General features: G+C 37.0%; 5 protein-coding genes and 1 long non-coding RNA gene across 6 annotated transcripts; 5 read left to right on the top strand and 1 right to left on the bottom strand.

Moving 5' to 3' along the window:
* Positions 1 to 21,621: 21,621 nt before the first annotated feature.
* On the top strand, positions 21,622 to 23,903 carry LOC105442512. The gene is made up of 3 exons (XR_972432.2): positions 21,622 to 21,972; positions 22,611 to 22,658; positions 23,853 to 23,903. It is a non-coding gene; the product is annotated as an uncharacterized LOC105442512 (long non-coding RNA).
* A 5,694-nt stretch (positions 23,904 to 29,597) lies between these two features.
* LOC105438616 lies at positions 29,598 to 32,490 on the top strand. Its single transcript, XM_030991083.1, has 2 exons — positions 29,598 to 30,789; positions 30,857 to 32,490. Exons 1-2 carry the CDS (start codon positions 29,598 to 29,600, stop codon positions 32,488 to 32,490), a joined length of 2,826 nt encoding a protein of 941 aa, XP_030846943.1.
* A 5,763-nt stretch (positions 32,491 to 38,253) lies between these two features.
* On the bottom strand, positions 38,254 to 39,186 carry LOC115926400. Its single transcript, XM_030991082.1, has one exon. It carries the CDS (start codon positions 39,184 to 39,186, stop codon positions 38,254 to 38,256), a length of 933 nt encoding a protein of 310 aa, XP_030846942.1.
* Positions 39,187 to 41,860: 2,674 nt separating this feature from the next.
* On the top strand, positions 41,861 to 43,775 carry LOC105442522 (G-protein coupled receptor GRL101-like). The gene has a single exon (XM_030991045.1). It carries the CDS (start codon positions 42,016 to 42,018, stop codon positions 43,012 to 43,014), a length of 999 nt encoding a protein of 332 aa, XP_030846905.1. The 5' UTR covers positions 41,861 to 42,015; the 3' UTR covers positions 43,015 to 43,775.
* Positions 43,776 to 45,745: 1,970 nt separating this feature from the next.
* LOC105442523 (scavenger receptor cysteine-rich type 1 protein M130-like) lies at positions 45,746 to 58,911 on the top strand. The gene is made up of 4 exons (XM_030991081.1): positions 45,746 to 46,049; positions 55,871 to 56,191; positions 58,386 to 58,436; positions 58,886 to 58,911. The coding sequence occupies exons 1-4, from the start codon at positions 45,923 to 45,925 to the stop codon at positions 58,909 to 58,911; spliced, it is 525 nt and encodes a 174-aa protein (XP_030846941.1). The 5' UTR covers positions 45,746 to 45,922.
* Positions 58,912 to 64,620: 5,709 nt separating this feature from the next.
* Positions 64,621 to 69,862, top strand: LOC105442513 (G-protein coupled receptor GRL101-like). Its single transcript, XM_030991795.1, has 3 exons — positions 64,621 to 64,686; positions 65,246 to 65,317; positions 66,000 to 69,862. Exons 1-3 carry the CDS (start codon positions 64,643 to 64,645, stop codon positions 67,165 to 67,167), a joined length of 1,284 nt encoding a protein of 427 aa, XP_030847655.1. The 5' UTR covers positions 64,621 to 64,642; the 3' UTR covers positions 67,168 to 69,862.
* Positions 69,863 to 72,089: the final 2,227 nt, after the last annotated feature.

Below are 72,089 nucleotides of genomic sequence, written 5' to 3'. Positions count from 1 at the left end.
GACAATACGGGCTTCGCAGGGAAACTTTCTCGAATGAAGAGCCTGTAAAAGGGATGTCGCAAAAGATCGAATTCTATTTCCGGATCCCCTTAGTACAACACACCCTGAAAATATATCCCACCGTGATGTTATCAGGTGACTGCGTAAAACATACTGTAGGCCCAAATTCGAAATGAAACAAAATAAAACAAAATTGAATTTAAAGTACCACGTACACTTTACTAAAAACACAAGAAAAGCCAAATGTGATAACGTGGCCTTTATGAATTGATTTAGTATAACAAGTTTGACTCCAATATATTATCATCATTAAAGAGAGTAAAGGGACAAGAAAGAGAATATTAATGTATATGCTACACCGTAATAAGTAAACGATAATTTGAGTGTATATAAAAGCATTTGAAAAGTTTAATTTATTGAATTATTAGTAGGCCTAGGGAATGAGTTAAAGAAGATTAAGATATTAATGAAAAAGGGAAAACAGATTAAAGAACATGACACCATGGGGGAAGGGACAAAATGTAATACTAGAAAAAGAGATAACAAATGAATGAAAAAGCTTTTGATTTATCCTCTTTCAAAACAATGTAATTTTTTTTCTCGCCCAGAAACTATGCAGAGACAGGAAGAGAAAAAGACAAAAGAAAGAGGAATGGCGCAGAAAAACACGACGAAAAGGAATATACATATCGAGAGTTACAAAAGAGGATAGCATATATACATTTCTACGCAGTTTGACGTCACCCCAATAAACAAAACACGAAAAAGTAACCTCTTTTGGAAGTGTATTTAAGTGATTTTAAAGTATGGTGCCTTTTGAACTAGATTTAAACGTTATCGACACGTGACTTCATTTAAACAAAAAAGGTACTCCTGTTCACGTTTTCATCTAACCTAAAAACCACCAATTTATCACGCGACTGGAGTAACGTGATTCCACTTACCTCTGTAAATCAAGTGTTTATGACCAAATAACCACTTGACCAAGCAACGAGTTTTTTGTCCGTTAACCGATGGTGGTGATAAATAAGTAATTATTTGATCTTGTAAGCACCTTTATCGATGGTTTCACAGGTTATCCAAGGTTGATCGTCTTATTGTTCTGTCCCTGACCCTGTGGTTATATTAAATGAGTAATTCTAAGGTGTCTTGCACACCTCTTTAAATGGTTTCAAAGTTACCATAACTTTCTTGGTTATGATCACGTAGCTAAAACTGATTACTAATCTAAGCTGTGAATCCGTGATATTTAGGTGTGAAAAATTAGTAATTATTAGGTGTCTTAAAACACCTATTTAAATGGTAGTCAAAGTTGCCAGCAGTCCCGCGGTGATGATCTCGTGACTCAAACGGATTATTAATCTAAGCTGGGCATGCATACGTGACTTTTAGGTGTGCAAAATTAGTAATTATTAGGTGTGTTAAAACACCTTTTTAAATGGTTTCAAAGTTACAATAACTTTCTTGGTGATGATCACGTAGCTAAAACTGATTACTAATCTAAGCTGTGAACCGTGATATTTAGGTGTGAAAAATAAGTAATTATTAGGTGTCTTAAAACACCTATGTAAATGGTTTCAAAGTTACCATAACTTTCTTGGTGATAATCACGTAGCTAAATCTGATTACTAATCTAAGCTGTAATCCGTGATATTTAGGTGTGAAAAATATGTAGTTATTAGGTGTCTTAAAACACCTATTTGAATGGTATTCAAAGTTGCCAGCAGTTCCGCGGTGATGATCTCGTGACTCAAACGGATTATTAATCTCAGCTGAGCATCGGTGATTTTTAGGTGTGAACAATTAGTCATTATTAGGTGTCTTAAAACACCTATTTAAATGGTAGTCAAAGATGCCAGCAGTTCCGCGGTGATGATCTCGTGACTCAAACGGATTATTAATATAAGCTGGGTATTCCGTGATTTCTAGGTGTAAAAAATGAGTTATATTTGGGTGCCTTGATGGTTTCACAGTTACCATTTAAGTTCCGTGGTGATAACCCCGTGACTGTTGGCATATTTCTATTTTCACCAGTTGATAACAGACTGTCAGCACATTTTCATTGCGCCAGTTGATAACTGGTTTGTGTGCATATTTCCGGTTGCACCCGTTGATGACTGACTGTTGGCATATTTCCAGTTGACACCAATTAATTTGCATATTGAATATGGGGTGCGTGCAGATCTATGTTTTTTTTTTTTAACAATTTATCTGAATTTACAGCATATTTCTTAATTACTGATGATTTAGTTATATGCAATTCATTTCGAAAATACTACGAATATAAATTACCAGTTATTAGGACATTTGGCTACTTCGTATAAATTACATTTAATTAAACGTGAATAAGGGAAACATTAACTGTGAACTAAAATAATTCAATAAAATACAAGTATATGAAAAAAGTTCGATTAATTAAATTATGTAAGTCTTCTTATTACCAATGCCTTTACATTAAAAATACAGACGTACCAGTATTGAAGTGTTGTTGCCGTTCAACTGGTTGGAAATGTTACCATATGGTTCTAATGGCTCAGCTAGACAAGTTGAATTCTAACTGGCCTGGATCAACTGGATCATTATTTAGCCCATTTCAATTTCCGGTGTTACCATTTGGCATACACTGGTTCATCAACCGGACCAGTTGCAACTAGCTTTCTCTTCTGGGATTTTTGCACCCACCCCACCCCCACCCCCTCTAATCCCAAACTGCTTCCGGCGCGCCTGGACGTAATTATGGAAGATCCAAAACACGATGTTTAGAAACGGAATGAGAAGGTCATTATTTTGGTTCATTTATTGTGTAACATTTGCGTAATTATTGGGTAAAACGCGGGTAACAGTAACATATTTCCTCTTCGACGTAAATTTCACGTGAATGAAGTACATGATTCATCTCAAGTCAGCCTCGTAATATTCACGTGAATTTCACGCAGATATATTGACTTAAACTATCACTAACGCTTCACGTGTTTCTGTGACGCGATAATTTTTATTTATGAAGATGTAATTTCATAACCAAACAAACACGGGAGTATTAAGTTTACAAACCATGGTCTCCAAGGTAGGGATAATCACGTTATTATAATGGTGATATTGCAGTGACAATTGCGTGATTTAGTGTACGTGTGTTTTTAGTGACCTAGTGCAATAAACGTATTAACACATTTACGTAAATGTCCGGTGTTTGAAGAACGTAACTCTCCTTAAGTCGATACCTTGATATTGACGTTATTTTCACGTGATTTTGTTTATCGGGACCACCACCCTCTCCCCCGTCGTCATTACTGTCACTCTGTTATCACATTCCTACACAAAGTAAAGTTGATATAAAGCAATTAAGTACAACACGATTGTGTACCCAAGTTCTGAAAACGATATAATGTCTTTTGCGACACCAGTGAATCAAAGAGTTGAAAGATCTTACCGCCATCCCGTTACCTCTAAACCTGTCAAGTTCATCAGTCAAATCATGTTGGCCCATGGCCATTGTCCAGACTGGACTGGACTCAGAATAGTGACGGGACAGTGACCAATGACCTGCTTAGGAATCCATTCTTTAGGAAGGTTGGACTAGCTTGATGACCGAACAATAGACTGAGAGACATTGCGAGTAGAAAGCATTGTTCGGACGCATTACGGTGTACGGGGTGAATATTGCATAAAAGCGAAGAATAGACAGGGGGAGAGAGAGAGAGAGAGAGACAGAGAGAGAGAGAGAGAGAGAGACAGAGCAAAAAGGGGGGGGGGGTAGATAATACGAAGTAATATGAATATAGAGAACGAGAGAAAGACAGAGAGAGAGAGAGAGACACACACACACACACACACACACACACATAGTGGAATAGAAACAAGAATAGAAATCAAGCACAGAGAGGGAGAGAGATGGCTAAAGTGACTACGGTAATGAAAACAAATGACGGACGCAGTGATATCTATTGAAGGCTTCCCTGAGAACTCTGCTCATTATCAATTATCTTGGTATCATTTTCATTACGTTGATTAAGCAAAACAAAATTCACTCCCTACTCCTCTCTCAATCGTCCTCCCTACAAGTTGTTTTCCCACTTCCGCCAGTATTCATAACCGGCGGATGATATTATTCGTATCGATTCACTTCGCAAAGACATATTCCATAAATTTGGTTCAAATACGAAGACGGCCTATTGAGCAAGAAAGGCAGTTATATGTAATGCAGTTACCACCAAAGCCTTACAAAGATTCTTGAAGAAGAGATTTTTGTTCTATTTACATTTTCGGTTTTGAATGGTAGAGGAAAAGATAATGATAATTCTATTTATATCTACAAATCAATCCAAATACAAATCATATATTCTAAAATCATGAAAATGATAGATGTAAATCGAATAACATATGAAGATAAAAAATATGAGAGAGGAAACCCGTGATTGATAACAGTAGTTGAGGGTCTGATTTTGTCATATATCCATCGTATAATACTATGATATCAGCGGTCATAGACCTATGACAAGTTTAAATATATATTTTGTCCCCGTCTATTTAACAACTTTTCAAATTAACATCGCCCGTAGAAAAACCTTTAAAAGAAAGGCTGTATACTGTATAGAGAATCTTGATTTGACAGGGAAAATTGTGGGAAGAAGGAGTAGGGGAAGAAGGAGGATACTTTGGATGGGCAGTCTGCAGAAATTGTTGGAAGAGAGAGGAGTGAAAGAACTGGGAGTGGTACTAATACAGAAGGCTAGGAGCCGAGGGTTGTGGAACAGCATGATCGCCAAAGTCAAACGATATGGCACTTAGAGAGAGAGAGAGAGAAGGCGCATTTATACTGTCAAATACCTCATTTTGAAAAGTCGCGATGTTTCGTGCACCCGGTTACACTTGTGCTGAAACATCACCGACGGAGCTGTTCAGCGATGTTTTGGCGTGTTTCGGTTGGTAATGCGCATGTGCAGTCTTCCCGACCTTTGACCCCGGCCTGCTATAAGATTTTTAGCGCGCGCAATTTCCAGCTAGCGCTATAGCTAGCTAAATAGCGATACATCCCATGCGCATGCATGCGATATGTTTTGTTTATCTCGCGTGTAGTATTTGAGGCAAGAGTGGATAAGTTACGAAGTACGGACTACGGCTGCTGATTCAGTTTTCCCAAATTCAATCGAAATCTAGTAGTAAAAACGATATGGGAAGGTTAAGAAAATCATCGTTGTTAATTGTTAATTTCATGCTTTCACTCATTTCTCTGAAGCCCTTTTCCCCACGTTTGCAGGGACGCTTGGAAGTCTGGTGGAGGAGCTCTCCCTGCCTCCACATCGAAATCAAGAACTTCATCTCATCATCAGTCCAATGGGAATTGTTCACTTCCATATTAATTAATCTAACAAAACACTCAAATACTACTACTAGACAGATATGGCCAGACGGGAATAACGAAGATTGAATAAAGGATGAGTTAACGGAATTGGAAGCTCCAAGTCATCTGTCTTCGAAATTTAAGAAGTAATCATACACGGTTTGTCACTTACCGTGTATGATTACTTCTTAAATTTCGAAGACAGATGATTAGTTCAGGCACTTCCATTAGCACTTAAAGATCAATTCCAATTTTGCGTGGGCATTAGAAAATCCTAAATATTCGATGTAATTGTCATAAAAGCTATTTCATGTCTAATGATTGCTCAGCCAAAGACCAAGGTTCCCCCCCAAAATACCACCGTTGAAAAGACCTTGAAAACAAGATGATGCTTTACAATGTATGATTGTTTCATAACAGGCCTGTGTTTAATGCATACGAAGGTTGTATCATTGCAGCTTTTCAATAGAAAGCATGTGAATAATTCCTCTTAGTGGTCAATAATTTGAGGCATAAAGAGGTTTTTGACCTTGCGGTTCAGCCATTGGAGAGAAGGAAGGGATTAAACCTTTTTTAATACTCGGACCCTGTTCACGGTCGACACATAACTTATCGCGCACACCATCGATTGAACGTTCAGAACCAACGATAGGAAGCTGTGAAACTCAGTGGCGACCATTCGAGGAGCGATATCAAAGAAAAAGGAAGCACTGATATTATGAATAAATCAGTATCTGAGACAAAGAAAGAATTGATGAATAACTCGAAGGACACTATAGCCAGGCGGAAATAATCTTTACAGATTGGACAACATTTAAACCCAACCCCAACAACAAGCTACGCATTCGAGATGACTCAAATGCCAATGGCTACCATCAAGGGCGGACTAGCCATTAAAGGGACTTTGTTAAATTGTTCAGATAAGATAAAATGGTGCTTTGTAAGCTAGTGACTTCAATGATGTACAATTAAAGATAATCTGAAAGTTTGAGTGAAAACAGACCATTATTAATGATACAAATTAGGAAAACTGATCTGATCGATTCCTTAATTCTCCCAACTATATACTTTAGGCGAATGTAAAACACCGCAAAGCAAATGGATTTGCTCTATATACCATTCCAGACAACAGGGGCGTACGCAGGGGGGGGGGGGGGGGGGGGGGGTTTGGGGGGTTAAACCCCCCTTTGGTATTTTTATGTGTGTAAACCCCCCTAAAAATATCATAACCCCCCCCCCTTTGGTTTTTATTATTTTTTTAATTATAAAAAAAAAAAAAAAAAAAATATGCCCACGGCTAACCTAAAAAAGGTGACCTTACCCCCCCCCCCCCCCAACAAAGAAAAATTTCAAATTTTCTAATTTCGAGACCAAAAAAAAAAAAAGTTGTCCGCTTAAGGGTTTGGGCAGTCTTTCACGCGGACCGCTCGATATTTTGGCCGGAGGGCTGTTTGAATTGTACATGTATGATGTACGAAATTTTCCAACTGAATTTCATTCTCACTCTGCCTTTGGTTGCAACTGTAGGTTATTGACTATGTTATTCTTTATTTCTGTATTTAAAATTAATTTGATCCTCGGACAATTTGTTTTAAAATATCCCTCATTTAATAGCTTATATTATTTATTATTAGACTTTGGAGGTGGCTGTTCACTTGCAAAGTTAGATTATACTATATACCCTAGTACTAATGATAATATTTGTACTATTATTATTACTTTACCTTTCATATTGTTCTTTAAAATAACTGTTTTTATATTACGTACCATTGATGTGTTAAAGATAAACTTGAGTTCTGGTAAAAAAAACAAGAAAATGAATTCTCACAGAATCAAACGAAACTTACACTGAACTTTCCATGATTACAAATAAATGTCATTTGCCAAACAATTTTGGAAGAAAATGTCTATGGCTGAGTAATGAGCATAGAAAGATAAGGAAATCAAGGTAAGTAGCCCCGACACCATATTTTATGTAGTCCCATATACATCTTTCTGTGTACAGTGCTTGTTACTTTACTAAGACTGGGCCAAATTTATTATGATTTTGATAATTCCAGAACCTTGCAGTACACACCAATACTTACATGCTACGTGATCAACTTTTTTTCTGATCCATTCCACACCTTTTCTTTCACAATGCAATCGCATGACCAGAACTCAACTTTATCTTTAAAGCCTATAGTGTAGGTTATGCCTCTTTTATAAAATAAATTCCAACACCAGTTATAACTGTTATTTCCCCCCTATTTTGATTAATGTAATTTAATTAGGATAATGACCATGTAACATGTATTTTGAATGAAAGCTGATGCATGTCCCGTTCCTTTGGGTAATTAGTTTGTCGCCTAATAGGTCCCTGTTGTATTAACAGCTCTAGCTTCAACGCTTGATTGCTTTATTCATATTCATGGTCACGAACGGGGAGACATTTCGCAAGCGAGAAGTATCAATTACATTTTCCTTTGAGTCGCTGTCTTTCTTTATACCCATTGCTCTCTCCTTTATGGTAAATTTGTTTTGAAAGATAATTCCACATAAAACGACGGTAAAACCTATTTTAAAGTATTATGTCCCACTTGGAGCCAACATTAAATTCTGTAGAATTTTGCAGGAATTATGATTATGTCATGTATGTCCTATCTGTGAAATGTAAACGTTAGCAGAGTCTTAAAATATTATTCAAAGTATGGAAGGAAACCGTTAACTTTCTAGACTAAATCGGGGAGACATTTCGCAAACGACAACTATCAATAACATTTTCCTTTGATTTGCTTTCTTTCTCTATACCTATCGCTCTCTTCTTTATCATAATGGTATTGTTTTGAAAAATAATTCCGCATAAAATGTAATACGTATTCTAAAGGTATTATGTCCCACTTAGAGCCAACATCAACTTATGTAGAATTTTGCAGGAATTATGAATAATTATGTCACGTATGTCCTATTTGTGAAATGTAAACGTTAGCAGTGTCCTAGAAATATTGTTCAAAGTATGTAAGGAAACCCGTTAACTTTCTAGACTTCACTGTCAGACACTATTGGGTGAGTGACTGACTTTGTTTTTCTTTGCTAATAACATCTATAAAAGAGCTATAAAGGTACATAAGCATTTGTCTACATCAATAGCCCACTTCTTGTAATGGCCACAATTTAACTGATTGAATCTTTGCGCGGCACAAAACGTACGACCATTCGGTACAAGGGTCTAAAAATCAGACTATTACTAAAATGATTGCAATCACCAAAGTCGATTAGACAGCCAATGCTCATTATTTTTCCACTTAAAGACATTTTCAAGCCCTTTCGATTTTGATGGAAGTTCTAAGTTAGTATTATCTTTCAAATGCCGTTGGAATATAACTTTTTCATTTTTATGGCCTTTTAAGTATACCCAAATATGAGTTTTAGTCTGGGTCTATTTATTTCTACACGGTTAAAATCCTGCCACCAGCTGGAATCTGATTTTTGGGGCAAGGCCTTGATGAATATAAAATACATACCAATAGAAAACAACAATTAACTACGTTGCATAAGAGCATTTATAAGCATACAACAGAGTATAAACATCAAGAAATATAGACGTTATAACAAAATTGAAAGGGTATTAGATGGAAATCACGACAATAACAAGAGTTTGATAAACAAATTAAACATCTAAAACGGGTGAATAAATCTCTCCAGAGCTTCCGATGCAGCTCTTGTCTTTTTAAATGTCGAGTCTTCTTCATCTTAATATACGGCGATGAAGAAAGGAAAAAAATAGAGAGAGAAAATATCAAGGAAGACGATGTAAATGCCATGTGGATCAATAAGGAGCAAAACAAGATAAAATGGGAAGTGTAGCCTATCACAATCTGATATCTAATCGTCAAACTAAATTACTTCTTGCATAATGCACTTATTAATTCTACAGACTAATTAACTACTTGCATAATGAAAAAAACGTCAACAATTAAAGAGATGTCACAATATTAGTTTCAGAGAGTTAGGAAAACCGTTTAACAAATGACAATGCAGGCAAGAAGATACTCAATTGAGAAATGTATATAATGCCACGATTACCAGAGGTCAAGCTTTCTCTTGCCATTGGTTTGAGTCGAGAAAAAAAATACACCATTCATCCTTGTAAATGGGTGTCCATCAACAATTAGTCCATCAACTCGTCTTTTGATTACAATATACACTAATAAGTCAGTTTCGAATGAATAACTATTTACAAATATTATATAATTACTAGAACTGTCAATCAGTCAAAATTCCAGAGCCTCGGGGAGAGGAAGGGTGCATTTGGATTTGTATTCTTTCAACAAGTCACAAAGGACCAATCGATTGGGATAGCTATTTAGCAGGTTTGGACCAATACTTGAGAAATAGACATTAAAACTGAAAAATTTCATTTTAGAAATCCAAAAACCGCATTGGCTCTCAAATCCATTAGACACGCCGGCCCAGACATTTGGAACTCTCTGCCCATTATAATAAGAAACCTTAGGAGATTGTATTCTTTTAAGAAGGCAGTTAAATCTATGTTACTGTCTAAGTATTGATCCTGTCGTGTGTAATTTTACTGTATTCATGTTCGTGTGTACATTGACTGTATATTCAACAATGATGTGTAATCGTCCATGACCTAGCATCGTTTATCCATTATTTCCTAATTCGTAAACTCAAACGTAAATAAATATTTTCCTATTGATCTTACGACCTTTGCTATACTATACAAACATATATCTATAATGACACATTATAATTACCTTGGGGAGCACCGAACGTCAGCTACGAACACAAGAAACTTAGTCTCCCCAATATGCACCGAACTTCAGCTACGAGCACAAGACCGCGCGCGATACATGCAGAAAGTAGATCAGTAAGACATCATGAAACGATTTCAAGATGGAAAACAATTACCCTGTATAAGGAAGAAGCCACACGTCTTCCTGTCGAAAAATTAGATGTAATCTTTAACAGAGAAAAGTGTATCTCCTAAAAGTATAAAAAGGGCAAATGAACGAAAAGGCTTACCAAACCGACACAACAAAGAACGCCACCATATCTTTATATTCAATCATTTCCATTTTATTCCAGGTAGACCAAGCAAGATATATCATTATATAAAAACTAAAAAACTAAAGCGGCCATGTAGCTCGAAGTGAAAACGGTCAATGGCTAATCCATTCACTCTGTACGTACATGTAATGTACATGCGTACACCCCCCCCCCGGACACACCCTAACCTTCACATTTGCATAGGAATGCAAAGCATCTTGTAACCTACAAAAGGAAATAACATTCATGAATGAACCTACATTCTATCAGCAGATGTATGAGATTTATTGTATTATTACCAACGCTCCTTCTCTCCTCTTTCCTTTTCTTCTCTGCAAGTCACACTCTTTTTTATTTATATTTTTTATTCTTGTATCTAAGTTGAGGGCTGCGGGCACGTCAAGCTATTTTGCTTATTTCTGTAGCCCTCCTGCATCTAATGTATGTTAATTATGCATTCAATATATTTGTTTAATTTCGTTTATTATCTGTATACAATTATATACACTTAAAATATTGTATCAAACCATATTATGTTCATGAAAATGTGTGATGAAAAAAAAGAAAAAAGATGCAGAAACCAATAAATCAAATCAAATCAAATCAAATCAAATCAAATCATTATTATCCTCAGTGACCGCATTGTTAATTTCCATTTGAGCTATGCTATTGCGATTTTATTCTTATTTAAGACGTTGTTTATTATTTTCAAAGTTTTCCTTATATTTGCTTTATAATTCAATTCAACTTGGGAACAGTAAAACCTCTTTTTTTTAATCTTAAAGGCAATACAAAGTTTTGGGAAATTTGAAAATTGGGTGGAAAATGATTCTTTACAATTTTGATATATTTGGATGCCCCTGTAGATGTATTATAGGCACAAGAAAAATTAGCCCCTAAAACACTTCTCCTTTCGAGAAAAATTGAATATAAAAATTTACCAGTGCTCCCGGTAAATTTTGATAAATTTCAAATAGCGCCTACGGCTGTACAATGGTAGTTGTGACCCTGAAAATCTCAGAATATGTAGTTGTGATATATAATTTCCAAACGGGAATAGCTAATTGGTCAGTTTTAGTCAAGAAACATCGTTTTATAGCTTAATTAATATCTTGACCTTGAGAGGGAGCTATATAACATAAAGAGTATATTATTTACAATTTCATAACTTTAGACTCGATTTCAACCGCAACAACGATCCCTGAATATTGTAGGATCGCATATGCTTCAAATATGTTCATTTGAACCAAAGTCATGACCCCATCCCAAAACTTTGTATTACCTTTAGAGGGTTGTTAAAATGCATTTATATTTGACGTATTCATCACGTGATATATTAGTCGGATTTGCTCAAAACTTATAATAAAGATTTCTTTTTTCTTTTAATGGATCTTAAAGTGATCTTCTAACCAAAGGATTGTGTGGTTGCTGTTTGTGATTGAGTTTAAACTGTTCAAGAGTGATACATTTATTTAATGAATTCATAAAAATATACATAAAGTTGTCGTAAGATCTATTAGCATCGCTCTCGGCTAAAACTTGTGCCCAGCTAAATGAATTAGGTTTATTCTTTAATCTTCTAATTTTATCAGCAGTGAATTTCCTCACCATCCTAACTAGGGGAGGATGGGAATCAGCACCAATGTAAGATGTTATTTTGGCGAATATTTGAGAACGATCAGAAATATAAAGAATGTGTCCCCCTGTTACACCCACAAATGTAATAACGCCCACAAATGTAATAACACTTTACCCACAAATGTAATAACACCCACAAATGTAATAACACTTTACCCACAAATGTAATAATTTCACCCACAAATGTAATAATTTTGAATCGCCCACAAATGTAATAATGACTTTACCCACAAATGTAATAATGACTTTACCCACAAATGTTATAAATTTGAAGTGATATTTTTTCGAATTTGTTCAAAACTAAAACCCTGTAATAAAGCATGGGTATAGCGCAGTCTTTACTCCAGACCCGGTTATTTCAAAAAATTAAAAAAAATCTTCAAAACTAAGACCCCATAATCCTTTTCCTGTGGAATAATATGAGAATCGAGCGTAGTCTTTCCTCCAGACACGGTTATTCAAAAGTAAAAAAACAAACAAAAAACTTTTAAACTAAGACCCCACCATCTTCCAAACTAAGACCCGGTAATAAAGCATGGGTTTAGAGCGTAGTTTTTCTTCCAGACCCGGTTATTTCAAAACTTTTTAAAAATCTTCAAAATTAAGATCCCATCATCTTATTCCTGTGGAAGAACATGAGTATTGAGCGTAGTCTTTTCTCCAGACCCGGTTATTCAAAAGTTAAAAAAAACAAAAACAAAAAACAAAACAAAACAAAACAAAGAAAAAACCTTTTAAACTAAGACCCCTCCATCTTCCAAATTAAGACCCGGTAATCATTTCAGACTTGTTCTTTTTTATATAGCTGCTTGAGTGTTTCAGAAGTAGGGAAAACTGTAATATAAATGTGTTTTGTTTGTATTTGCCTTTGAATAAATTTCGTTCTCATGAATTCACACCGTGTACCGCGTATCAATTGGTAGTCTTCAGTATAAGTAATTGATACGTTCATCACATGAAGAAAGGTAATTCATTCACGCACTCATGAAAATATAACATCGCAATCCAACGTTTCAATGTCACTTATAGCGTACATATATATATATATATATATATATATTATGTTACATATCGTGAACATATTTCATAATCACATGCATAAAATAATTAGCGTCAATATTTCAATACATTTAAGGTCACTCATTCGATTACTTTTTTTTTCTACGAACATTGAATTCCAGGATTTTGATTTTGATTTTTTTAAACTGTTGAATAACCGTGTCTGGAGGAAAGACTACGCTCGATTCTCATGTTATTCCACAGGAAAAGGATTATGGGGTCTTAGATTTGAAGATTTTTTAATTTTTTGAAATAACCGGGTCTGGAGTAAAGACTGCGCGCTATACCCATGCTTTATTACAGGGTTTTAGTTTTGAACAAATTCGACAAAATATCACTTCAAACTTATTACATTTGTGGGTAAAGTCATTATTACATTTGTGGGTGATTCGAAATTATTACATTTGTGGGTAAAGTGGTTATTACATTTGTGGGTGAAATTATTACATTTGTGGGTAAAGTGTTATTACATTTGTGGGTGTTATTACATTTGTGGGTAAAGTGTTATTACATTTGTGGGCGTTATTACATTTGTGGGTGTAACACCCCCATTTGTGGTTGATTCAAAATTATTACATTTGTGGGTAAAGTGGTTATTACATTTGTGGGTGAAATTATTACATTTGTGGGTAAAGTGTTATTACATTTGTGGGTGTTATTACATTTGTGGGTAAAGTGCTATTACATTTGTGGGCGTTATTACATTTGTGGGTGTATCACACCCCCACATTATCATAACCATCAATGTCAATGTCAATTTACTCCATTGACCATAATGAGACATCCACGGAACACTTGATGCAGTCATATCACTTAGTAAGAAATTTAAATTAGTTTGATGATTTTTTTTTTAGACGTCGTTGCTTGGTTACATAATGCTGTCCTTGTGTGTGTGTGTAATCATTGTTGCTCTCACCCGCGCTCTCCACGATGCATTTAGCAATTTGGTATCGCAATTCAAGATGACGTGCCAGTTCAAGGCGTTATCCGTCCGTCACTCGTAGTCGAGTATACTATATATGGGCCTACAAATATATTTGAAAGTTTACTTACCATCGTTTCATTTCTTTGAGAGCTTTTCATTACGACTGATCATAGATGATGACTGTTATCAACAAGATGAATCTTGTATTGATATATGCTGTTATTGGTGCAACGATTTATCATTTGGGCGACGGAGATGCCTCAGAGCAAAATTCTAACCTCAATTCTTGCACCGCTGGCGAAGGTAAGAAATAATTAAGAATATAAAGAAATATAAATTCATCATATTTGGAACAATCCTCGTTTTTTTCTCCTTTTCACACAGGACAATTTCAAAATAGTCCATAGTCTAATTTTGCATTTAGAGAAGAGAATTTAAATATTTTTAGCAACCGAAATTGGGATTAATTTGACAAACAGTTGCGATAGACATTCACCATCTGATAAAAGTGCTTTTTAACAATTTCTATCTGACAAAATCCAGGACCAAGTCCCTCCCCGATATATAGAGTATCCTATTTTATCTTAAAATATACAACTCCTATACAATACTTTACATCGTAAAATGTGCGATATCGATTCCGTTGTATTTTTTTCATTGAAAACGTTTGCATCCTCTTGTCTGCATCGGAAACCTTGGGAATGACAGGCTTTATAAGACAAATACCGATTGCAGAAATAATTGTGATACATTATTTCCCATTCCTTTCTTCTAAATTTGTGTTGTCTCCTAAAAACGTTTTTGATTTCTTTATAAGAAAAAACATGTTTATCTTTTATTCATTCAAACATATTTGGCGTTACCGATTTCTGTTTAAGAAATTCTGTGTACATTTTTTTGGATACAATATCATTCATTGATATAATGTTTTTTTTCTCAGTACAAACGCAATTTCCTGTACACCATGAACCCTATCCCTGTCTTTTCTCATATTTCTTTTCCAGCTATTAAACTGGAAGCGTTTCATAAATTGTCTGTATTATTCAAAAATCAATTATATTTAATCCCAGCTGTTGAAAATATGCAAAGGATCTAAAGAGAAGGTTGAGTTCTGGGAAGAGGTGAAACATAATTGTGAGTGTTATCCAGTATACAGTAATTTCAAGTTAAACTCTCGTTTCTAGGAGCGTTATCCAGTATACAGTAATATCAAGTTAAACTCTCGTAATCTGCTTTCTCTAATTTGTGCAAAATTACGCTTGAATACCAATCAATATCTACATTAAGTTTTTTTCCCAATAAAGGCAACAAGTGTTAGTTAATACAGTTCTCAAAGGAATAAGTTCATAGAAACGATTGCTACTTATATCAGTAACATGTATTACCTTATCTGCAACCAACAGGGAACTTTGTTTTCATTTTCTTTTCTAGTATAATCATGCATAAATTCTTCTTTTAAACTATTGACCCATACAGGTGGTATCGCTCGTTTAAGTCTTGCATAGTCAAACATTGCATTGCATTTTCGTCTGGAATACACCTGCGATGTAGGGTGCGTTTAATCAACACTTTTCACCCTAAAATCATGATATTTAAAGACGTTTAGTTTAAAACACGTTCCGTTCAGGCGATTTTTTCGTCGGTCGTAAAAATAAACGTGTTTAAAAACACAAACATAAAACGCTGAAAAAGATGCGTTTTGTATCACGATTCTGCAGAATCACGGTCGCTAAAATTCGATTGAACGAACGGAGTTCTCAATCATGATTCTGTGGTGTCATTTTTGTGGCCTGTTCCGGTTTGGGCAAAAACCACGCGCCTGCTTTTCATGCAATTTGCGCTCACTATACCGTGCTCTTTATCGTGGCCTGTTCCGTTATGTTATTCCTTGTTTTCCTTCTATCATTTCTCTTTCTGTCTTTCCTTATGTTATTCTTTGTTTCTTTCTGTCTTTCCTGATGTTATTCTCTGTTTCTTCCTTATATTCTTATGTTATTCTTTGTTTTTATATATCTATCACCTTTTCTTATGCTATTCTTTGTTTTTATAATTCTATCACTTTCTCTTATGTTATTCTTTGTTTTAATCATTCTATCATTTTTTCTTTCTGTCTTTCCTTATGTTATTCTTTGTTTCTTCCTTCTATTCTTATGTTATTCTTTGTTTTTATAATTCTATCACTTTCTCTTATGTTATTCTTGGTTTTAATCATTCTATTATTTTCTCTTTCTGTCTTTCCTTATGTTATTCTTTGTTTCTTCCTTCTATTCTTATGTTATTCTTTGTTTTTTGCTTCTATCACATTTTCTTATGCTATTCTTTGTTTTTTAAAATCTATCACTTTCTCTTTTGTTATTCTTTGTTTCTTCCTTCTATTCTTATGTTATTTTTGTTTTTGCTTTTATCAACTTTTCTTATGTAATTCTTTGTTTTAATCATTCTATCACTTTCTCTTTTGTTATTCTTTGTTTCTTCCTTCTATCACCTTTTCTTTTGTAATTCTTTGTTTTAATAATATTCTATCACTTTCTCTTTCTGTCTTTCCTTATGTTATTCTTTGTTTCTTCCTTCTATCACCTTCTCTTATGTTATTCTTTGTTTTTACTCATTCTATCACTTTCTCTTATGTTATTCTTTGTTTTAATCCATCTATCATCTTCTCTTTCTGTCTTTCCTTATGTTATTCTTTGTTTCTTCCTTCTATTTTTATGTTATTCTTTGTTTTTTGCTTCTATCACCTTTATTTATGATCTTCTTTGATTTTATAAATCTATCACTTTCTCTTTTGTTATTCTTTGTTTCTTGCTTCTATTTTTATATTATTCTTTGTTTTTTCATTCTATCACCTTTTCTTATGTAATTCTTTGTTTTACTCATTCTATCACTTTCACTTTCTGTCTTTCCTTATGCTATTCTTTGTTTCTTCCTTTTATTCTTATGTTGTTCTTTGTTTTTTGCTTCTATCACCTTTTATTATGTTATTCTTTGTTTTTATAAATCTATCACGTTCTCTTTTGTTATTCTTTGTTTCTTCCTTCTATTCTTATGTTATTTTTTGTTTTTTTCCTTCTATCACCTTTTCTTATGTAATTTTTGTTTTAATCATTCTATCACTTTCTCTTTCTGTCTTTCCTTATGTTATTCTTTGTTTCTTCCTTCAATCACCTTTCTTATGTTATTCTTTGTTTTTACTCATTCTATCACTTTCCCTTATGTTTTTCTTCGTTTTTAATCATTCTATACTTTTCTCTTTCTGTCTTTCCTTATGTTATTATTTGTTTCTTCCTTCTATTCTTATGTTATTCATTGTTTTTTCCTTCTATCACCTTTTCTTATGTAATTCTTTGTTTTAATCATTCTATCACTATCTCTTTCTGTCTTTCCTTATGTTATTCTTCGTTTCTTCCTTCTACCACCTTCTCTTATGTTATTATTTGTTTCTTCCTTTTATCACCTTCTCATTCTTCGTTTTATTATTGCGATCTATGCTCAAAACAGCAGTCGACAGTCGGCCGTAAAAAATTCCAAAAAGCGCGCGCCGAAGTTGACCTATACTTCCTGGGTCAAACTGCGCAGTGTGATGCGCAGTGCCTGGGCTCGAAATGAGCTAGAATCTTCAAAATCTTCCCTGGAGTAAAGTTTGGTGTAAAACGTTTTTATTTGGTTTAGAATGTCTTTCTCAATATCGATAATCTCTCCTCCCTCATTGACTAAACTCTTAATGGTGCTTTTCCTTTTATTTGCATGCAACAGCTGACTGAAGTATCTTGTGTCTTTTCCCCACTTTCCTAATATGACGCCGGGGATCGCATTAGTATGCCTTCATGAATATATTTATATCTGTCTGCGAGCTCTTTTTTAAAAAAATTCCTCTACTTTTCCTTCAGTAACTCCTTGAATAATATTATGTTCTAACTTTTCAATTTCTTTTTCAAGAAATTCTCTTTTGTCTCTTCGATCTCTGGCTAATCTTTTTGAAGAGGCTCATGAAAAGTTCCTTATTTTCATTTTCATACAGTCCCAGAGCACTCTCCTATCTTTAATTTTTAACTTTAGTTCATCCTTTAATCGGATTATCTCTTCTTTCATCTGTTTAACATATTCTACGTTTGCACAAAGACTGTTGTTAGATTTGCAATAAGATCCTTTCCTTTTTTCTATATTCTTTTCTGTTTTATCATAGAGAATCTGAAAAATTGCTAAGTGGTCGGGTGCTAAATAAAGTATTACCTCGCACTTAATAACCCGCCCTTTCAGATCTTCAGATATAAGCCAATGATCTAAACGACTTTGTTTTTTCGATGGGTTTCTTTCTCTCCAAATGTCTATTAAAATGTAACTTTTCCATAATATAAGAAGATAGATTGCTCAAAAACGCTCTTCAAAGATTACAATATTATGTGAATCGGTAACATGGTGACAACATAATACATCTTAAATCAAATCTTTTGTAAAAGGTGCATTAAACGATTCTCGAAAACTATTTTCCCACTCTAAAAGGGCAAGGGGTATATCCCCTCCCAGCCTAGTCAATTTGCCCACTCAAATTTTTACCACCCATTACGGCGTTTTCAACCGGGAGTCGCGAGAGTATTTTAGTTACATTGAAAATATATTTCGGAATAACGTACGTTATCGTAAAACTTAGAAACGGGATAATTTCAGGCTGCGATGTCCATAAACATCCCCATATGATGATATCACGATACTCGGACATGTCGCTGCCCTAACATCATATCATGATTCCAGCAGATGGCGCCCGAATATACCTTATATATTCTATCTTTATATTGAAATAATGAAAATATAATGTGTGATTTATAAGGCGTGGAATCCACTGGATCGGGGCGTTTTGGCGTGCGCCTGTAATCCAGCTTATAATGGAAGTTACAAACTGATTCAGCTGAGGACGCAGGTGCGAAACTGAGTCGCGGCTTTCGGATGGTGACGTTTAAAGCCGGTCCCCAGACGTAAATAATCATATCTGATTGTTTGATACACGTCTGTTAAAAAAATCAATTACACAATTCAAATTCTCAAGGCGCACTTGTGAAAAAAGAGATCGCATAATAACATCTGCATTATAAACGAAGGCTGGAGCAGAAGTAAGATATAACATACAAAAAAGACAAAACAATTAAATATATACCGAATTAAACAGATACGTTTTATGACAATTTTTAAACAATTCAACTGATCTGTGGATGTGATATAAGCACCTAAAACACTTCAGCTTTCGAGAAATTGAATAATCAAAAATTTACTGGTGCTCTCGGTAAATCTGCAATATTTCAAATAGCGCCTAAGGACATTCCATGGTAGCTGCGACCATGACAATCTCAGAAATGGTATGCAGTTCTAATATATAATTTCCAAACGGGAATATCGAATTGGTCGATTGTAGGCAAGAAACATTGTTTTAAAGCTAAAGTAATATCAGTCTTGAAAGGGAGCTATACAACTTATTATTTACAATTTCATCACTTTAGACTCGATTTCAAAGGCGACAACGATCATTAAATATTGTAAAATTGCATAATTATGCTTCCGAAATGATAAATTGGACCAAATTCATGACCCCATACCAATACTTTTTATTACTTTTAAGATGTCTGGAGCTTTAATTAATTTCTTTATATAATTTTTTAATTCTATATACTTCACTGTTCACGTATTGGCTTGTATTTTGAATGAAACTGAAATGATAAGTCAATGATCCCGAGGAAGACGAGATTTAAGAGATTTCTAAATATCTCAGATTTTTTTTTGCCCTGGCGCGTTTAAAATTACTCATACACAAACCATCAATCACCTTTAAATTAAACAAAAAAATAAATTCTATCTCAATTATCATCAACAGTAGTATCAGGTTGTAAGAAACTGCAAAAATGAGTGAGCGTCAGAGAAGTCCATAGCAACATGTCAATACTATGGATTAGCAAGTCAATAATTGAGAGAAATCGGAATTTACTTTTGGTTAACGAATCAGGTGTTGAATATATGCACTTTTCTTTATATTTATTTTTGTAAAAATGAAAAAAACATTGTCAAAATGTAATACCTTTTACTTCTCCTAATGATAAGAAACGAATGTTGATCAACATAAGATTTGCAGAAAATGGTTTTCCCGATGTTAAGAAACAATATATTGAGACTTGATTCCATCAAACTAAAGCCCCCATCACACGAAACTATAGTTCTCACTACGCTCTGGTAAAACAATACGGTGTTCAATAAGTTCGTTCCGCCCCCCCCCCCCCACAGAAAAGCATTTTATTGTGTTTAAAACTCAATTTGCACCATGCATTTCAGGTTATTTTGTTCATTTTCTCATTTCTAAGCATTATTAGAGATGTCACATCCCAATTTATTAAAAATGTATCTCTCCTTAGTGGTCGATCACCTGTGAAACACGCTTGGTCCAGTTATCGTCCACTAATGACGCAAGGAGGTCCTTATTCAGTATAGGCTTTTCTATGCTCACCGGTTCCCCTCTTTAAGTTGAGTTATTGTTTTGCAGTATTGAGTTTCAATATTTTTTCTTTCATAATAGACCATAGTTTCTCTATGGGGTTCATTTCTGTCAAATTTTCTGGTCAGTTCTCTTTCCTTCTCCAAACTCCTGTTGGTCTTGTTGGGCGCCATCTTTAAATGTCTAAGGTTTACAGACCTTTAAATTCCTCCTTTTTGAGCTCGTATCTCAGCCCAGCATAAGGTGTGGTCAATGTCTGCAGGCTGGATGCATTAGTATACATCCAGTACATGTACATTTGGTTGGTAACAGACTGCGCTATTACTAAAGTAGTCATATGAGCAGTTGAGTTGGCAGATAGGGGCGGAACGAACTTTTTGAACACGGTTTAGTTAATAACGGGTTTAAACTGATTACGGACTGGCTTGGACTGCCTGGAAATGGCATATTTACCCAATCTCAACTTGATATGAATTGACTGTGGACGGGGTACAGACGAGATGGACGTATTGAAGACTGTTTATGAACTTACTAGGATCGTATTATAGACAATATTTACACAATATACCCCGACCATAACCCGTTTTTTACGATTTTCTAGGACGGTTCCAGAACGTAGTGAGAAATAGTTAGTTGTGATTGGGGTTTAGCTGCTGCTAATTGATGCTCGACCACAGCACGTTGTAACACGTTCCTAGTAGGATCGAACTACGGTTATTCGGTTCATAGTACGGCAATCAGTCCGTTTGTAGTACATCCTCCTCGTTTTAAGTACGTTCTCACTCCGTCTAATTGCAGGACGGGGAAAAATTTGAACAGGCTCAAAGTTCTAGAGCACCCTTCCGGCCTTCCATATCTAGTCCGAGCCCGTGCCTGAAGTTCTAATACAGATCGTAAACAGTTGCTACTACGTTCAACTCCGTTCGCACACAGTTTGAGCTCGTTTGGCAACATTTTACAGAACGTAGTAAGAACTATGTAGTGTTTTGATAACTTTAGTTTAGACGCACATAAGAACGCTGGAAACGGATAGTAGTATTGATATGTGAGTCGTTTATTCTGGTTCCTTTTGCGATACCTTTCATCCCGATATCGATACTCACATAATACCACAAACTGGTTCGGTGTGATGGAGTCTTAACCCGTGAATCCGACTTTTATTCTTAGTTATTCTTTTTTTCACAGATAGGACCGTACGATTGGTAAACGGGACCGACTCGTCAACAGGGGTCGTAGAGGTTTGTGTGAACGGGACCCGGGGATATGTGTGCAGTTTCTACTGGGACATTTATGATGCCAATGTCGTCTGCACAAATCTTGGTTTTACCAGGGCGGTTGGTTCATTTATTGGAAGACTAAGTGAACTAAGCAACAATGAGATAGTTCTCTATAAGCCGCTTTGCGAAGGGGACGAAGCCAGTCTGTTTAACTGCCCACATGACGTCACAGGTCATTGTATCACGGGAGCGGGAGGAGTGGAGTGTTCAAATGGTAAATTTACACCCTTTCATCATGAAAATAACAATTCATGGTGTAAAATCATCTATCCGTACACTTCTGTAATGTTAATACCCCAGAGACACCTAACGAAACCGACACAATGCCGATTACAGATGAAAGAAAAGTAGTACATTGATAGATATTTATGTGTGTCCGTTCACTTAAAAATGCAAAAATGCAAAAAATGGGTTCGATCTAGAGTACATTTGAAGAAAATTTGGGTGTGTGACTAAATTATACTGTGTTAAAATGACCTTATAAACAACACACGTCTGCAAATAAAAACAATAAAGATAATCGTAATAAATAAAGCTTTTATAGAAACTGATATAATGAATGAAATTTAAACAATGATGATTTCACATGGAACCCGGTGGGAGAGTGACCATTTTCATTCCTTCCAGCCTCTTGCGTTTGTATCCTTTTCATTCTCACAATAAATTCAAATAAAGAAAGATTAACTAAACTGAATATATCAATTTTACCGTCAAACAGTGATTCCATTAAAAAAAAATAAAAAAAATTCTCAATGATTTTGAATGACTTCATCCGTCTATAGTGAAAGCAAATATCGGTTATGAGGTGAATAAAACGATTTCTTCATAATTTAGATTTTTCTTTGGTTTCAGACGAGATTTGTATTCCGGGTGTGTGTGAAGGAGACCCAGAAATCGAAGGTATGGATAATGCTTTCCTCTCGTACTTCACAAAGAGCAGCCATTTATTTCAAGCTATACTGATCAACTCACATTATTCAAATTGTTCGTAATCAAAGCATACGATTCGTCTTTTGAAAATACCTGTTCGTAAAAAAACAAACAGACAGTGAATGGTGGTAATATATTATGGAGACACTAAGGAATTACCCTTGAAATTGTTCTTGCAGTTATAATGGCTACATATGACCTAAAAGTTATTCCTACCGCGATACAGTTTCAAATACCTATCAATCTTATACAAGTTCTTAGTTTCTTTCCATTACTACACATCAACCCCTTTTCTATACTGTTTAAAGAGTCTTCTCACACTTTCACGTTAAAAAAAATTCAACTAACTTTCTGTGGAGTTTCGAATTGCTTTTAAGAGTCAGCCAATGAAAGAAAACCTCACTCCAAAAAATAAATGTAAGTATCCTGAAAATGAGATGTATTCCAGCCGTTTGATGTACAATATTCCTTACGAAAGTGAACAAGAGATATATAAATGAAGATGTTCTCGGCATGAAATAATGTCTTTTAGCATGACATGCGTGCAACCATTTTCTTGAAAGTGAAACCTCTACATGTATCATGTACACATCTTTGGTTGGAAAGACTTCTTAATTCAATAGGAGAACCTTTACTTTTCAATGAGGAAAAATCATTGCTGAGAAGCTAAAAACAATTATTTGGTGAAAAATATATAACAGGGGAACAATTGTGATTCATTTATTTAAAAATACTAAAACAAAGCACTTTACAAATTATCTGATTTATGCGAAACCTTCAGCCCAGAAGAGCCCAAACTTATTTATGAAACTATCGTTCTGACAATATTGTAGTACAAAGGATAATAGCAGGAAAATGAAATGCTGATTCACTACACACACCTGGGAAGGAAGAATCCATACATGTGAATACATTTAGTCACGTTATCAATAAAATGGTGATGCCCGTGTCTTGCGTGCTGAGAACTGTATAGTAGTCTTGCTTTACACCTCTCTCATCCACTTTGGTAGGGAATGTTGTGGATTAATCGGCAGGAATACAATAAATCTCTCAGTTAACTAAACTTATTTCTTGGGGTGAGGTTTCTTTTAAGTTTCAACTCCCATCTGCAATTATATAGGCATTATTTTTTATAATATTTGTTAAATGTTTTTTTTTGTACAGAACCTATTTGTGAACCGCTGTTAGAGCACTGTTATCGCCTATTCTGGAAAGGTAAGATTTTTTTATCAGTATCATAACATGGATCCTGCCATTAAGGGGGAGCATGGACCTCTCGTAGGTCCATGGGAGGAGGTACTGACTACTGAACAGATTTAATGGGATGTGACTACAATTACGAAACAGAGGAAAGAAAGATTCACAGATATGGGTACATGGGGCTACACACATGCGGTATCAATGTTTGGTCCAAAGCTTGAAGCTTTTTCTCTATGAGGGTATTTCAAGAGTAAACCTTCTCATATTGGCCCTAACTTATTCCACACAAAAAGAGAAGAATCAGAAGCTCACAAATCATTTTATTTAGCATCTTTACCAAAACAAAAAAAACAATCTCGTTAAAGATACAATTTTCCTTTTTTCCCTTTTTTTCTTCATTTTTCTTTTGTATATTTCAGCCTGGGATCTTCTGCAAGACAATAAACTTTTGATTTTCACTTCCCATTAACGCAAAATCATACACATACACACTCACACACACACGCACACACACACACACGCACACGCAAACACATATAAAATAAAATGTTGTTAAGAAAGTGACAAACGCAAAGACCTATATAAATGGATTTCAATCATTTAAACATATTTTCTCCCTCTTTCAGATAAGCTTCATTGTGCTAACCTGCGATTTGAACTGTTCTCTCTGAAGTGTCTGTAAGTATCACGATGCAAGAATATGTTTACAGAAGTCTTTCTTCATCATTAACAGTGAGGTTTGAAGCGTAAAAGCGTTTAGATTTGCAAACGTTGGGTATAAAATGGTAATCAGTGGGAGATTTAGGGTTTTACGGCAAGGATCACAAGTCCAAAAATGTTGTGGGCAGAAAACACTAAACCAAACCAAACAAAACAAGACAAAAGGTTATCTTATTGGGTGTGCCGTTTTGGCTAGAAACTACTCTGATAAGCCAAATAGAAAGAACAAAAAGGGAAAAAGTTCACCGGTCCATGATTCTTCTTTTCTTCCACCTTAATACCCCTTTTATTAGGGGGGGGGGGGGTTCTTACGCTATGTCGAGCTGTTAAGTTTTTGTGAGGAAATTAAGCTAGTTGAAAAGAATAGAATATTTTCGAAATTCAAGCGTTTTTAGGCCTATAATAATAATACATACTAACACTAATTTTCAGATCTGTACAGCGCTTATTTATTTATTATTTGGTCCTTCGAGGTATTTTGGCAGTCTTTTGAATTTCTCATTAACTTCAAAATAACTCTAATAGATGACAGAGCTTCTGCAGGAAAACGTGGATAGAAGAACTTTTTTTTTTTATAATTTTTTTTTTTTACTGTTGAAGGAAACATGTGCAGAGCACATGAGAAATACAGCTACATTATCGCGCAAAGACCTAGGAAAATTCAACCAACGGCAATTTTGATAGCCTTGTGCATCACTGAAATATGTGAACATTACTTTGACGTTTTATGTAATCAGAAAATAATTTCTACAGAATGAAGATAGGGTAAAGAAGAGGCCCTGTTGATTTCTCGTGTTTGTGGTGTTCCAAAGCCGAAATCCTTAGACACGTTTGCGTTGTCTGGTGCACGTGTTATTCTCCCATTTTCTGTAATAATTATCATAATGTTTCTATTAAATAAGCAAATACTGTTCTGAGAAACGAAAATGAGTTCGTTAAAACTGATGTGAGACAAAGAGGAATGCCTTCAACAGAGTTTCTTTTATATTTAAAACAATGTTATGTAATACTCAAAACCGTTCTTTTTATTAACAGGAGTTGGCAATTCGCTATCACGAAATGGAGCAAAATATACAGTGAAGTAGATATTGAACTGGTGTAAGTATTTATCCTTCGTAACTGAATATCTATCGATGAACTAGCACCTCCCCAATTCCTGTAAAAGGGTAGACATTTTGGTAGTTTTTTTCCTTCGCAAATGTTTATTCAATTTGAAAATGATTTGTGTTAAATAATTGCTGACAAATAAGATAGGTTTAATGTCATACACCATTATTTTAGCAGACGGGGGAGGGGTAGGGGGGGGGGAAGAAAAAAAGAAAAGAAAATCTATTATTGAACTCCCGGAGCCCCGAGCTCTTTTTGCGATACACACCTCGCGTTTTTCTTTCCCCTTTAAATAATACTTGGCATAACCTCTATAAACTTCATTCAAATAGTTTTTCACCATGCACTATGCTGAAATCACACTCTCAACCCCCCCCCCCCCCACCCACACACACAAGTTTAATAAAGACGCATACTCTAAATATATTTCCAATGGACTGCAAAGTTCGCCTGCAAGATGTCTGCATATAGCCAAACCTGATTTAGCAGCCACCTGTTTAGAAAGGCCACCTGTTTATAAAAGACTACATTTTTTATTTCGCTTGAAAATGGTTTCTCATAGCTAAAAGAACCTGTGCATAAAGATCTCCTGCCTATGAAGATCACTTTTCTTGTCTCCCTTGAGAGGTCTTTAAATACATTGAATTAAATCAAGCCGAAGAAATCCTCAAACGATTTTATAAATATATCTGTCTCCATTCATATTAAGATCTTGCAATACGTCTTTCCTACCGGTAAAACATCAAAGTTCTTTTTAAAAGTAAAGATATGCAGTTAACAACTAAAACATTAACCCTTGTGTTCAATAAATTTGATTGTTTTTGTGTTTTCGTAAGTGAATACTTTAGATGTAAGATTTACATGTCACATTCACAAGGAACATAAATTGGGACAATTCAATGTTTCACATACTTGAACAATTACAAAACTTAGTAAGGGTATGAATAGATTATTTGTAAACTCCCATGCCCTTCTCTCGTTGACCAGGGCATTCAGCACTGGTACTCTTCTCTCAATGGAACCGGGATTTTTCAGAAGCTTCTCAAACTGTCACTTTCTGTAAGTTCTTCATCATCCTTGTTCATTCTCTTTCACTTGATAGAAAGAAGAAGATTGCTTCATTTCCACTATGACAGCATTTTCACTTTCTCACATGTTAAACAGCAAAACCTAAGAGATTTAGTACGTATACAGTAGTATTGATCAATTCAAAGATTAATATCGCATTCTGGTTTGGGAATGACATGTCAAGGAAGACGTTCTAGACCTACCCCCTGGACATCCACCCTCGGATAACCACCCCCGGCCAACTACCCGTAGGACAACTACCATCTAGGGAACCACCCTCTAGGACGACTACCCCGCACAACTACCCCCAGACAACTACCCCCTAGGACAAATCTCCTAGGGGGTAGTTGTCCGGGGGTAGTCGTCCTAGGGGTTTGTTGACTGGGGGTTAGTTGTCCGGGGGTAGTCGTCCTAGGGGGTAGTTGTCCTTGGGGGTAGTTGTCTGGGGGTAGTTGTCCGGGGTAGGTATCCGGGGGGTAGTTGACTGGCGGTGGTTATCCTCCTCCTCCTTCTCATTCTTCCTTGCGTATCCGGACACTTACCCCCTGGACTAGTCCAAGGAAGAATGAGGAGGACGAGGAAGATGAGCAGGAGAAGAAAAAGAAGAAGAAGAAGAAGAAGAAGAAGAAGAAGAAGAAGAAGAAGAAGAAGAAGAAGAAGAAAAAGGAACAAAAGAAGAAGGGGGGGGGGGGAAAGAGGAAGAAGGAAAAGAAGAGGAAGCACCTTAATTGAATTAAATAATATCCGCATTGTTCTCTATCAAAAATCAAATTTGCATCAAAATTAATGAGACCACGTGTTATAAGTGTTGGAATTACTAGCTTAATATAATGACTTTGTCAGCCCGTTAGTTGAATTATACACATTTGTCTTCGAAATCGTTAGCAAATAGTACATGCTTATAGACTCGTATTTTCAATTTTAATTCTATTCTTTGTTACTTTTAGTCCTTGCGAGAACTCAAGATTATGTCTTTAACGTGTATTTCCATATTTTGTCTAACTCGAAAACGTTTACAGAACACAATCCCAAAGAATTTCCGAAAATCAACCTAAATTAATTTCGATGACGTTTCGTATGATTTTTATGGGATCGTTACATTCTTGAAGTCTTTGCGATTTCTTAAGACGACTACATATCTGCTGAAAAAATGCCAAATATGATTATTTATGTTTTAAGAATGAGATAAATATTCTTTGGTGAACTTGTTTATGCAGCTATCTCGAGGGCCTGAACATTACCGAAATACAGGAAGGTACTTTTCAAGGGTTATCATCTTTACGGATTTTGTAAGTTTACACATTTTGTATATTAAACAATTACAAGTATTCATTCACTTGAATACTATAATTGTTATTGTTTATGTTTGACTAGTTTGTATGCATGTGGTTAAACATCATTTGCTATTATAAGCAATGGACCCGGTATAATGGCTACGACTTCAATTATGTAATCTTGTTTATCGATCATAATTCTTTTGAATAAAGAATTTCTATAAAAACGACGTTGATTATTCGGTGTTTAATAGGCAATAGTTGCTCTTAATATGATTGTTCTGTATCGTTTTGTATTTAATCGAAGGTATTTGCCCCTTTTGATGTATGCATGCATTACTTCATTGATTTCGATATCATGCAAGAAACTACACATCTTAAGTAATCCTTTTTAGATTTCATGTTCTATTTACCATCTAACGTCTATTCCGTGTTTCTGAAAGATATTCCATTGTCATTTGCTCTGTCTCTTTAAATAAACGCCATATATTTTAATTATGATATTGCATATGAATGAAAAACCTGAGCAAATTGTTATTTTTATGTCATGGTGGTGGGGTATAAAATATATACGATTTCTTTACTAATATGAAATGTAAAATTGTCTCTCGCTCTTCCTCCAACTGAACAGAAATCTGACATCGAATTTCATCAGCTATATACCTCGCGGAGCTTTTGATGGACTGGAAAGCCTGCGGATGTTGTTAGTTGAAACCCGATGTTAATTTATATATTTTATGAATGAAGGAAAAAAAAATCAAGGACAATAGAAAGAAAACTGTATGATTAAAAAAGTAATATCTATTGAATATATTCAGCTGTTCATTAGAATGTTAAACGCAAACATGATAATGATGGTGATATGAGACGATTATGACGATGCTAATGATAATGATAATTAAAATATTAAAAATGAATATAATAATTATAATAATAATGATCGTAATAATGGTAATGATGATAAAATAATAAGAGCATTAAAGGTAATACAAAGTTTTGGTATGAGGTCATAAATTTGGTTCAAATATAAATATTGGAAGCATATGAGATCCGACAATATTTAGTGATCATTGTCGCGGTTGCAATCGAGTCTAAAGTTATGAAAATGTCAATAATCAACTTTTTATGCTGTATAGCTCCCTCTCAAGGTCAAGATATTTGGATCACTGAAAATAAGGAATAAACCAGGAATACCGCTTTGAATTGCATGGGGAGAACTTGAAAATCAAGCTGCAATTTTATTCAATCTGTGAATGCAAAAGAGACACAAAACGATCATAAATACATGTACAATCTTTGCACATATAAATGAAGACTGATATATCCAAACATCAACTAAGCTAATGAAAGCTAAATGCCTACATCAAATTAACTGTATCCACTTCAAGCTCGACATATACTACCATTGAATCAAATTGCAGCTTGATTTTCAAGCTCTCCCTATGCAATTCAAAGCGGTATTCCTGGTTTATTCCTTATTTTCAGTGATCCAACAATTAAATTTCTTTGAGAAATCGGATACGAAGTCTAGCGAGGAATTATGACTGAGACAGAAAAGAGCCTGAAGCTGAAACGGAGAGGTGCTAAGGCCAGGTTTACACGGTTCGGGAACGCCTTGGAGTTCTTGGTACAGGAGAGTCGTCCACATGATGAGATAACCAAGGCAGAAAAGGACTATGAACAGGCCTACACAGATCTTCAGGTTAAACATGAAGCTCTAACCGAAATCATCGAAGATGATGCTGTATTTGAGGAAGAGGAGAAGTATATAGACGAATGTCAGAGAGTATTTCTGAGGCTGAAGGTCAGAGTTAAGGACCTTGTTGGAGAGACAGCTGCGGCTAGTCATGATCAGCCTACAGATGCAGAGAACCCTTCTCCTGTAGATACATATAGCAGTCAAGTACAGAGACCAGTGATGAGAGCAGAGTCGTCTTGTTTCAAGATGGAGAGACCCAAACTACCGAAATTCAGTGGGGACATACGAGAATATCACGCTTTTAAAGCTGATTTTCAACATGTGGTTCACCGGCAGTATGAAGGTAGAGATGCCCTTATGATACTCAGATCATGTTTGATTGGAAAGCCTCTGCAGAATATTCAGGGATTGGGGCATGATTATGAAGCAGCTTGGAGACAACTGGATCTACACTACGGTGATCCTAGGATGGTCGCAGATGTTGTTGTTAACGACATCTCCAAGATGAAGCCCTTGAAGCCAGAAGAGGATGATAGGTTTTGCAGTTTCGTCAACCTAATTCGCAGAAGCTTCAACTCTTTGAACGAGATAGGAAGGGCCAATGATATGAACAACAATCATATGTTGGCTCTCATCGAGAGAAAGATGTGTATCGATGACCGAAGGATGTGGTTTCGCAGCCAAGAAGAAGGCAGGTTACCAACTATGGATTCTCTCTTGCAATGGATGGAAATAGAGTTGAAGGCTAGACTCGGATCATCAGCACCAGTTGATGCAAGAGCCAGTGGTGCTGTTAATGAGATATCGACAACACCAGCAAGGACGGAGTACCAATGTTGGATGTGTAAATCCAATGATGGCCATTGGACTGACCAATGTAAGAAGTTTGTGTCCAAGTCTCAGGAAGAACGAGTGCAGCTGGTAAAAGACAACTATGCTTGCTTTAGTTGTTTGAAGAAAGCAAGCCAGGAACATAGAATGTCTACATGCAACAGAAAGAGACGCTGCACAGAGACTATTGATGGAGACCAGTGCAAGTCTTACCATCATCCTTTGCTACATTTTCAAAGTAGGAGTAATTATGATGTTACTTTTGTCAGTGGTGGAGTCGATGCTACCGATACTGATAGGTGAAGCCATCGGGCAAGATGATGTTAAGAAGAGATGTAATGTTTTGCTGGACTCTGGATCTCAGATTTCGCTGGTCAAACAGTCTTTTGCCAATGATCTACAATTGCAAGGAAAGAGGACATCAATCTCCATTACGAAGCTAGGTGGAGCAGCAGAAGAACTTGAGACTTGCATGTACAAAGTGCCAGTGAAAGCATTGGGTAAGAAAGGCAAAGTTCATATGGTTTCTGCTATTGGGTTGCCATGTATAAACGACGACATAGCAGAAGTGAAGATTGACGCCATAGCCCAGCAGTTCACTCTGAAGAAGAAAGATCTTCGTAGAGGAAGTGGACCTGTTGATCTGCTTATTGGAGTTGACCACAACAAGTTTCATGGAGGAGAGACAAGAGAAGGGGAGCGTTACACTGCTAGATGTTATCCTCTCGGATGGGTCGTTTTTGGATCTTCACCAAATCAGATAGCCTCGTCTGGTAGAGTGTTCCATGTCCAGTTAATCAAACCAGTGGACATGTCCAGCTTTGGGAGCACAGAGACGATGGGAGTTAGAGGTGGTAGCTGCAAATGTAGCTCTGCAGGAATGACGAAGCCAGCTTCCCGAGACCTCACAGACAACGAGTGGCAAGCAGAAAGGAAGTTGCAATGTTTCGAGAAGAGACTGCTCAAGAATCCAGAGCATAGTCGAGCATACCAAACTCAGATGACCAGAATGGTAGAGATGGGGTTTGCTCGCAATCTAACTGAGAAGGAGATTGAGTGTAAAGGCCCAGTGCATCACATCTTGCACCATGCAGTCGTGAGACCTGAACAGAAGAGCACCCATGCAGTGCGCTTTGACTTCAACTCATCGTCAAAGTTTCAAGGGCACGGTCTCAACGACTATTGGTATAAGGGACTAGAATTGCTGATCTCACTGTTTGGAGTTCTGATGAGATTTTGGGAGAACCTCATTGCCGTTGCGTCTACTATGGCACAGATTGCTTTGAGACAGACTGCAGAAGAAGCAGAGAATATGCAACCCCAGGCTGCCTGTGTGTTAAAGGAGAATACATATATGGATGACATATGTATCTCAGTTCAAACTGAAGATGAGGCAAGAAAGCTGACCAGAGAAGTAGATGAGGTGTTAGCAGAAGGAGGTTTTGGGGTGAACGGATGGATGTCTAACAGACCACTGAAAGAGAATGACAACACATTATGTACAGATGAAATCAACCTCTTGAAAACACTTTCAGAGAAGAAAGTGTTGGGAATCGCTCGGAACCAAGAAAAGGGCTCGTTCACCACTAATAAGGTGAACTTGGATGGAAGGAGAGATAATGCAACTCTAACAAAGAGAGAGTTTCTAAGCAACACAGCTCGCCTCTTCGATCCGATAGGATTTGCTGCTGCTTTCCTTTTGCGAACTAAGACCAGGATGCAAAGACTGTGGCAATTAGGCCTAGGATGGGATGAGGTGCTTCCGCATGATGAAAAGATGAAATGGGTGTCCTTCTTCAAAGAGACTAAGAATCTGAGACACCGTTCTGAGTTCGGCGTATCGTCCGAAGCTTCCAGGAAGAGCTGGACGCGTGATGTAATGTATGAGTTGACTTTGTTGTAATGTTGTCTGATCATAATGCAGTTAGGGGGTAATGGACCTTAGGTAGGATTGTTCAAGTGTATCCTGGGACTGATGGGAAGGTTAGGACAGTTAAAGTAATGTCTAAAGGGGCAGAGTATCGACGTCCAATTCAGAAGATTGTAGTGATATACCCGGCAGAGGGTTACGAGGAGGATTAGACTATTAGCGTATCATATGTGATATTACATTCGTTGTAACAATTTATTTTCAGGGATTTATACTGAAAAATATTATATCAAAGCTAAATTGGTTTAGAATCTGGAGTATTAGGGTTTGAAAAGTTGTTTTGTTACAACGACAGTTGTGATACCTGTACTGTATGTAATCTGTAAATATTCTTCTTTTACATGTATTAGGATTTGTTCCCATGTTTACTACCTTTTTAGTGGTGGGGGGAAGGATGGTTTGATGACAAACCAGGAGTTAGCTCAATTATTTTCCTTTTATTTCAGAAGACACCGTAGCTTAATTTACGTCTACCATAGCGCGTATGGAATTTATGCTAATTCTAGTTCAGAGCGAATTTATGCTAATTCTAGTTCAGAGCAAATTTATGCTAATTCTAGTTAAGAGCGACGTGTTCGCAGACGCCATGTTTCTTTCGTTAGGAAAGGATGTTCAGGAGACGAAAGTCTTACTATGTTGTTTTAGTTAGCCAGGAAATGTCGCCATAGAAATTGAATTGTTGGATCACTGAAAATAAGGAATAAACCAGGAATACCGCTTTGAATTGCATAGGGAGAGCTTGAAAATCAAGCTGCATTTGATTCAATGGTAGTATATGTCGAGCTTGAAGTGGATACAGTTAATTTGATGTAGGCATTTAGCTTTCATTAGCTTAGTTGATATTTGGATATATCAGTCTTCATTTATATGTGCAAAGATTGTACATGTATTTATGATCGTTTTGTGTCTCTTTTGCATTCATAGATTGAATAAAATTGCAGCTTGATTTTCAAGCTCTCCCTATGCAATTCAAAGCGGTATTAATGGTTTATTCCTTATTTTCAGTGATCTAATATTAATTAACCTATAAAACAATATTTCTTGACTGAAATCAACCGATTAGCTATTTCCGTTTGGAAATTATAGCACCGGTAAATTTTTATTCCATTTTTCTCAAAAGCAGAAGTGTTTTAGGGGCTAAAAATTGTTGTGCTTATAATTCATCCACAGGGGCATCACAATATATAAAAATCACTATCCACCCAATTTTCAAAATTTACCAAAACTTTGTATTACCTTTAAAAAGTAATACAAAGTTTTGGGAAATTTTGAAAATTGAGTAGATGCGATTCTTTACAATTTGGATATATTTGGATGCCCCTGTGATTGTATCATAAGCACTAGAAAATTTAGCCTCGAAAACACTTCTGCTTTCGAGAAAAATTGAATATAAAAATATACCAGTGCTCCTGGTAAATTTTGATAAATTTCAAATAGCGCCTACAGCCGTATAATGGTAGCTGCGACCATGAAAATATCAGAATATATAGATGTGATATATAACTTTCAAACGAGAATAGCAAATTGGTCGATTTTAGTCAAGAAACGTTGTTTTATAGCTTAATTAATATCTTGACCTTGAGAGGGAGCTATACAACAAAAAGAGTGTATTATTTAAAATTTCATAACTTTAGACTCGATTTCAACCGCGACAACGATCACTGAATATAGAAGGATCGCATATGCTTCCAATATATATGTAGGAATAAATGTTGTGTAGAAACTAAATGAGTATTCTTACCGTTTATAATAATCCTCAGCGTTGATATCTCGGGTATAGAAAGAAACTGGAAGGCGAATCATGAAGAGGATGAATAGAGCGATAAAGCGAAGTGAAGAATCAGCACGAGGAGCGCGACTAGCTAGCTAGCGAAATTAACGCGAATATGATGAAGGCACACAACCTTACAGTTCACACTTCCCGAAATTAAATAGAAGACAAATCTAATTTGCGATTTAGTCCTCAAATAAAATGATGATGATGAAACTCGCTATTAACGTGAAAACTAATGAGAAGAAGCTTGTTGAATAATCCGAAAACGTCCTATATAAAACACGTCCGATGATGAAAACTGAAGACAGGAGAAGTGAGTAAAAACCGTGTGTGGAGACTTATCCAAGTGCGCTAAAAGTGTGATGATTGGCTTATTAAAACAATAAGGTGCGATCCGATTGGAGTAACTAAAATAACACTCTTGTTGCTGGGTGGTTCCATGGATGAAATTAACTCAGAGAATATGTAGAATGTGCAGCTGTAAATTGTTATTGTTATTGAAGCTGGCTGAACGTAAAGTACTAACAAAAGGAATGGTTAAAATGCTGGCTATGTACAATGTTGATAAACATTTGTGACCTTTGTAAAGTTCAAGTCACTACATCTAGCACCCCCCAAGAGTGATGCGAGATAGAATGAGTAGCAATCGATAAAATGGTACTGTCCAAAATACATGTAGAAGAAATATATTTACAGCAAATACATATGAGACGATGTCGCAACAATCGCAAGAAACTTGAATCCAAGATGGCAATATAATTGTCTTCAGCCATAACCAAAACATTCCACATAGCGTGCTGGCCACCTGACATGCCGGCCGGATCGCGTCTTTCGCGGCTCGACAGGCGGGGTAGAAGCAGAGCTCGGCAGTCGATCTGCGACCAACGATGACGGGGGATCTACGCGTGGAGGCCGAACCATGGTCGATGATGACGGGATATCGTCGTGTGGTGGTGCGATCTCCGGAGTTGCGCAATCCTCTAAGAATGCAGGCTTTAAACGTTCTACACTGACGTTCACACGCTTACCATTAATGTCAATGGAGAAAAACTTGTCAGTACGGCGGAGAACTGGGAATGGACCCCTGTAGGGCGGTTCTAGGGGTTTCCTGACTGCATCTTGGCGTAGAAATACATGGCTAGCAGAATGAAGGTCAGCATGAATCTGGGTACTAGCATGTCGTTGTTTGCGAGGAGGGGTGGGGCGTAGCTTACTCATCAGCTCTTTCAGTCTATGTACATAGTTCGCCGGATCAATGTCTGTGTCTGGCTTCGTCGGTTCTACGAATTGGGCAGGCAACCTAATGCTTGTCCCAAACACCAACTCAGCTGAGGAGCATCCAATGTCGGACTTGACAGCTGTGCGTATCCCCAATAGTACAAGGGGCAACACTTCAGTCCAGCGTACAGTGTTATATGTCTTGATCGAAGCTTTGAGCTGACGATGTAGGCGTTCTACTAACCCATTCGAGGCCGGATGATATGAAGTCGTCCGAATACGAGTAGTGCCGAGTAGGTTGGTGAGGGCGAGGAAAAGGGCGGACTCGAACTGTCTCCCCCTGTCTGTAGTGATTGTTGCCGGTGTGCCAAAATTCGCCACCCATCTGGCCACAAAAGTCCGTGCTACCGTCTCGGCAGTAATGTCCGGGATCGGAATAGCTACTGGCCATCTGGTAAAGCGATCAACACAAGTCAAGAGATAGCTATTACCTTCCGAAGGAGGAAGTGGACCCACGAGGTCTATATGAACATGCGAGAATCGAGCATCTGGGGATGCGAATGTGCCCAAAGGTACTCTGGTGTGTCGATGAACTTTACACTTCTGACACTCCAGACAGGTACGCGTCCAGTTCCTGATGTCGCGCTTGATTCCCGGCCAAACGAAACGCTCTGTTATCACCTTCTGAGTTGCTCTAGCACCAGGGTGTGATAATCCGTGGAGTGAATTGAAAATTGTTCTCCTATGCGAAACTGGCACTAGAGGCCTGGCACTCCCAGTGGAAATGTCACAAAGCAAAGTGGTGAGTGTGCCTGGAAGTGGTATCGACTCAAGCTTGAGCGAAGTGTCTGACAAGTCGGCAAACTCCTCATCATCCTTCTGTGATCGAGCTAAGGCAGCAAAATCGACAATGGAAGTTGAGTCGACGGCACTGATAGGCAGGCGAGAGAGGGCGTCGGCTGCAGTGTTGTGCTTACCACTGATATGACGTATATCAGAGGTGAACTGTGAGATGAGATCTAGGTGTCGAATCTCTCGGGGTGAGTGTCTGCCCGGCTTAGCCTGCAAAGCGTAGGTGAGGGGCTTGTGATCGGTGAAGATGGTGAAAGTCCGGCCTTCGAGCATATGGCGGAAATGTCTCACGCTCTGGTAGGCAGCGAGCAGCTCGCGTCCAAACGTGCTGTACCGAGTTGCTGCCGGCTGGAGTCGCTTGGAAAAGAAAGCGAGTGGCTGCCAAGTGTTGTCCACTAACTGTTGGAGCACTCCACCTACACCATAGTCTGATGCATCGACGAGTAAACAGAGAGGAACTCCAGATCGAGGGTGCACAAGGATAGAAGCGTCAGCTAAGTCCTGTTTAGCTCGATTAAAAGCTAAGAGCTCAGCTTCATTGAGTGTGATAGACTCTTTCTTCTTCTTCCTGCCTTTAAGTAGATCTGTCAAAGGTTGGAGCACTTCAGCACAGTGAGGAATAAAACGTCTGTAAAAGTTCATGAGACCAAGAAATTCTCTCAGTGTAGTGAGTGAAGTTGGAGTAGGAAACTTCCGGATGTGTTCCACCTTGTCGTTGAGAGGACAGATACCATGCTGATCCACGTGGTGGCCTAAAAAAGTCAATGAAGATACACCAAACTGACACTTGGAAGTGTTGATGACAATGCCATACTCACGAAGTCGATCAAAAAGTAGGCGGAGGTGTGTCACATGTTCGGCATCCGTAGTACTGGCAACGAGCAGGTCGTCGAGGTACACAAAGACAAAAGGGAGACCACGAACAACTTCATCCATCAGCCGTTGAAAAGACTGAGCAGCGTTTCGAAGTCCGAAGGGCATGCGAACCCACTCGAAAAGTCCGAATGGAGTGGTTATTGCAGTCTTCGGGATATCACACGGCTCGACTGGGATCTGGTGATAAGCACGAATTAAATCAATCTTAGAAAAAATCGTCTTACCACTGAGGCAGGATGAGAAATCTTGTAGGTGGGGTATCGGGTAACAATCAGGAGTTGTCCGAGAGTTGAGGGCGCGGTAATCCCCACAAGGTCGCCAGTCACCTGGGGTCTTCTTTGGGACCATATGGAGTGGAGAAGCCCAATTACTGTCCGATGGGCGAATAATGCCCAGGTCTAACATGTGGTCGAACTCGGCCTTAGCTACTCTAAGACGATCAGGAGCGAGGCGCCGAGGACGAGCTGCAACAGGGGGACCTCGTGTCTGGATATGATGAGTAGTCCCGTGCTTCACACCGTCGGGCTTGTATACCGGGCGAGTAATGTCCTGGTAGCTGCGGAGGAGAACGTGAAAGCGGTCATCAGAAACCCCTCTCACATACATGGGGCTGATAGTCCCAGTGTAGGAGCCGAATCCACACACACTAAGATTGGTTTTAGTGTCGATCAACTTGCGATGTTTCACGTCGACGAGTAAACCAAAGTTAGTAAGAAAATCCGCTCCTAATATAGGCGTCTTCAAATCTGTGACAATAAAAATCCAGCGAAACACTCGTCGCAATCCAAGATCCAAAGTAAAAGATCGCTCACCGAAAGTGTTGATCGGCGAATGATTGACTGCTTGAAGTTGGATCTTCGACGCTCCGACCGATGAAAATTGAGATTTCTCCAACAGTGACTGGGGAAAAATACTCACTTCGGCTCCTGTGTCAACCAGGAAACGCTTGCCTGAGTTCTTATCAAAAATGAAGAAAAGACGACTATGAGGTTTGTCGCCAAGGGAACTTGTCGCCGCTATTCCTTGGCTAGGTCGTTTCCCTGAGGGTATGACTGCGAGGTTGAAGGTGTCGAATGCGATGTCGAATGTCGGCGGCTGGACGAGCACGGGCTCACACACTTGCGAGCTCTATCACCATAAGTCCAGTGATACCAGCACTCAGCTCCTTGATGATGCTGTTGTCTCCGTGGACTCTTGGATCTGGAAGGACGTCGAGGTGGATGAGATGCATCGCGATGCTGACTTCGACTACGACGATCCTCCTGGAGGGAAGAAGTCAGAGCTTGCACCTGTGCTGTGAGTTGTGTGACTTGCCTGGAAAGCTGTTGAACCTCCGCAGAAACTTGTGGCGGTGATGAGGAAACAGTAGTACTAGCAGGCGTGCACTCTACAGCAGACAAAGAAAATGGGGAAGAAATCTCCAAGATTCTATCCGCCAACTCCGCCAATTGTTCGATGGAGACAGAGTCGGATGACGAAGCAAGAATAATTCTGACATTATTCGGTAGGCGTTGTAGAAAAAGCTGCTTCAAAATCCCTTCCTCTAATGTGGATTCTCCTAGTAGTTGTCGCATTCTACGAAGAAGTTGAGTAGGCTTGCGGTCACCTAACTCTTCCGCATTAAGAAGCTGGTGAATTCTCTTCTGTTCGGAAACGCCAGTTCGTTTGACGAGTTCAGATTTCAGTTTGTCATAGCGATCCTTAGCAGGGGGGGCAATTATGAAGTCCCTGACCTCCTGTGCTACTTCAGGCTGTAATGAGCTGATGACATGTGCAAATTTAGTCTCTTGTCGCGTAATAGCCCGCGTCAAAAACTGCGCCTCCACCTGGGCGAACCAGAGTGCCGGATCGCCCGGCCAGTACGGCGGTAACTTGAGTCCAAAAGCAGTAACAGCTGGCCCGGTACTGCCCGGTGCCGTCGCGGCCGCGGCGGGGTCGGAGTCGGGCATTTCCGTTGACGGTGATGTCGTCGTCATCATACACACAAAAGAAAATATCGCTCGTAGAAGAACAAAAAATTCGGGGTCACCAATGTAGGAATAAATGTTGTGTAGAAACTAAATGAGTATTCTTACCGTTTATAATAATCCTCAGCGTTGATATCTCGGGTATAGAAAGAAACTGGAAGGCGAATCATGAAGAGGATGAATAGAGCGATAAAGCGAAGTGAAGAATCAGCACGAGGAGCGCGACTAGCTAGCTAGCGAAATTAACGCGAATATGATGAAGGCACACAACCTTACAGTTCACACTTCCCGAAATTAAATAGAAGACAAATCTAATTTGCGATTTAGTCCTCAAATAAAATGATGATGATGAAACTCGCTATTAACGTGAAAACTAATGAGAAGAAGCTTGTTGAATAATCCGAAAACGTCCTATATAAAACACGTCCGATGATGAAAACTGAAGACAGGAGAAGTGAGTAAAAACCGTGTGTGGAGACTTATCCAAGTGCGCTAAAAGTGTGATGATTGGCTTATTAAAACAATAAGGTGCGATCCGATTGGAGTAACTAAAATAACACTCTTGTTGCTGGGTGGTTCCATGGATGAAATTAACTCAGAGAATATGTAGAATGTGCAGCTGTAAATTGTTATTGTTATTGAAGCTGGCTGAACGTAAAGTACTAACAAAAGGAATGGTTAAAATGCTGGCTATGTACAATGTTGATAAACATTTGTGACCTTTGTAAAGTTCAAGTCACTACATATTCATTTGAACCAAATTCATGACCCCATACCAAAACTTTGTATTACCTTTAATGGTGATGATAATAAATAGTAATACAAGTGTAGTAATGATAATTTAATGATAATAATAATAATAATAATAATAATAATAATAATAATAATAATAATAAGAAGAAGAATATTTATAATAATGATATTCATGATTATGATAATAGTTTTAAGGATGCTTAATAAATTACTGATAAGAATGAATTTGATGACTGCTATAGTTTTGATAAAATGATCCGGTATTTATTATACCTGTATATTTACAATGTAAAGTGATAATTTATTTCATTAACTGGAATTTTCTCTACCTATACAAAATTAATCATTCAGGATGTATATAGTATTTTAAAAATAGATATTAACCTAGGAGCACATCTTGAAATAACACTGAAATTGAGCAAACGCTTATAGTTAAAACTATTTCTTCTGTATATACATTTTTTTAAATCAAAGAGATCTGAGTTACAACCCCTTACTACGAATAGACGACAACGCATTCGCTAAATTCCGGAACCTTGAATATCTGTAAGTAGCGAAAATACATTTTTATTCTTTGTTTTTTTTAAATAGAAAGTAGTTCTGTTTTTCTTTCATTTATATCTATCCTCAGAGATAAACACACTTTCATATTTCCGAATAGGCGACTCATACTTTCCCATCGATAATACCATTACCATTCAAAGGAGGTGTAAGAGCTCAGTGGTAGAGCAGTGGTCCCGTAACCGGGATGTCCCTGGTTCGAAACCAAGTCAATTTACTTGTGCCCTTTGGTAAGGCATTAATCAGCACGACCAAGTCCCTCGGGGAGGATTTAAAGCCATCCGTCCCCTGGTTACATCATTTCAAGATTAAAATGCTTTCTTCACAGTCAAGTCAAATCATGGAACGTAACCTGAATATACTATGCTGTAAAATATTTTATTCCAAACTGTCGTTTTGGCTAATTGCATCCACTACGTTCACAGACTCAAATAGCGCAGGAACTATAACAGTGTGTTTAAACTGTTAATATGCTCTGCTAAATTGCTTGCCATTATTTATATAGCCTACAAGTTCATCACCTGAGTTGATGTGAAAAAAGAGATTCAAGATAACAAATATTCCATTGAATTGACTTTAAATGAATCGATATGTCGCCTTATGTGCGACGGGCTTTACATCTGATAACAAATTTCAGATCTAATTGCAATTTTTCAATGTAACTGGCATGACGCATCAGATTCTATAAATAATGGTTTAAACGGTTTTCCCTTTCAGATTCCTTGTCGACGTATACCTTCCAACTATAGAACCAGAAATGGCCCAAAACCTATCCTCTCTCACAGCTGTGTGAGTACATTTACTTTTCAAGAAATTAGTAAAGTTGTGATAATGTGTGACAGAAATAACACGCATCAGTGATGGCGCTATTAAGAATTATCCACCAAAGCCACAAGGCACCATTGGAATAGTCGAGGCAATAGTCGAAGGTACCTACAGTGGATAATTATATAATAATGTCCGAAAATGATGATGTCAATTATTTCTTTTTCTTTTACGCTTACGATCACCTGACCCCAAATTTCGCAGATGTACTGTCGATTGGCTTTAGGTTTAGACGAGTAACCGACCGGTTGTAAGAAAGTGATATAGACCGGTCATTAACCCATTCTAATGTTCGGTTACGCGTTAGGAAATGTAACTGGGAGGCCGCGTGTCCACTTCCAATCGATCAACTGATTAAGATCCAATTCATCACTTACAAAAACAATTATAACTTCACCGAGATTTTGTTGATATTTTAAAAACCGAGTGCAGGAGTTTTTAACATTTTTTTCTCACTATTATCCCGAAATAGTAATTAATTAAGCTTTGCTTCATTCTTTTAGGTCTACATCTGACAGCAGGATATGTTGTCTTGTAGGTCATACAGAGAACGTAAGCTGCGCCAGAACATCTCCTCAAAATCCCTTGGACACGTGCGGCCGACTCTATCCAAGTCTCCTACTTAGAATCTTTGGCTGGATCATAGGTGTAACTTCTCTGGTTGGGAACATTATGGTACTTGCTCTACGATTTCGTCAGGAGGAGAAAACGAGTGTTCAAACCCTCCTAATTATTAATCTAGCTATCGCGGACTGTATTATGGGCGTCTACATGCTCATCATAACATCAGCTGATGTTTTTTTCGGTGATGCCTTCTTCTTAAGTGCGCCATGGTGGCGCAATTCAACTGTCTGCAAAGTGGCGGGTGTTCTGGCGTTCCTGTCAAGTGAACTGTCTGTTCTAACACTAACATTAATCACTCTTGACCGAACGATCTGCATAGTCTTTCCTTTTGGGAAAAATCGGTTGAGTATCAAAGTGACCGGTGTACTTCTGATCCTGATGTGGGTGTTTGTTTTTGTTGTTGCTCTTGTGCCGTTTGTGCTCGACTCAGTTCTGTCTGGCGCTTATGGCCTTTCCGATGTGTGTCTTGGTTTGCCACTGCACGTAGATTCGGGAGAAACTGGCATCCTGCGATTCCTTAGAGAATCGGAAGCGGCTGAAGATTTTGTTGTCGCCTACGAGAAAGTCAGTAGTGACATTCGCCCCTCATGGATATACTCCGTTGTCATCTTCATCGCTATTAACATGGTATTGTACATGTTTATGTTGGCTTGCTATACGTCGATGTTCATACAAGTAAAGAAATCCTCTCGATCCGTTGGAAACACAGAAATGAGAGGGAGGGATATTAAGGTGGCAAGGAAAATGGCGTTTATCGTAGGAACCGATTTCGCCTGCTGGATGCCCATCATTGTTATGGGTATTCTTACCCAAACAGGACTGGTTGTCTTGCCTAGTTCTTTGTACGCTTGGACTGTGATCTTCATCTTACCAATCAACTCCTCCTTAAACCCAGTCCTTTATACTTTTCTTAATATCAAAGAAAAGAAAAAAAAGCCTGAGAAAGGTAAGTCAAAGCTTCAACCCATTTCAAAGAACCCCAAGATGACCATACCTCAAGGAAACCAGGGTAGCTCTAGTAAATCCACAAAGGATGCTTCTGCCTGAAAAAAGAATCTGAATGATTTAAGAGCAATTTGGGGCCATAAAAACATAATGCTCCATTAAAGTCACCATGCAAATTGTTGTGAATATTTAACAAATGTAAATATCACGTCGTTGGCACTAGGGTTTAAGTGAGGGTTTCGTTGAAAGTAAGATATTGACCGTGGAACACTTATTGTCTGAGGATCGTTGAACAATCATTGCGAATAGGGCAGACTTTAAGCCTCGTAAACAACACTTCTAGATTTGTAGATCTAAAATGTATATACTTTCTCGACATATTTTGGTTGCATGAACATAATTAAAAATGTTGTAACTGGTTTCTCATGATTAATCAAGCGTGCTGTTGTAGATAATGCATCAATGTAAAAGTGATTTGTGACGCACACTGTATATTATTTTTTTTTTTTAAAGTTATGGAAAACTATGATGATATTGCCGTATTCTTTTTAAACCCACGACAGCCACATCATCATTAAATTAATGCCTTCACCAATTTACTACAGAACTATCTTTATATACTATTTAAAATAAATCTTTCTTTGATAAAGAGCGTTCACATTACATTGTACATAATATTTTTGACGAATTTGTATGACCTGTTACTAAGTATCGATTATGATTACATGAGTATGTCTACAACACAATCTCAAAGAGTTTCAAATCAAGCCAAAGGCCATACCATTATAAGCTATTGTATTGCCGATCGAAATCATGTTTCGGATTATATATGACAAGTCATGTCCATAATCGCGGTAGAGGTTTACGGTACACCATGTGTAAAGTCCTAGAAGGACTAAGGAAAGTGGATAGAAAATAGAAGTGAAATAGAAAGGCGAGAAAGTGGAGGTTGGAAGGAAGAGTATCTTTCGGAAGTGAGTATAGTCCTGAAAAGGACTGTAAACCAGAAAGTTGTAGATAGGATGAGAGGTTTGAATAGAAGACTGGATTGAGTTGGAGAGTTGAGTAGAGTTGCAGAGCAGGAGCAGGAGAGTAGACTCGACGTTTCGGACAGGTTGACTGTCCGTCTTCAGGAGTGTCCGTCACTCACTCACTCCTGAAGACGGACAGTCAACCTGTCCGAAACGTCGAGTCTACTCTCCTGCTCCTGCTCTGCAACTCTACTCAACTCTCCAACTCAATCCAGTCTTCTACTCAAACCTCTCATCCTATCTACAACTTTCTGGTTTACAGTCCTTTTCAGGACTATACTCACTTCCGAAAGATACTCTTCCTTCCAACCTCCACTTTCTCGCCTTTCTATTTCACTTCTATTTTCTATCCACTTTCCTTAGTCCTTCTAGGACTTTACACATGGTGTACCGTAAACCTCTACCGCGATTATTCATACCACCATGCAAACCTTCAAACAGTCATGTCCATGTTTGCACATTTAAACAGCTGACGGACAAGGCTAGTGAAATTATTCGAAATTGAGTTCTCAAAAACTTTTGGGTTTTTGTCAGACATTAATTTTGAAGCACGAAAGAACTGAATGAAATGTATAGTTGCACCGCATGGTATGACAAACGCTTTCTTTGATTCGTTAAAAATATATTCGATATTTGATGTTCCGTTCAGTCTTGTTCTTCTGATAAATAGTGATTAAATTATCAGTCGTCACAAAAAACTCTCTATTCATCTCTACTCTTTTGTTTGTTGACTGAAACTTCTTTTGTTATATTAAGTTACGGAGTAATAGCTTAATAAGAATAGGATATAAACAGACAGAAGATAAGGAGCGATATAATGTGTACTAAATCTTTGTGAATTTTATGAAGACCTTTCGTCTTCAAACTGCATAAAGCTAATCGTGAGCTCTGGTATGGGAATTGTATGTTGAGAGAACATGGCTGTAATTGATTCGGGATTGTTTATCTTGCAGTAGGTTGTTTGAGCCAGTAAAATAAAAACAGACTCATAAAATCTTGCTGGAAATCACCTTCGATATAAAACACGCCTCTCATGTGCTCATAGTGACATGTGTAAAGCACATGGTGTCGGGCCTTATACTTGCCTCGAGCTTCTTAATTTCTATGCTCATTACTCATCCCCTATACATTTTCTACCGAAATTGTTCGGCACATGTTATTTATTTGAAATCTTGAGAATTCAGTTCTGTTGGATTCTGTGAGAACATATTTTCCATCATTACCACAACTCAAAGGGACGTTTCTCAGCGCGGATTCCTTGTAGAGGGGGGGGGGGGGGGGGGGGGGGGGCTACATATGCACATGCCTTGCCCTGTTCCGCGTCCTTTTGAAACCAGATGAAATAGTTGTAGTGCCCGTGGTAGGCCTGCATCAGTGCTGTGTCAAGTTTATTCAACATGTCCGTATTACATCAAGACTACGTCTATGACGCTCTCATTACATACTCTATATGCGTCCTCATACGATATGGAAAATAACATGTATGTGGCCGACGGATATAACAAGAGAGTTAGGGACAGAAAAGGCGAGAGAGAGAGAGAGAGAGAGAGAGAGAGGGAGAGATTTAGGGAGGGAGAGAATGAGAGACAGAGAGAGAGAGAGAGAGAGAGAGGGGAGGGGGGGGGGGGTGACATACCAACTGGAATCCTGCACATCTCTAGATTGTCCCCGTCATTGTTTAAATTTTCAAGTAAGGACTTTGATAAATTTGAATTTACTGAATTAACTGGGCACGTACGTGCGTCCTACCCCTCTGTAGTTGATGATCGGATCAAAAGACGGTTCAAGCGCGTCAACTACGCTCTGCATGGAGGGAATCCACGGTGCATTGAACATCACAGTGGAAGTGCCTACATATATATCGCAATTAAAGCAAACTTCCATTACGAGTTCACCGAATTTACTCTACATGCATGTATTTCAAGTTAATTTCCATATTTGTACTTTCTTTGAGAGCTGATCATTCCGGGTGACGAAAGATGATAGCTATTACCGACATGATGAAAGTATTGACTCTGTTTTGGATTCATTTGATGATGGGTGCAACGATCTGTTATTTTGGAAGCGGAGACGCCTCACAGACAACTGCGTGCAATGCAAACGAAGGTATGGATAATTATGGACGAAAATTGAATGATATAGTTTTTAAAAAACACGAAATAATGGAATACAGTACCTTTATTTTGATAATTTCCACAAAATTAGGACCAACACCGTACTCTCTAAAAAGAAAAAGAAAAACATTTGTAAAAGTCTACGCAAACGTAAACAAATATTCGTAGGTTGGGTTTAGGCCGCACAGAAGACACAATGTATATTGTTGAAATGTCAAATCGCGCTTGTCACCTAAACTTCCGTCCCTTTATTTTCAGTTTTGTGTGTGAGAGAGAAAACATAATAGCAAAACCTTCTCTTTGAACCAAAATTGTATGTGCAAAGATTTGTTAGAACTTGTTCATAATACCTCTTTCACAAACACGGATTTTCTTATGAGTCCTTACGGATCGCTAACTCGTAGTCAATCGCAAGAATCCGTAAATAACTCGCTGGTATCCGTAAATAACTCGTCACAACTCGCAACAACTCGCAGATACTTTTAAGGATCCGTGAAAGGGGAGGCAATTTTTTTGACATGTCAAAAATCTTCTTACGATTAGTGACTCGCAACAAATTTTGTAAACGATTTGTAACGGTTAGTTTACGATTTGTTAACGGATTATTACAAGTGCTTACGTGTTGTTTACGATTTCATTCGGGTCGTGTCACGATGGCTCTACGGATTGTTACGGGTTATTACGCGCTCTTTAGGTGTAGTTACGAGTACTTTACTAATAGATACTTATACTTTACGTTTTCTTACAAATTGTTTACGATATGGGGAAAGGTATTAAAGCTGCAAATGCGAACACTTCAATTTCAGTTGTTATTTTTGGGCTATATATATCGTAAGGACTCGTGAATACTTGTAACTAAATCGTTACTATTCGTAACAACACGTAAACAGGTCATACATGTAAGTAACACGTTAGTTGCTCGTAGTTATTCGTGACAACTCGTAACATATCGTGGAATTCGCCGTAAGTGCCGTAATGTAATAACTCGTAACAATCCCTAATAAACCGTAAATAGCACGTAATAACTCGTAACAACTCTTAAATCGATCGTAAAAGTGGCGAAATCGTAAGGATCCGTGAAAGATCCGTGAATTTGTGCGATCCGTAAGGACTCGTAAGAAAAATTCGTGTACACTGCATGTGAAGGGGTTATAAAGCAAACTACATCATTGCGGTTTTTAATTACGTTTGTGGTTGCTAACAATCTTTTGTAGGAATGCATGCATGAACTACTTTTAAACACAGTCACCTGTTGCATGATTTTGTTGGGCAAACGGCACAGAAAGAATTTACACTGTGTGAGGAAAAAGTAGTAGAGCGAAGAGCAGCCTAATGCGAGGACAAAAGATTAACTGCCATTAGCACAAAACAGTTCATTTCAGGTATTTATTTTTTACTAAAAAGAACGTTGGTATGCAATTCAATGTCAAAGCGAAGAACAGCCTAATGCGAGGACAACAGATTAACTGCCATTAGCACAAAACAGTTCATTCCATATTCTTTTTTTAGGGGTGGGGGGGGGGGGGGGGGGGTGGGGCATTTTATCATTGAAACATATTTCTAGATATCAAGAATTCTATTCTTGATATCACGAAATCGAATTCCTGATATCACGAAATTGAATTTTTGATATCAAGAATTACCATTGCTTTACAACATAAAATTATTTCTTGATAACAAGAATTGATTTATTGATATCAACTAATAATAAAACGGCTTGCCATAAGATCGCGCCAGCTCGCCACAACTCGAGGTTACAACTCGGCTAAGTGGGAGCCCTGCTTAATACATTAATCTACATTTGCCACACTCGACCCAAGTGAAGTAAATGGCAGGAATTAATTCCTTGAAATTGAAATTGAAATTGAAATGATAGAGCGCCATAATGGCAGCCATGCTAAAGCCGGGTAATAATTTCGGAGCGCCAGGAGTGTCAAGTCTGACGGATATGAGCGCTATACGAGAACCCACTTTTATTATTACAAATCAATCCAAATACAAATCATATCTTTTAATATCATTAAAATGATAATAATCATTGAAATGATAATTGTAAATCAAATACATGATACGAGACAAAAATACATGAGAGAGAAAACCGGTGATTGACAACATTAGTGAAGGGTTCTGATGTTCAAGCGGTAGTTTTTGTCATGAGTCAACCGTGTAACAATATTGATATCAGCCTCTTATCTTACAAAAAGGCCTTTATAATTCAATCATCATGGACAGAGCGAGTATGAATAGTTCTTAAATTTCAAAGATAGATGGTTAGTTCAGTCACTTCCATTAGCACTTAGTGATCAATTCCAACTTTTGCGTGGGCATTAGAAAATCCTTAATATTCGATGTAATTGTCATAATAGCATCATCATGTCCATTGATTGCCCGGCCACAGATCAAGCCTTCAAACAAATTACCACCGCTTAAAAGACCTTGAAAAAAAAAACACGTATTATTATGTTATAAAACGCCTGAGTTCGATGCATGCGAAGTTTGTATCAACGCCACTTAAAGTTTGTCCCATTTCTGTACAGGCATCAACCAATTTCATTCATTTCATTCAATAATAATAATAATATTTATTTGCCTGGTATAGTTTCATGATATATATCCTGTTAAAGGTAATATGTCCCATTTGCAGGCCAAAAACATGAAAAGGTTCAATTCCAATGGCATTTGAAAGATAATACTAATTTAGAACTTCCCTAAAATGAAAGGGCTTGAAAATGGCTTTTAGTGGGAAAATAACGACCATTAGATGTCGTATCGACTAAAGTAATAGTCCGATTTTCAGACCCTTTTACCGAAGGGTCGTACGTTTTGTGCTGCACAAAGATTTAATCAGTTTAATTTTGGCCATTACAAGTAGTGGGTTATTAATGCAAACGAATGCTCATGTACCTGTTACAGCTCATTTTATGTATGTATACATAACTATCTTGATCTAAGGAGACACGAACGAGCGAACCAAAGAAAAAAGATGTCAGTCAGTTACTCAATAGGGTCTGACAGTGAAGTTTAGAAGGTAACGGGTTTCCTTGCATAAGTTGAAATTTTAAATTTCACAGATAGGACATACAGTACATAACATATTTATAATTCCTGCAGAGTTCTACAGAATTGGATGTTGGCTGCAAAAGGGACATAGTATTTTTTAAAGTACTCAGATGTATATCTTCATAGTTATGTAGAGGTGTTGTGGATAAGTCGTTGGACTGTGCATCACAGGGTCCGCGGTTCGAGTCCCCCCACGGCACTAATGTCATTTGGCAAGACATTAATCTACATTTGCCACTCTCCACCCAGGTGTTAAATGGGTACCGGTAGGAAGGTATTCCTTGAATGCTGTGAGCGCCGAAATTGGTTGTCTAGCAGAGCCGGGGTAATAGTTGGAGCGCCTTGAGCACCATGCATGGTGGATATATGCGCTACATGAATATCCAATATTATTATTTTTATTATAGTTATGAACTTTGAAACCCGCCCCCCCCCCCCCAATCAGTGCTATTAGGGTACGCATATGCATGTTCCCTCCTTTTGAAAACAACCCCCTAAGTCCGATGTGTAAAGCCAATACGGGCCGGATTTTTGTGTACTACGAGCCGGAGTATGGTGCGTGAAAAGTACCCCCTTATCGGACATTTTGGGAACACGCATGGTATCCCTCCGTTTATGGAGCGGGGGGGGGGGGGCTTTGAAATTACGGGATATCAGACTATGAGGTGAATATAGAAGAATGAATGCAGTCGTGTATAATGGTGCATTTTGAAGTAAACAAGCAGTCACCGACCCCTCCCATTATACAATTTTGCAGACAAAAAAATGTTCCGTCATTGATGTTAGTGACAGCTACTTGCAATTATGTAATTTGTCAAAAGCTAAGTTTCAATCCGGGAAATGTAGATCGATTCACGACTATTAACATCTAACTGCGGCATCATACTTATGTATCGAATTAGGAACAAAAGACTGTCTGAAACGTGCATGACAAGTGTGTGTGTGTGTGTGGGGGGGGGGGGGGAATAAACGTATTCCTGAACGATTGAACTTAAAGCAATCATCGAGTGGGTTGGTACTGTCTGCTATTATGTTACGGGGACTACTAACGAGCTTATTAACTTCTGTGCAATTTTCTGGATGCAATCAAATCTCCCCTTTGTTCCTTTGACAGACTACCAAATGCGTAAATGAGATCGAATGCTAACACGCTCTGATTGGTAAAAAATGGTAAAAATAGGGTCAGGATTATGTTATTAACATGTTTTCAATATGCATTTTAGATACATGTACCATGATGCGTGGCCATAGAAATATATATTATTTTAAGATGATGACGTGGACCCTAATCAAATGATTGGTACAAGGGTACATGTGACCAGTCATTTATTTGCCTAACGCGTAATTTGGATAATGACCGGTCATTATCAAAATCTTGTTATAAAACATCATTTTATAAAAAATAAAAAAACATAATTTTATAAAACAAATAATACACATCATTTTGTTCGAGCATTAGTGTAATTACCCACACTCGGTACCTTCAAAACAGTCCAAACGCTATCGCCTCGGGCGTGTAAGACTGTTCCAAAGGTACCTAATGTGGGTAATTCTTACTAATGCCATCACTGCTGTGTATTATTTGAAGTTTATAAAATCGCATGACTGGAAACAAATGTAGAAAAAAACGAATCACGATGGATTTGATCTGGCTACTGACTGTAGAGATGTCTCGGTTCGAGTCCTGTTGAGGCTACAATGTCATTTGGCAAAACCTGAATTTCAACTTCCCACACTCAGGTGATGTAAATGAGTATCTGGTAGGAAGAAATTCCTCGAATACCACAGTGCCTCATCAGGGTGGCTCGGCTAATGCCGCGGTATTAATAGTACAGCGCCTATAAATATTAGTATTTAGTGCTGTATAAATGTTACTCATATTATTATTATTGCCATTAAGATTCACATAATTATCTTGACCAACTTACTAAAGGAAGGTTTCTCATTGATATTATTTGTGATCCCAACTTCTTTTTTTTTAATGTTAACAATATGGTCGATTTTTAACTTCATAAATCTATTTTTATCATTTTCATATTTGTACTAAGTCCAAATTTCTATGGATGGGTGATTCCCTTTTTTACTGTTATTCCTGCAAAATAATTGTTGTCTCTCAAATGCGATATGGTTGAAAGCGCTCCGAGGCTATGATTTAACGTGTAACTTTTCAATAGCAAGCATGTGAATAATTCTTCTTTGTGGTGAATATTATTTGAGGCATAATGAGATGTTTGACCTTGCGGCTGAGGGGGTATAAATGACTTGATACCACCAGCAGCAGATTCGATGTCAGCCCTGCAGGCTATTAAAAATAAAAGTAGTATAATTATAAAAATATCGGAGAAATTGATACAATTAAGCGCTCTTGGTATAGACATACAGTTTGAGTGGATACCTGCACATTGTGGACTACAAGGAAACGAAAGAGCCGACAGTTCAGCTAAACAAGCGATTAAAAAAGATCATTGAGATGTAACTGTACTATGGAATAGATTTAAATTAACTAATCACACGCGTTATTTTTATCAGCAATCATGGCAAAATCAGTGGGACTCAATTATAGATAAAGAAGATTCCTATTCGAGATCCATCCATAAAATTATATCGAGACTTATTAACTTGGATTTTGTAGGAAAGATGAAAGATTATTAAATAAGATGAGAATGGGAAATGCTACTTAAACTTTTAAAAGTTTAGTATTAATAAACATAAAAAATGACCTTTGTGACTTTGTCATGAAACTAAAACAATTAAACATTATTAAATGATCTGTAAGAAAAATATACGAGAGAGGTTAAAATTAAAATAAATGAGTTTATTACAAATAATTCATTGGGAAACAAATTTCATCTCACGCTCTGCTTGCTTTTATAAAAGCCACAGATAGATATCAATAATTGTAGCTGGTAAGGTATAACCAACTTTTCCAAGGTGATGTTAAGAGCAAATTGTATTTTTTTTGAATGATTAGTCCTATATGCCAATTTGAAAAAATATATATTATTTCAATGTCTCTCTCTCTCTCTCGGAGAGGAAGGAAGGAAAAAGTTTAGTTTAGCACTGCACAGTGAACCTTTATTAATGCTCTCACCCGGTTCACGGTCGAAACCTAAATTATTGCCCCCCCCCCCCCCTCCCCCACCATCGATTGAACAGTCACAACCAACGAAAGGAAGCTGTGAAACTCAGTGGCGACCATGCGAAGAGAAATATTGAAGACAAATTAAACACTGAAATGACTGAATCAATATTTAAGCCAGAGAAAAAAACGGCGCTATGTAATTATCATTCATGAATAACTCGAAGAACAGTAAAGCCAGGCAGCAACAATCTTTTAAGATTGGAGAGCCTTAAAACCCAACAGTAACAACGACAACAAGCTATGCATTCGAGATGACTCCAATATTTTGGCCTGCATGAGGGCCGTTTGAATTGTATATATATGATGATATGGCTGGTTACAAAATTCCCCCAACCGAATTTCAGTCTCAATCTGCCTTTGGTTGCAACTTTAATCTCGATTTGTGTATTTAAAATTAATTTGATCCTCGGACATTTTTGGAAATGTTTCCACACATTTAATGGCTCATTGACTTTATTATTGGACTTTGGAGGTGGCTGTTTACTTGTAACGTTAGGATATACTATTTAACCTAGTACTAATGATGATATTATTACGATTATTATTTCTTTGCCTATCATAATGTTCTTTGAAATAACTGTTTTGATATTACGTATCATTAAGGTGTTAAAGCTTATACAGTGTGAGTCAAAAAAAGGTTTACACCTGGAAAATGTCTAATTATTTAATAAATCATCTATGAACAGTACATTATTATACATCTAATGAAATAGTGTTTTATCCCAAATCAATTGGTATCATTTTTGTGTGGTATGTGTTCACACTTGGTTGAACAGGAGGCATTGTTTGCGAGAGTGCAAAAATCGACTTGCGCCAAAGTTGCTTATGTGATGTTTAAATAAAACAATTTGGATTTGGATATTGAATAGGTTTTGGCAGATCAAAATAACATCCCTAACAAAATTGATTATGCCACACATATCATATCAACGAACATTTGTGCGCGCGTGTGTGTGTGTGACTTTGCTTCTGCAAAAAGCATATGAAATGTATTTCATTTGATACATTCAATTTATTCTCTCATTCCGCTAATCCCAACATACTGCTGTAGGTATCTCTTTGGCGGAAGTCAATTTCTGCACTCTCGCAAACAATGCCTCCTGTTCACCCAAGCGTGAACACATACCACACAAAAATGATAACACTCTTTTATAAGATGTATAATAATTTATTGTTTATAGATAATTTTTAAAATAATTAGCAATTTTCTAGGTGTAAACTTTTTTGACTCACACGATAGTGTAGGTCTTTCCTCTTTTATAAAATAAATTCTGTTATTTCCCCCTATTTTGAGGGAGGGGGGGGGGAGGTCTACATAAAAGTAATTTAATTAGGATAATGACCATGTAGAATGTATTTTTGATGAAAGCTGATGCATTTCCCGTTCCTTTGGGGTAATTAGTTTGTCGCCTAATAGGTCCCTGTTGTATTGACAGCTCTAGCTTCAACGCTTGAATGCTTCATTCATATTCATGGTCACGAATGGGGAGACATTCGCAAACAACAAATATCAATTCTATTTCTCCTCGAATCGCCTTCCTACTCTAAGTATTCATCACTTACTTCTGTGTTGTTGTTTTTGTAAATATTTGGTATACTATAGCATAACACGTAATACGTATTAATATACCCGAATATGATTCAGTTTGGGTTCATTATTTATACACAGTTAAAAGCGTGCCATCAGCTGTGACCTGTTTTCGGCAAGGTCTTGATGTACATAAAATTTATATCAATACAAAATAACAATAAACTACATTGCATAGAAATGTAGAACAGACAATGAAGTATAAACTTCAACAAGTATAGACGTCATAAAGAAATAAAATGGTAAAAGGATGAGAATTACGACGATAACAAGAGTTTAATATACAAATTAAACATATAAAACGGCTGAAGCTACGGATAAAAAAGTTTTCTTCATCTCTTCATACGGCAATGAAAAGAGAAACAAAGAGGAAGAAAGAAAATATCGAGGAAGACGATGTAATTACTATGGGGATCAATAAGAAGCAAAAATATGAAACGAGTGTAGCTTGTCTCAATCCGATATGTATACGTCAAACTAAATTACTTCTTGTATAATGAACTTGATACTTCTTCAGACTAAAAAACTACTTACATAATGAAAAATGAAAAAAAGAATTCACAATATTTAGTATCAGAGAGTAAGTAAACCCGTTTTTAGATATATGACAATGCAGGCGAGAAAAAAACTAATTTGAGAAAAGTATTTTCATTAGAAATGCGATTACCACATTTACCACAGGTCAAGCTTTCTCTTGCCATTGGTTTGAGTAACGAATAATATTACACCATTCATCCTTGTAAATGAGCCTCCATCAACAACTAGTCCATCAAGTCGTCTTTAGATTACAAGATATATAGGTCAGTTATTAAGAATGAATAACCATTGACAAGTATTATAAAACAACTCGAAAACTGTCAATCAGCCAAGAATCCAGAGCCTCACAAAATTCCAAATTTGAAAAATGGAAAACACGAATGAGATTTATCTCAATAAGATCATAATAGAAATGAAAAGGTCCATCGAGTCGTCTTGATTACTAGATAAAACGGTCAGTTTCGAATGAATAACTATTTACAATTATTATACAATTACTAGAACTGTCAATCAGTCAACAAATCCAGAGCCTCAGAGAATTACCTATTTGAATAAAATGAAAACATATTGACAAGATTTATCTAAAAAAGACTACCGTTTCTAAAAATAAACTCTTCATACTCTGAGGACGACTCGCAACGAAGACGAAATTGGCAGAAAATGGCAAATTTGCCTTAAAATGACAGCTCTATAGGCAAAAAATGTAATTAGGTATTTTCCTTTTATTGGTTATCTAGATTTATTTAAAAAAATGGATTGACATTTTAAGAAACCACTAACAATGTAAAATGTCCATTGACATGATTGAATGGAACTTATAGTAATAATTCTAGATATTGTTAAAGGGCAATCCAACCCTTGTAATTAGTTTATTTGTCTGAAATAAGAGAAACAGAACGAGGAAGGTTGAAAAAACTCGGACCAGAAAAAAGAAAGTTATAAATGTTTGAAATATGAGCTCTTTTATTGATCTTCTTTGCGAATTTCGAACTGGCAATATGGACAGTGGATTGTTACGTAGGCATGGACAACTTTCATGTTTGTCAAGAACAATTACATTAAGTTATGTTATTCTACGTAGTACCTTTTCCCTTAGGGCACTACTCAAAAGAGATATTGAACATACATGTATTAGTATAATATAGGCAATTTAAAGAGAAAAGACACTCCTGAATCATACATTTCGAAAATAAACTTTATTTATTTTATGCGTTCGAAAAAATAGGGAACCTGTCCAGCGCTACCTCACAGTGGCATTACCTGTTCAGCCAATGTGAATTTGCCATACGTGCATGATTACAACTTTCAAAATGTATAACTTTCTCATTTTTTTCGGATTTTGTACAAATTATTATCAGTTTGCTTCTCTGAATTGTTCTGCTTCCCTTTAGAGTAGTTTGTTACGAAGGTTTGATTTTCCTTTAATGTCATTGGATACGTGAGACTATGTTTCAACCCGAGAGGCTTGTCTTTATTCTTTTCACAGATAGGATCGTGCGTTTAGCAACCGGCACGAATTCGTCTGAAGGGAATGTACAAGTTTGTGTAAACGGGACCCGGGGACATGTTTGCGGTGCATCATGGGACATTGCTGATGCCAATGTCGTCTGCTTGAGTCTTGGTTTTACCAGGGCGATTCGATCATTCAGCGAAGTATCAACTGAGTTCAGCAACGACGAGATAGTTCTCTATAACGTGGATTGCAGAGGGGATGAATCAAGTCTGTTTGATTGCCCGCATGATGTGAATCTCACAGGGAACTGCCACTTGGGAGGGACGGCTGGAATAGAGTGTTCAAACGACCTTGGTAAATTGAGCTTCACTCTTCCCTAATGCGAATGCAAAGTTTATAGACATTTAAGTGCTTCCCTCTGTAATATATGCTACAAAAAAATTGAACACAACATATTTGAAACGATAACAAATGATTAATATTAGTGATTACGTTAGGATGATTACATTTGTGAAAAGACAAATTTAGAGTTTTACTTTTTGCTACTTGCATTAATTGATGCGTTGTTCCCTTTCTTGCAAACAAAAAACTGAAGTAGAAAAAGTCGACTTGATATCTGAAATTTAAACCGAACTAATGTTTTCCATGACTTTAGATTTCCCCTTACTTGAATATCACTTCATCTATCTTGGGTGAAGGCAAATACCTATTACGAGGTGGTTAAAGTTTATTAAGTGGTTCTCTAGGGCAGTTTAAGTAAGGAAGTATAAACACATTCATCATTATCTTACGGACGAATCCTCGTCAGCTATCAGACGAGATTTTCTACCATGGCAACTGAACAATGTGCGTGATTTACCAGGGGTCTCTGTCTGGTTCAGCATGCATCTGCTTATACACTGTAAAAATGGTTGCCCAACATGAGGATAATTATATGTCCGACTAAAACTGGGGTAAGTTTCGTTAATGTATCTCAATTGTCAACATTCAAATTGCATACATTATTTGTTGCTTGGCAGGCCATATATTATTCATGCCCTACCTAACAGCACGTAATGTATGACATTTTAAATTCAACTTTGGAACTGGGGTAATTTTCGTTGATGTATCTCAATTGTCAACATTCAAATTGCATACATTATTTGTTGCTTGGCAGGCCATATAGGCATGCCCTACCTAACAGCACGTAATGTATGACATTTTAAATTCAACTTTGGAAATAAAATTATGCGTGAACAGGTGAATTAGATAATTAGTATCGAGGCACTTAAGTACAAATTTGTGTACTTTACGAAAGTGGCCTATTGTTTACCCAATTTAGGTAATGTTTTGCACAATCACTATCGTCCTTTACTACATACATGTGGAGGTGTCGTGGTCGAGTGGATACGTCGACGGACTGTCGATCTTAAGGTCCGCGGTTCGTGTCCCGCCGCGGCACTAATGTCCTTTGGCAAGACATTGATCTACATTTGCCACACTCAACCCAGGTAATGTAAATGGGTACCTGGCAGAAATTAATTCCTTGGAATGCTAGAGCGCCGCAGTGGCTGCCTTGCTAAAGCCAGGGTAATAATCGGGGCAGCGCCAGGAGCGTCACAACGTGACGGACATGTGCGCCATATAAGAAGCCACCATTATTATTATTATTATTATTATTACATACCGACAAATATCACAAAAGTTGGGCCCGTTATTGCCTCCAAAAGGTTGGTCAGACACATTATTACCCTCATGTTTAGCATTTCTTCAACCCAACAGTTTTATACATAGTGGGTGTGTGTGGGTGTATATTTATAACGTTGTTTTAAAATGACATCTATACATAACCCTACATACTGTAGTTTATTAACCGGACATCATAAAATCTGGTATATTACCCTAACCCTAAATTCAAAATAATATAACTAATTAAACTAAGGACTAATGATTAGAACCTCGTGTTTCTTGGGAGGGCTTTGAGTTTCCTCTGCCTGCAAACGTACGTAGAGGGCATTAATTATATTGTTCAATCATTATTAACAGGACACGAAAATCTCCTGCTAATGACCATGTCTACGTTCACGACTCTTTTATTCACTACATACGTCCGTATTATGACGTTGTAAGATGTATACGTGATTATACATGTATATGCGGCCTGCCCCCAATGAAGGAATCAATTAATGAAAGTTGAAGATTTTTTTAAACTGTCAGTGAAAGAAATCTGGTCTGGCCGAAACAATTGATCCGTCTCCTTAGTCTAGTGCTTAAGACTCTGGTCAGTGAGCCAGGAAACGAGGTCCGATTCCCTGGCGGGCGAAACAAAATATAACCGACATGGCATACAATATGAGTCCTTAACAATCATGTTAGTACAAAATTACTAAAATAGACATTTCTATTACACTTTTTGGTGGTATATTTAGTCCATAAAATGGACATTATAACGTCATTCGTATAGTTGTGAAATGCAAATAAGACTATGAATAGTAATTGAGTTATTATATATCCTTGTATCGTACTTAAATATATTTACGAATCTGTCATTTTGTGTGTATGTTTGCAGAATATAGTGTCTGTGTTCCAGGCTTGTGTCATGGAGACTTAGAAATGAAAGGTAAGAGTTATGTACCCACCTTTCAATCAAAGTTCTAATTCATCGGACGGTGTTCTTTTGATATTATTTGAAATATCCATGATCAAATGCACTTCCAAGGAGTTATTATAAAATTAATTAAAAAAAACTCCTTTGTAATACACAAATTTTGAAATGCGCCTGCAAGTACAAATTGACGATGTCTGGACCCAAACTGAATCAAGTTTTTTTAAGGTGACGTCAAAGGTACTATGTCCCATTTGCAGGCCCCAAAAGTTAAATTCCAATGGCATTTGAAAGATAATACTAATTTAGAACTTCCCTAAACAAAAAAAGGGGGGGGGGGGCTTGAAAATGTCTTTAAGCGGGAAAATAACTCTTATTATTTGTCGAATCGACTTAAGAGCTATAGAGCCAGTAAGTAATAGTCTGAATTTCAGACCATTATACCGAATGGTTGTACGTTTTAGGCTGCGCAACGATTCAATCAGTCTAATTTTTGCCATTACAAGAAGTGGGTTATTGATGTAGACAAATGCTCATGTACCCTTTACAGCTCATTTTATGTTTGTTATTACCAAAGAAGACAAAAGCCAGTCAGTCACTCAATAGTGTCTGACATTGAAGTCTAGCAAGTAAACGTGTTTCCTTGCATAATTTGAATATTAGGACACTGCTAACGTTTAAATTTCACAGATAGGACATACATGACATATGCCTGCAACCTTCTACAGAATTTGATGTTGGCTGCAAAAGGGACATAATACCTTTAAAATACGTATTACGTTTTATGCGGAATTATTTTTTAAAACAAAATGACCATAAAGAAGAGAGCGATGGGTCGATCCAAGACGTAGATAATTGCGTCTGATTCATACATGTTTTTCAGAACCCAAATACATGCGAGGACAAACTTTTTCCCCCTTATTTTTCAATAGTTTTTTTTGTTATTGATTCCAAACAATACAAATTAATTTTTAGAAATTCCCCCAAAATTTCCCCTTCCCTAAAACACGCACGTGCACGCGAACCCTAGCCACACACACGATGCGCACCCTCCCCCTTACTCACACACCCATGGTGTAGAGTTACTTTGAAAATATTCTTACAATCACATTTAATGTAGATATATGTTACAAATGATATCGTATATATTTATTGAAATATTAGATAGCTTAGACAGATACCGAGATATGATTGGTCCAGAGCTCGTCACGTGATATAGATTGCGAGGATCGCAATTGTTATATTTTCCTGGCCGGTCACTTTCGATGGTTATACTGCCCAGCTGGTGAAATGAATATATTTTTAATCAATGCATGTCGCCCTCTTGAGGAATATATGCCACCAATTACACAAAATATAACCACATGGAAAATATAACTCCTTTCAGCGGTCCAAAGAATATATCACACCCCTACCAGTCAATATCTGTATAATATTTCAACATTCCTTTCAACAGATTCCTTTTGTGAACCACTGACAGAAGGATGTTTTATTTTGCCATGGAATGGTAAGATTGGGCAAGTAACCTGGGTTTTGTCATTATAGAAACATTGGTCGTACTAAGTAGATTTCACGCGATGGGGCAATGTGAACAAATTCGGGGTCGGGGGGGGGGGGTGCTGAGTGGAAGGAGTCGTAGCATTGTTAAAATACCGTTTTATATTCTGTTTTCTCAATATATTTTTTAATATCTTTGTTAAGTACCCATCATTATTTCAATTATGAACGTGGATATAGGCTTATTATATCTTTATCTATATTTGAGTTCTGTCAAATTTTTCTTTATGAACGTATTATCCATAATTGATAAATCAGTGAAACTCCTTTTTTGAAGTCTTCCTATTTCAGTCCATCTCTTTAATCTTTCATATGAGATGATAATCTTTGAGTTTATTTACATGTACATGAAGCGCACAAAGAGAGAACACTTTTAAACTCACTAACGTTATAACCTGCGATTGGATTTCGATGATTCGAAATACATGTATTGTATCCCTCCCTTTCAGATCAGCTACACTGCTTTAACAACGACCTGGAATTGTTCTATTTAAAGTGCTTGTAAGTATCCTGACATAATATATGTTTCGAAACGTTGCCGTTATAAATTCGTTTGCGAAATTAGACGACTTCAAAAGAAAAAAAAATTGAAGCTAAAAGCGTAAAATGCATCAGATTTATGTAACACACATTTGGTCTATCAGGCACAGTACCTACAGTCAGGCGCGGATCCAGGATTTCTTAGGGGAGGGGGCCCAACTTCTTTTTTTTTTTGCTCCCGAAATTTTGAAAATCGAGCCGGCCGAAAAGTCGCTTAGTGGGGGGGGGGGGGGGGGGGGGGTACAGAGCACAATTTTTTTTTTTTTTTTTTTTTTTTTGCACCCCCCCTTGAGCGCCAGGGGGGGGGGGCCCAACCCCCAAAAAAGGTAAAAATCACGTGATTTTACATGATTTTTTTCTCAAGGGGGGGGGGGGGGCCCGGGCCCCCCGGGGGCCCCCCCCCCCCCTGGATCCGCCACTGCCTACAGTTTGTTTTTTGTGTCATTAACGTTTATATAATGCTGGTAAATAAAAGAGTTTGTTGAAGAAAACAGTCAGTAGGAGAAAATAACCAAAGTATCCAAAGGAAACTCATCAAACACAAATGCAAATCATATATTGCAGAATTTTTGTAGTAGTAGACCCGAAGTGTGCGATAGTTTCATTATGTTGTGACGGTTGTGGTGGTTTAAGATGCCTGCAGAGCCATAGATTTGTTTTGGTCCTTCTTTAAATAGTTGTCTATATCAAGGTAATTCCCCTCCCCCCAAAAAGCTATGCAATTAAAATGGAAATGCACGAAGAGTTTTCACAATCGTCATTTAAGAGAAAAAAGCCTATCAAAACTCTATAGTCATACTAACTTAGGTCATATAATATTATACTACATAAAATTACATTACATATATATTTTATTATACAATATATTTGTAATCTGTTTTGACCTTGAATCAGGAGTTGGGAAGAACTCGGTTCATCATATAGTTCTGAAGGAATAAAAGGTGAAGAGCGAGTTGAGCTGATGTGAGTATTCTTGTTCTGTAGCCTAAATAATAAATATCCAGATATCTTAAATAGTGTCAAGTGGGTAAACGTGCAACAAGTGTATCACCACATAAAATTGATGATATCAGTTGACATTCTCAGCCTTCCTTCATAAAATTGCTAAGGTTTTAAAGTCATACATTCTATCATAAAGAAATACTAAGGAAGACATGTTGAGAAAAAAACACCTATTGAAGGTGCCTAGAAATCTCGCGGTAACGGCTCTCCGTCTGTTTTAAGAAGAGTTAGGATAACCTCCACAACAAATGACTCATATTAGTTCCCTCAAAATACAAAACACTCCACCGTCAACGTTATTTCATGTGTTTATGTCTATTCTTTACCGAACTTGAATTATTAAACAGAGACCGTTTGTAATATCCACATAGCCTAATCATCAAACCGTCACGCACCAGAATGTTTAGGTTTTAATCTAGATCTACGGCCTATGGATTAGGATACCTTTATCTTACTATTAAAAACACATGAAATTACAAATAAATTTCAATTTAAAGCGTTTTCTTACCTTTGGTGAATTCCTCCAATATAAAAATAACATTCCAAATGCCTCTTTTGGAAGCCTTCTGGTACTTTGCTTATTACAATTAATACTCTATTATCATATATATATTTTTGACTACTTTGCATGCCTGCTCTTTTAAATCTTGATCAGGATGATGCCTACATGTACATTGCCAGTTATACTCAAATATCATTGAATAATATTATTATATTTATATTCTTGAATGGCTATGAACATAAAATCTATAGTATAAACAGTACATAAATACAGTAAAGAAATTGCCATCAAGTTGATTTTTCGAAAAAAGTTGCGATCGTGTTATAAAATTATTTCAAAGAAGTTGATTAATTACCTCAGAATCAAGTACGTTTTATATGCACCAACGTAGCCTCTAAAAGAAAACACAGATGGAATGAATATTCAACCAAATATACGCATATACATAACAGTTCATTACAATTTCTTTTTATTTAAATAATTCATTATCATAAAGAATTCAACCATTGTTACCTTCAATTATTTCTCCCTGCCTAGTGACTTCAGTGATGGTGCCGGCCTCCTTTTGATTGAAAGAGGTTTTTTCAGAGGATTTGAAAACTTGCTTTTTCTGTAAGTTGTCACTCTTTAGATTATTCTCATTTTTTGTGTACATTTAAAAAAAATGATTTTATACGAGATGAAAACAAAAAACTCCAATAGACATTAATGTCATTTGGCGTGTGTGTGTGTGTGTGTGTATTGGGTTTTTACAGACGTATATCAATCAGATATGATTATTTACAACTGGGGACCCACCTTTAAACGTCACGATCCGAAAGACGTGACTCAGTTTCGAACTTGCGTCCTCGGCTGAATCAGTTTGAAACTTTCACTGTTAACTGGATTACAGGCGCACGCCACAACACCTAGTTATTAATCTATACTTGTACTCTAATTGGGTAGGAAGAAATTCCTTTAATGCTTTATAACCTTTTGATGGCGGCTACAGCCGGGGTATGATAAGTGCAGTAGAGTTGTATGGTAGGTGCCCTTTATCAATGGTCATATTAGTTTTGTTTACAAAGAAAAATGTGTTAATAAATGTTCCTTTAAAATTGTAGTTATCTAATGATAAGCTTAGTTGATCTGAATTTGATGTGTATCCACTAACGTAAGTTTTCCATTAGAATGTTGATATTAAGCATGAATCTTAATCCACGCTTAATCAATAATTAAGATTTATATCATGACAGTACTAACATATTTCTTGTTGATGTAATGATACATTTGATTTATCACGTATTTTGTTGTGTGTTTCATGAATGGATCTACTTTTGGTACAGCTATCTGGATGGCACCAACATTACAGAAATTCAGAGAGGAACTTTCGAGGGGTTATCATCTTTACGAATTTTGTGAGTTCATAATTTTTGTTTATAATACGAAAAGAATATTGGCTATGAGATAATAATTGGTCGTTATACAATTGTTCCTCATCAAAGGAATGTATTTTATATTTGTTATAAACTCATTATCTTGATTTCGACGATGATTTCAGCCGATGGACAGCGAGAACGATAAACTACTGTGCATTTAATTATTTGCCCTCTAATTCTATTCCCTTTACAACTTCAAAGCGGAATTCTGTCTTTATAAAACTCAGATTTTATAATTTTATCGAGGATATTTTTTATAAATATAATCATTGTTGATGATCATAACTTTCAATATAGTGACAAAATTCGAGCAGATTAAGCAAATTAATTCGTATCTTATATGCGATTAATAATGCAATTCCGTTATCAAAATGTTAAGCAGCCTCTATTTTTCTCCCAATTGAACAGAAATTTATCATCAAATAGCATTTACCATTTATCTCATGGGGTCTTCGATGGACTTGAAAGCCTGAGAATGTTGTAAGTTTGAATTAAGAACAAATGCTAGACCCATCGTTGTCATATATTTTTCAAAGACTAATTAATTGATACACATTTAATGTTAGCGAATATTGAAGGTGGAGAGAAGATGTGAGACAGAGAGAGAGAGGGAGAAAGAGAGAGAGAGAGAGACAGAGGGAGAAAGATAAAGAGATAGAGAGACAGAGGCAGAGAGAGAAAGAGAGCGAGAGAGATACAGAGAAAGAGTGAGAATGAGAAAGAAATAAATAGAGAGGGAGAGAGAGAAAGAAAGAGAGGGGGGGGGGGAGATTACACTACATCATGATATAACAATCCTACTCGATATCGTGTAATGGCAAATTGCAGGAGTGAAAGTTACTGAGGTGGGGATTAAGTTAAAATATACGACATATAATAATTTCCGATAGAAATGTAACGTTAATATTAGATGAACCGAAATATTTGTTTATTTAATTATTGATCTATCTTTCTTCTTTTTTGAGATAGGGCTAAGCTATCAAGTGATTAAAACATCATTGTACATTACTCTAAAATTAGGGTCTTGCAAGATTGTGAAAATATAATATTTGATTCTACATATCAAATGGTACTGCGTAATACTGTATATCACCTATCCCACTTATTATACATATGGAATCATTATAGTAATTTTATTTTGTTAATCAAAACAAAAAAATCATTTTAATTTCAGGGACTTGAGCTACAATCCATTAGTTCATATGGACGAAAAATCATTTGCCAACTTATGGAACCTTGAATATCTGTAAGTAGTACCTTATTATTTTGTTTAATTAGTAAAACAGCGAGTATGTCAATTTTTCGGTTTCCGATATGTATCCTTATAATTCCGGTTCACAATGTATAGTGGCCTTATTATTATACAGACCCCTAAAATATACCGTTCACACGCATTACACGCACCGTGCCACGTCTATTAATGCTGTGTTATATTTTTCTAAACATACTAATAAATTTTCTTTTAACTGTTCTGTATATACGTTATGCTTTTTAATGTAAATATGTTCATAATTATTTAAGGTCCCATGGAAGACCACTACATATTGGTGAATGGGCTACCCTGACAAAAGATTAGAAATGAATTAAAAAAAAAAATACATAAAAATATGATCGGAGATTAAAAATCAGACTGAACTAAACGGAGTTTATTATACTTATCAAGGTATATAGGTCATTATATTTAATGTTATCAAAGATTATCTAATTTATAGACGTGTAAAAATGTATTTGATAAAATAGGCCATGTCATTTTACCATTTGACTTGGATTTTATTCAGTGATGGTTTACATATTTTTTCCTTTAGATTCCTTGTTGACATATACTTACCATCTATCGAAGCAGATGTCGCACAGAACTTGTCTTCTCTCTCAGCCGTGTGAGTGTATTTTCTCTTTTTACATTTGGTTACTAATGACCGATTTACGATTCATGTATGAACATTTTGTTATGAACATTTCAAATAAAAAGAACCTCGATACATTTTGTTTTAATATTAGAGATAGGTGATTCGTCTGAAGTTTGAAAACAACAGATGATCTAGGTTTTATGATGTTGAATATGTCTTTAAAATTTCTTTTAGACTCACTCTAATTTTTAAAGTTAATGTTACGATGGAACTTTTCTGACTTTCTATCCATAATATCACCCATATCTTACGTTGTGTAGTAAGTATTACATTTTGTTCACGTAACATTTTATTTTAATGCTTTAGTAACACTAACAGAACATATAGTACTGCGAGAGATATCTCTAACTAATTTCGCAGTCGGATATATCAGAAGAAGTTTATTCTAAGGCACAAAATGTTTTGTGCCTTATAATAAACTTCTTCTAGATTAAAATATATGGAGGCTATACCCTTAGAACAAAAATTGTTCTTGGAACGTAATGAAACTTGTTTAAACGTTTAACGTCCTGATGACGCTTTGGAAACATCTTGGGAGCGTCTTGATAATGTCTTGTTTTTGTTGGGTACTCGTTTTGTTTTGTTCGCTCCTCAATTGCAGGAGCTGAAATTATTTTATATATGATTTATTTTCCTATTTTTATTCTTATAGGTCTGCATCTGACAGCAGGATATGTTGTATTGTAGCAAATAAGGAGAATGTCAATTGTACCAGGACAGCTCCTCAAAATCCATTAGACACATGTGGCAGACTCTATCCAAGCCTCCTACTTAGGATCTTTGGATGGATCATAGGTCTTACTGCTTTAATTGGAAACCTCATGGTAATTGCTCAACGATTTCGTCAGGAAAAGAAAATGAATGTTCAAGCTCTCCTGATTATCAATCTAGCCGTGGCTGACTGTCTTATGGGCGTCTACATGATTATCATCACATCAGCGGATGTTCATTTCGGTGCTGCTTTCTTTCTAAGTGCGCCATGGTGGCGCAATTCGAATATCTGCAAAGTGGCGGGTGTTCTGGCGTTCCTGTCAAGTGAACTGTCTGTTCTTATATTAACCTTAATCACCCTTGACCGAATGATCTGCATAGTCTTTCCTTTTGGAAAAAATCGGTTGAGTCTCAAAGTGACCGGTGTTCTTCTGGTCCTTATGTGGGTGGTTGTTTTTGTGGTTGCTCTTGTGCCGTTTGTGCTCGACTCAGACCTGTCTGGCGTGTATGGTCTGTCCGATGTGTGTCTTGGTTTGCCACTAGACGTGGATTCGGGAGAAACTGGCATCCTGCGATTCCTTAGAGAATCGGAAGCGGCTGAAGATTTTGTTGTCGTCTACGAGGCAGTCAGTAGTGACATTCGTCCCTCATGGATATACTCCGTTGTCATCTTCATCGCTATTAACATGGTTTTGTTCATACTTATGTTGGTTTGCTATACATTGATGTTCATACAAGTAAAGAAATCCTCTCAATCTGTTGGAAACACAGAAACGAGAGGAAGAGATATTAAGGTGGCAAGGAAGATGGCGTTCATCGTAGGGACTGATTTTGTCTGCTGGATGCCCATCATAGTTATGGGTATTCTTACACAAACAGGGCTGATTGTCTTGCCTAGTTCATTGTACGCCTGGATTGTCATCTTCATCTTACCAATCAACTCGTCCATAAATCCAATTCTCTATACCTTTATGAATACTAAAGAAAGGAAGCGTAAACCTAAAAAGGATACATCTAACGTACAGGCCAATCCAAAGAACACCAACAATTTAGGAGCCTCTGAAAGCAGTTATAGCTCTGATTACTCTACAAAGAATACTACTGTTTAAAGAAAGTTTTACAAAGGGTATTCAGACGAATTTGACAAAATCATCAAAGCCAACAAGTCTAAAACCGCGTCCTCGAACTCCACCAAGCATTTGCATTAAGCTTCTGGGAGGGCAATCAAATGGCAAAAAAAAGAAGAAAAGAAAGGGAGAAAAAAAAAAACGTTGGAGGGGAAAGAGAGGAAGGCAACTTCGAAATGAAAAAGATTGCTACACCTTTCCCCTTTCACACACAATCTCGCTGGAATGCATTGTTTACATATTTTGTTTTACTCTTTGAGACCCATACCCCTATGAAAACAACGCTCCCTCAATAACTAGACCCATTTTTTTACCTCTAGTGCTAGCTCTTGTATAGGTTGTTTAAAATCATGGGATATTTCTTAATAGTTTTGAAGCCCTGTCCGATCTTGCAGTCTGCTGCAAGTTTAGCACATCAGTCAAACTTTATTAATCACTTTTTTCATGTCTGTTCAATATCGTGCACAGTCTGCCGAGACTGGACCAGGTTATTCTGAAGTTATGCCCTATACCTGTTGTAAGATTCTCGGAGGATACTTGGTATCATGTGAGTTGTTTCGGAGAGTTAGTCTAGCCATTCACCCAGCCAGAAGTCTTGACGGCGAGCTAGCGGTTTTTAGTTGGATATGAACAGAAAAACCGCACTGTGAATATAGTACTCTGAGGTACCTGATGATTGTCAGGGAAAAGATTTCTTCTATGCGGTTTTATGTGATTTCAAGTGCTCGAAATAAAGAGGAATTTGATTTAATTGTATTTGTGTGTTTCAATTCATCCTGCGCTTAACCCGCTTTTAATTTCTGTACGTGTACTAGACATTCTTTTTCTGAAAAGGTATACTCGGGTGCGGGGGGAACAGAGAGCTTGAGCCTAGTCATCGAATGGTTTTGGGGATTCATTGAACTGATTTGTTCCTTAATGCTTGGTGATATTTGCTTTGAAGGGTGCATACCCTGAGTAGGTGTCGAAGTCGAATCACTTGACTGAGAATGCAGTTTCCAGGTCGTAAGTTCAAGCCCCGGTGCGGCACTTTACAGTGCTAAGGTGGTTAATGGGTACCAGGTAAGGTGCGTAGGTCAAAGTTTATCATACCTATATGTTCCCCAAGGAGTGGGGAATTTGCACTGTAATGTGCAAAATGGTCACTGCATCTAGTAAGTGTCCGGGGTAATAAGACTGTAACCGCTTTTGTCACTTGTAACTGGTGAGGCGGTTGGCAAGAGACATTCATTATAATAGTACTTCAATTTGTCTCTATTCCATGGGGATCTTTACTTAAGAATTACAGGCGTGGTCTCTCAAGTTGAAGGAGTCCTTCCAGCAGACCAACAGCCCAAAGAGACTAACAGCCAACGAGTCTGACAAAAAGAGTAAATACAAAAAATAATGTTGTTCTCGTGGGCTGTTTGTCTCGAGGACTATCGGTCTCGTGGACTGTCGGTCCTGGAACCCTAACAAAACAAGTCGTTTAAAGACCCATGAGACCGACGTTGTCGTCGAGTTGAGCAGTAGCCAATTGGGAGGCACAGACTTATAAGGTTTTTGATAAATTGGTTCCTCTTGTAGCATAAAGACGGCTTAATAGCTGATTCCCGCTTCAGTGATATCTTCTATAGGCTTTCTTTTGTCAGAGACATAGAATTAGGGTTAGAATCAAGACATAAGGCCAGGTCTAGGTATATCAGTGATAAGAAGTCGTAAAGCGTTAGACATTTAGCGTCGGGTCGGGTGTCATATAATTTGACAGATTGGCTAAAGAGTTTTATATTAAATCAGCTTTTTCAGACGTAGTACATACATCAAATTATGCCTAGATAGAACTTCTGTTGTTGGAATGAAAATGCTAGTGGGAAATTGTACTGTTTAAACTATCGAATTTAAATATTGAAACGTCTGTTTAAAAGGTGATATGTAGAATCTCTATCCAACCCAGGTATTCAAAATAGATCATGAGTTCCTTTCCTTCTTTCACTAGCGAGACTTTGTATATTGTTGTCGTATTTTTTATATATATTACGTGAACGAATAAAACATTGATAGCTTCTGTGTGTAAAGCATATACTTTATTATCGATTAATGTCTTGTGTACATGTATGTGTCGTTTCAAATGCACAATTTTCATTAGGATTACACCTTATGTCATAATATTCAACAGATATCTTTAGTAATGTACATACATTTCCGTGAAATTTTGACGAGGAAAGAGATTGACACATAAATCTCTCCCATAAAGCACACTGTATAAGTCTACAATTTTATTGAATCATGCCTAACTGTTGCAATACATTTAACTTGGTTATAAGATCATGTAATGCAAATTTTTTGATTGATAATTTTTGTGTAGAAACTGGCGTGTCGTACTTCAAAATGTACATTAAGTCTATAAAAGAGTGCTATATATATATATAATTATAACGCTTGCGTGTTCAACTTCTAAATAATATGATTAGATAATCAAATACTTGTTTGAGTGCACGCTGTTTTATCAATAAGTAAATTAATATTATATTTGTAAATAGCTTATCGATAAACATCCTTATATTTCATGATATATATTATATGTTATATGTTTATATTACGTGGTTGTATCATTTATGCAAATCTTCACTGGATATTCATAAATGGTAAATAAATATGAAACATGGCCGCATGCGTGTCTGCCTACGTACATTTGAGATGGAGGTTCGAATCCCATCTCAGTCCTTTGGCAAGACATTAATCAATATTTTGTTAATCCCTCTCCACCCTTGTGTAAATGGGTACCTGGTAATAATAATTTCCTCATGCAGCTGAAGAGGCTTCCGTGAGTAAATAAAACAAAAACATTATTATTATTATCATTAATATTATCATTAATATCATCATTATCATCTCCGATTCTTCAAGAAATCTTTACCGATATACTTGATCAAAGTTCTGTTCTTGTGTTATACTGAATTAAACTATTAGCTTCCTCCACGTATCATGTTTGGTCATAATTATGCTTTATCTGGGTCTCGAAATAATCATTGTTTGTGTCAAATTAGAGTTAGAGAATGAGAAAGAGAGAGGAAGGAGATGAGAAGAGAAAGAATATACAGAGAGAGAAGGAAAGAGAGAGAGAGACGGGGGAGACGCGAGAGAGTGAGAGAAAAGAGAGAGAGAGAGAGAAAAGAGAGAGAGAGAGAGAGAAGAGAGAGAGGGAGAGAGAGAGAGAGAGAAAGAGAAAAGAAAAGAGAGAGAGAGAGAGGTGATGTGAGAAAAAGAGAGTTGAGGTAGCCAAGGTAGGTAGCAGAAATCTTACCACTTCAGTGAAAACAGATTTTAGAATTGCGATAGGAAAGAGGTTCTCAAATTAAGGTTGCTTTACTCATGGAACCCTACATGTTATCCAATTTGTGATGACTTCACGGTTGAAAGTACACTGTTGCTCATAACGGTGGAATATTTTTTTTTATCCCATTTTATGGAATTATTTTAAAAATAATTTAAAAATACTAGATCTAGATAATAGTATACAGTCTCAGATTTTATTGAATAATAATTTGCCAATATGTGTTTTGCGTGACTGCTAAAGCATGTATATTATGCTACTATGTTTATCAACTAGGGGACCTATGCCCTTAAGTCATAAATGACAGTAATGAGGATTAATGCCTCACAAAAGGGCACTAAATGTAGCACATCGACACGGTGTTGATCCTGGGGCCTCACAGTTACGAGGCCATTGCTTTGTCACTGAACCATGACTGTACGCAGGGGGGGGGGGGGCTAGGGTAGGGGGCAGTTTCCATAAATTTAAAAAAAACACAGAAAATGCAATAAATATTCGAATAATTTATTGCATTTTACCCCGGTCCCCAACATAAAAAAATACTCTGGACGACCATGCATTATGGCTCAAGGCATGGGCACACAGAAGATTTTTTTTATGTTGGGGACCGGGGTAGAATGCAATAAATTATTGAAAATTTATTGCATTTTCTTTTCTTTTTTTAATTTATGGAAACTGCCCCCTACCCTAGCCCCCGCTGCGTACAGTCATGGTTCAGTGACAAAGCAATGGCCTCGTAACTGTGAGGCCCCAGGATCAACACCGTGTCGATGTGCTATATTAGTGCCCTTTTGTGAGGCATTAATCCTCATTACTGTCATTTATGACTTAAGGGCATAGGTCCCCTGGTTGATAAACATAGTAGCATAATATACATGCTTTAGCAGTCACGCAAAACACATATTGGCAAATTATTATTCAATAAAATCTGAGACTGTATACTATCATCTAGATCTAGTATTTTAAAATTATTTTTTAAATAATTGAATAAATTGGGATAAAAAAAAATATTCCACCGTTATGAGCAACAGTGTAGAAGAAATACTCCAAAATGTAAGAAGCATGAAAGGCATAATACAACTTCCAATCTTTTGCATTTTGTTGAAATGCATACCTCACGCACTGTTTATGAGTGAGTAGATAAAAGGCAATATCTAACAACAGGATTTCTCTTAAATCATAACATTTATTTATATATATACAGTTGTACTACTTTATCAATGCAACAAACATTCAATCATGTTAATCATTTGTAAAACTACACTCATCAAATGGTTTTACAAGCTCCAGAAGAAACAAAAAAAGAATATCACAGTGCTTTGACATCGACGAATTCACCCCACCCACCATTAGCACTAAGTTTGCGTGATCAACTACTATGTGTTGGTTGTGACAACGCCGTGTCGTGGAGGATTTTGATCACATCCCGACATGGCAGTTACAGCAGGCGCGCCGGAAGCAGTTTGGGATTGGGGGGGGCAAACATTCCAGGGGGCTCACCTTCCGAGGGCAGTGACGTAATGAGAAAAAACGTTCGGAAGGGGGGGGGGGGCAGACGAAAAATCTGCATCACCACCAGTCTTACACGTTA

Source organism: Strongylocentrotus purpuratus, unplaced genomic scaffold (assembly GCF_000002235.5).
Source record: "Strongylocentrotus purpuratus isolate Spur 01 unplaced genomic scaffold, Spur_5.0 spur5_scaffold_2, whole genome shotgun sequence".
Classification (NCBI taxonomy): Eukaryota; Metazoa; Echinodermata; class Echinoidea; order Camarodonta; family Strongylocentrotidae; genus Strongylocentrotus; species Strongylocentrotus purpuratus.
The sequence above is the reverse complement of the archived record's forward strand: the minus strand, read 5'-3'. Positions and strand labels throughout refer to the sequence as shown.

What these genes read in the sequence shown, in the direction of transcription:
- LOC105442513 (XM_030991795.1), top strand. Translation starts at nt 64,643, where the DNA reads ATGGACGAAAAATCATTTGCCAACTTATGGAACCTTGAATATCT. An exon ending in TTATGGAACCTTGAATATCT is followed by an intron (nt 64,687 to 65,245) that starts GTAAGTAGTACC and finishes TTTTTCCTTTAG; the next exon opens with ATTCCTTGTTGACATATACT. An exon ending in TTGTCTTCTCTCTCAGCCGT is followed by an intron (nt 65,318 to 65,999) that starts GTGAGTGTATTT and finishes TTATTCTTATAG; the next exon opens with GTCTGCATCTGACAGCAGGA.
- LOC105442522 (XM_030991045.1), top strand. Translation starts at nt 42,016, where the DNA reads ATGGTACTTGCTCTACGATTTCGTCAGGAGGAGAAAACGAGTGTTCAA.
- LOC105438616 (XM_030991083.1), top strand. Translation starts at nt 29,598, where the DNA reads ATGACTGAGACAGAAAAGAGCCTGAAGCTGAAACGGAGAGGTGCTAAG. An exon ending in GACTATTGATGGAGACCAGT is followed by an intron (nt 30,790 to 30,856) that starts GCAAGTCTTACC and finishes TACTTTTGTCAG; the next exon opens with TGGTGGAGTCGATGCTACCG.
- LOC115926400 (XM_030991082.1), bottom strand. Translation starts at nt 39,186, where the DNA reads ATGCCCGACTCCGACCCCGCCGCGGCCGCGACGGCACCGGGCAGTACC.
- LOC105442523 (XM_030991081.1), top strand. Translation starts at nt 45,923, where the DNA reads ATGATAGCTATTACCGACATGATGAAAGTATTGACTCTGTTTTGGATT. An exon ending in TGCGTGCAATGCAAACGAAG is followed by an intron (nt 46,050 to 55,870) that starts GTATGGATAATT and finishes TTCTTTTCACAG; the next exon opens with ATAGGATCGTGCGTTTAGCA. An exon ending in TGGAGACTTAGAAATGAAAG is followed by an intron (nt 58,437 to 58,885) that starts GTAAGAGTTATG and finishes TGTACGTTTTAG; the next exon opens with GCTGCGCAACGATTCAATCA.